This window comes from Bidens hawaiensis, unplaced genomic scaffold, assembly GCF_021521415.1.
Source record: "Bidens hawaiensis isolate Kalapana, Puna unplaced genomic scaffold, B.hawaiensis_p1.1 tig00001236_1, whole genome shotgun sequence".
NCBI lineage: Eukaryota > Viridiplantae > Streptophyta > Magnoliopsida > Asterales > Asteraceae > Bidens > Bidens hawaiensis.
Window position 1 is genome coordinate 80931 of NW_027491070.1, and position 71630 is coordinate 152560.

Consider the following 71630-nt stretch of genomic DNA (forward strand, 5'->3'; position numbering starts at 1 on the left):
AGGCACGGTTGAAGCCGCCGCGGTAGAGACCATCGGAAGTGAACTCACTGGAGGTGAACTCACAACCGAGGTCGCCGCTGCGGAGGAGCCCGCAGAAAAAATCACCGCCGGCTCAGTGAAGGATGCAGTGAATATGGCACTGACAGCCGGCGGAGATGACGTTACAGTTGGAACAGTTGCCTCAACGGGATGAGCAACTGAACCAATGCTGTAAACAGGCGCAGCTGCCTGGGTCATCGCCTCGGGTAGGTTGACCAAACCTACCGTCGTGGGTCCAGAACTGCTCCTTCCCGCATCACTTTGGAATGCGGTTACATCCACGCCTGCATGAAGACAAGATATTAAAAACAATGACGAAAAGAATTGCGGGTAAGATAAATAAAAAGTACTTACTCGTTTTCTTAATCTTGAAGGTTCTGACGGGCGGGGACGAACCCGATGGAACTGGCCTCTTCAAGCCAGTCACCGTCGTAGAACTTGGTCGCGCGGAGGTGGCAGCTGTCTCAACCTCCGAGACAGTTGTCTCGCCACCACCAGGGTTCCCCGCCGCCTCCTCACTTTCGGTCTCTGAGTCAGAACGGTTCCCCTGATCGGCAGTGGAGGCAACCTTCGCCTTGCCCTTCACGCCGGCAGCTTTCTTCTTCCTCACGAAGAAAGGACCATCTGCGGATTCCTCATCAGAAGATGACAAAATTAGAGAAACTCCAGCAGAGGTTTGAGCATGAAGAGGGCGAGGGTTAATGAAACCCTTACCTGGCCGCGTGGCGGTCAGAATTTCGTGGCCTGGCGGGTAGACCTCCACAAACCGATCCGCCGTTTGCTCCAAGATGGGCAACTCGTTCTTGTCGAGAGCACGAGTACCCAGCCGAGCGGGACCACCGCTCTCACGCGGTTGCAGAAGCGACTACAAGTTGTTCCCCTCTGACAATAAACAGAAACAGTTAGAAGAAAACCCTAAATCAGCAAAAAGATATGAAGCATACCGTAAGGGATAGAGTTCAAACCGTATTCGAGGACGATGGGAATCTGTAGCGCCTCTGCCCCAGCATCCTTCCATACCCAGCTCATCCCAAGCATCACCATCCCAGACTCCGCAAAGCGGTAAACCGGAGACTGGATCCGGGAGATCTTGGTAAACCATTCTGCCTCCTGGTAGTTGGAGGCGTGAAGGTTCGGGAGTGCTCTCCCGTTCTTGAATGTCATCGCTATGGGGACGACACGGGCAGAGATATAGAAGAACTCCCGCTTCCAAGACCGAAGACTGCGCTCGGTAGCACAGATCTTCAAACCCTTGATCCGAGTGATCAAGGTGTACCAGCCCTGGATGCACCTCCAGGAGTAGAAGGTCATCAGGCGGTCGACGCGGGGCTCAACGCCCAGAATGTGGCACACCCATTCAAAGTGGCGAACCTTTGCAATCGCCATCGGGTGCACCTCCGTCAAATGTACACCGTGTTTCTCCAAAACACGGTACACAAACTTCGTCAATGGGAACCTGAGATTCCCATAGATGAAGAATGCAGCATACACCCCTATCTTGCCCTTGGGGGCATCGTACACCGTCTGGTGAGACTCAGGAAACTCAGGCTCGAAAGGCTCGAGCATGAACTTCTTGACGATGTACTGATAAAGGTCGACGGAAAGAGCACACTGGCACTCGCCAGCAGTACTCTTATCGTCCTTGTCAGACGCGGACATCGGGTTCTCAGGGTATACGTCGGACTCCTCGGCAGTAGCCTCAGGATCACGAATGGAAGACATATTTTGGAGGATGGAAAGAAGAACGATTTCAGGAGAATTCTCGACAAAAGTTAGAGTATTCGCCGGAAATCGCTTAGAAGAGAAAGGAAGTGAAACTGTGAGTTGAGATGCATCCTCTCCTCCCTTTATATACTCATCGCAATGAATGCGATGAATTTAATGCGGGAGAGAGGGAAAAGCGCAGGTGCAATGAAACTATGACACCTGGAAAAAGCAAGCTGGCAACAGCTGTCGACAGGACGCGCGCCGTAAACTTCGCGCCCACGCGCCCGAAAACTCGCGCCCACGCGCCTGAAAAAGCGTCTGGAATGACCATATACTGTCACGTCGCCATAACTTCCTGCACGTCCTGAAACTGTCAGAAGAAACCGTCGGACGACACTAACGTCCCTTCAACAGTTTGGACTGTTCTTATCCTTTCACCAACTCTTCGAATTTCAAAAAGATTCAAAAAGATTCAAAGATTCAAAAATAAGAGGGAATATACCCCCTTACCTTGGCAACCAAGTAACTATTAGACGAGTGCGGGTACAGTGTCAAGGCGAAACCCTTCACATACCTAGCACCCGCAGGGAATTGAAGCCAAGAATACCTTGGTAACCAAGTAACTATAAGACGAGTGCGGGTACAGTGTCAAGGCAAAACCCTTCACATACCTAGCACCCGCAGGGAATTGAAGCCAAGAATACCTTGGAAGTAAAGTAACTATAAGACGAGTGCGGGTACAGTGTCAAGGCGAAACCCTTCACATACTTAGCACTCGCAGGGAATTGAAATCAAGAAGGATCTTCTGGGCCATGCTTGTGGAAAGGGAAATAACATCCCCGCAGAGCGGGAACGTTGAGAACTAGACTGTTTGAAGCTCCAAGATGGAATTGGTTGTTTAACATAATTGATCACTATGTCTAAAACTACCAAAACCCCGTGGAGAATCTACACAAGTGAAACTCAACGCTCCTGACTTGCGAGGAGGTTACACACCTACCCGCATCATACCCAAAGATCAAGCAGAAAAGTCGGGAATTTCTGCACGTGACATTAGGAAACCCGCGGGAAGAATCCCCGCGGAGAACCTTAAAACTAAACCTTTTTCAAAACCCCTTGCTTAAGTCCAAAAGTTCACCTCACTTATTAACAATTCATGAGAAGAACATTGGACTGGGGGGACTTGAAGAGGTAGGTCCCAGCAGAGCCCAGTTTGACCCGCAAGACTCACCTCAAAGAGGGACGTCTGCGCAGTTGGACCCGCAAGACTCACCTTAAAGAGGGACGTCTGCGCAAAGACCAACTGGATCCGCAGGACCCACCACGCTCAGAGAGATGATGACCTTACGCGCAGTACGCAAGCTGTTCCCGCAGGAAAAGCCTCCCAATGGTGACGTACCCCGCCTGTTCCCGCAGCTGCGGATGCTAGCCATCAGGGAAGGCTACCCGCACTAATAGCAAGGCTACACGCACAAGGCACTAACTCTTAAATAATTCAGTAATGTCACCTGAAGAAGGAATGAGCAAGCCGGGAATACTCCCGCCCAAAGCCGGCAATACTCCCGCCCAAATGAGCCAGTCCGTACGCTCCTGGAGGATCTTTTGTACTATACCTGCCAAGGTATGGACAAAAGATCTGACCAAAGCAGCGACAGCTCACTGACAACAGTACGACGAGCAGCACGCTCTAGTACTTAATGTCACTATCAGCCGCTGCCTACTCACCAACCCTTGTCGTGGCACGTACATAGCCTGCAGTTGGCGGAAAAGGAATAGTACACAGCCGGCCATGTCACTATCAGCCGCTGCCTACCCACCAACCACTAGCATGGCACGTGCGTAGCCCACAGTTGGTAGAAAAGGAATATTATACAGCTGGCTGTACCTTCTTGGACACCTACCTTCGGCTATAAATACTCCAACACCTTGGAACGGTATCATTATCTTGTATCTTATCTGCTCTAGCTATTTCTCTTAATATACACTTATATTCAGAGCAATCTAGTCTGATTCTCACGCCGGAGGGTGGTCACAAGGAGGTACCCCCCCTTCTCAGTGACGAGCTCACGGTGTCTGTTTTGCAGGTCATCAGAAGAATAACCATCTTTGCCGGACCTAACCCTCGTGGGAAATATCTATTTAACCCCCAGATTATCCGTAGTCTGCTGGGGTCACTTAGTGTTTCTTCAATTTCTTATGTCCCATGATGGTCTTAGACTAACACACAAGAAGGTAGTGTATCATGGGCATGGACTTGCCACGGTTGTATCCATAGTGAAAGGTGTTTGGGGATTTTGATCGGGCAATAACACAAAAATAGCCACTAGGGTCCACACAATATTTAACCGACATCTTACACATGAAGAGCTAACAAACACCCTAGGCGGCTATAGAGGAGCTGGACTGGAATTGACTTTTGTGTAGCTGTGAAGTGGGTAATCTGGCTCTCTCTTAGCCGTTGCGGAGCCAGCTACTCAGTAGCCGGAAAGTATATTAGTCAGCCCCCATGTAGCCGAGTTAGTCCACATGTAAGTTGTTGGATGGATATTGTATGGACCCAAGTGTTTTCTTGTATTATTTTGTGTCGGCTACACGAATGACTCCTATGTACTGTTGAATGAGCTTAGTTGTTAACCTCCAACTACGTCTTCTTAATTTGCTTATTTTTGAAAATCAAAAAGCAATTTCCTATTTTGAGAAGATTTTTGATCAACTTGACTTTTTTTTGAAGATTTTCCGATTAACCAAATTTCTGTACAATCACAATTCACAACACATTTAACATAAAGCTAAATGTATAATGTATGCTTTATGGTATTCTATTGTCCTCATGTCAATAAAGTGCAACTTGAAGAAAATACATGACCATCGGTCGCCACCATTTTATGCACAAAACAATGTTGTATAAAGCATCAACAAGAGCTAGACGAACACGACCATTCACAACACTATCGTATAAATCTTTATCAACATATAGAACACTGTTATACATAGATTACCCAATATAAAATTATATTAAAAGATAAAAAGGACCAACATTCCTTTTAAACCTAGCATCGAATAGGACTTAACCGTCATCATTCACACGATTGATCTTACAAAACAAACCAGAATAGTAATATGTTTTAAACCTTAAAACACCAAATTATTGAAATAACCTCCTTCATCTAGTCAACCTTGAGAGGCCCCCCTTCCTTTTTCTCTGGCAAGTCTCCCCACAATATAGAAAGAGATATATATAAAGATTGTTTTCACACATAAAGATTCAGACAAATACATACACATTTTCACACGCCTTTAGAGATTCAGATACATACATACATACAAACAAAAAATAGCTTATAGAGAGAGAAACAAACATATAACATTATATTGAATATTGAAGAGAGTTAACAAATGTGCAGCAGCAGCTAGCATTTGGTCACTGCACTATTTCCTCCCTTATTAATTAAAGTGCTTCCGGTATTCATATTGTCTCCTTTCCACCTTTTCCGGCACCTTTTTTTTTTATAAATATTATTCCGTCTTTTCACCGTCTCCGTTTTCGGCGTGTTTTATTCGAAGAATAAAATCTCCGATGGATCTCCGGCGGTTTTAGTGTCGGTGATTTGAACTACGAGCAAATGAAGATGCCGGTAACCAGTTCCGGATCGATTTTAGCTGCGAATCCTGGCGAAGGTCAGCTTAACGAGTTCTTTTTTATCGAATCGTTTTCTGACCAATTGTTAAGATGTTCATAGGAGGCTATGAACATCTTAACATGTCGTAATCTGTCGGAAAAACAACTGACTTTATTAGGAATTTTAGCAGTTATTTTTCCGACGAACTGTGAAGATGTTCATAGCCTATAAAACAATAGGCTAGGAACATCTTAACATGTTAGAATCAGTCAGAAAAATAACTGAAATTGTTATGAATCATAGCAGTTATTTTTATGACTGATTAGTTGTAACTTCAATAACGTAAGTTGCTATCGAATCATTTTCCAAGGAATTGTTAAGATGTTCATAGCCTTTTTTGTAACATTGCTATGAACATCTAAACTTCTAATTGTATCCCTGGGTAAGTTGTTAAATGTTTATAGCCTTGAACATAGGCTATGAACATCTTAACATGTTGTAATCAGTCGAAAAAATAACTGAAACTCTTATGAATAATATCAGTTATTTTTCCGACTGATTCCGGATAATTCATTAAGATGTTCATAGCCTAGAACAACATAAAACATAGGCTATAAACATCTTAACATGTTGTAATCAGTTGGAAAAATAACTGAAATTGCTATGAATAATATCGGTTATTTTTTTGACTGATTTCGGATAATTTGTTAAGAGAACATCTTAACATGTTGTAATCAGTCGGAAAAATAACTGAACCCGAACACGATTACAAAAAGTTAATAATAACTTTATTAACTTTTGTATAACCGAATTAGGTGGAGAGAAGAGCAGTATAATTAACCCGGAGCTATGGCAAGCCTGTGCCGGACCTCTGGTCAACTTACCGGCGGCTGGGACCCACGTCGTTTATTTTCCTCATGGACACAGCGAACAGGTTCTATTCTACGCTTTTTCTTATTTTTTTTCGCTATCCTACGCCGGGAGAGTCTAACGTGAGCCGAATCTGTAACAGTTTATAGGTTTCCGTCATTTTCATTTTAGTGATTCTGTTCTCACTTGTACAGTTGTACAAGTATTGATTGATGAGTTGGGTTTGTCAGTTGTACGGTACAACTTTTTACTGCCAAAAAAAGAGGAAAGTTATAAATTTGTAAGATGGAGATTAAAAAGTAAAAACCTTTTTTGAGGCACTTTTGATAAAAGGAAAACCCCCTTTTTTTTTCCATTTTTTAAGATCGTAACATGTGAGAATATGATGACGTCTATATGTGTACCCGGTTTTAGAAACGCACGTAGTCACACGTATTACAGTTAAGGTGAGTTTTGGTGAAAAGATAATGCGGGACCCCAACCTTCAGCTTACTACTTTTATAATCGGGTTCGTGCTGACGATTGGTAGTTGGTTAGAAGAAAACACTTGTTTGTTGTTAGAGTCATAAAAAGTTAATACCATTCCAGGAAATGGGTGCGTTTTTATTTTAGAACCACATAAAATAGTTGTACATGGTGCATTGATGATTTAGTGATAGATAGAAAGATAGCGGTATCGGGGCTGACTGTTACAAAACCAACATACTTTATGTACTTTTTTTTCCTGAAAGTCCTTTTTACAATTTTATACAACATTAAAGGCCCTACACGTGTTAAATTTACACAGAGTTGTATTTTTTTTACTTATTGAACTTTCTGTATTTTCTCATAAATGCCCTCCTCGTGTTCAATGTTCGTCTTTTATTTTCCATTTTTTTAATTAAATACGTTGATATAACAAATAATCTTTCAATAATTGTACAATAAAAATACACGAGCGTGGATGGCGTACCTCAAAATAAAATAAAAAAAATTCAAACATATAAAATGGTTTGCATAATTAAAAGTTGTTAAAAAGTTATAAACAAATTATTTTTTATCGCTTTTATAATGTAGTTTGTCAAATAATGTTTTCATGATTTATCCGATCATATTTAAGAGATATTTCTTTTTTCAAATTTAACATTTTAATGAACTTTTAAGATAAAAACCAGAAACAGAGAAACTACGTTGGTTTTTTATATGCAAAATGTTTAATATTACGAGAAAAAAACCGAAAGTTACGAGTTTGGCTATATTTATAATTTCATATAAACATTTATATTCTATTATTACAAATGGGTGGTGAAGTATTGTTGAAAATAAATTAATGCTTGATCTGCTACAATGCACATGTTATAGTGATGGTTGGTGAAATGGAACTATCTTCTCTGCAACTTCTCTTTGGTCTTTACGACCATAGGTTCAGCTAATGCAAGTCTTGATATCTTTTGGCCTTTTTGATACATAAAACTACAAATATATTATATGATGATTATGATATTATTTCTTTAGGACCCACTTGCCATTTCCTTCTGACATTCAATAATATTTGATTATTATACATGATTATAATACATTAATACATGTTTTCAGGTTGCTGCATCTATGAAAAAGGATGTGGATGCTCAAGTTCCAAGCTATCCAAATCTTCAGTCAAAATTGTTGTGCATCCTTCATAATGTCACGTTGCATGTACGCTGCGCCACTTGTTAATCATTTGTTGTTTTAAACAGTGTTGTAGAACTCGCTAGGCGCTGGTCGGATGGTGCGGGAATAGAGATTAATCGGATTGGAATTTTTATAACTTAATATAAAAGTTTGCATAAATACTTCAGTGTTCACATAAACAATTAAACGTAAATATAACACATCAATGAGAAAATCGATAACTGGGATTAACCAATTAAACTAAGGTCCGGTTGCCTTTTAAAAAAATATGATTTGGGCTGACTGGCGATTACTATATCAGTTGCATCGATTAGCTGAAAGTTAATCAGTAAATACGAGTAACTTCTAAAACCTTGTTACAAAAATATTTTTTTTTTCCAGGCTAATACAGAAACAGATGAAGTATATGCTCAGATGACACTCCAACCCGTTCCTTCGGTATGGACTTTTGTAATTCTTCACCGGGCTAAAATTTTGGTTACTGACTAGAATTCATAAATGTTTATATTAATTAGCAGTTTGATAGAGAAGCATTATTGAGGTCAGATTTGTCAATGAAAGCACACAAGCCACACACAGAGTTTTTTTCCAAAACTTTGACAGCAAGTGATACAAGCACTCATGGAGGCTTTTCTGTTCCTCGTCGAGCAGCCGAAAAAATCTTCCCAACTCTTGTGAGTTCAACTTTCTTTCAGTAGACTTCAGTTGACTTTTGAACCAGTCAACCCATTTGACCGGTTTCCTTTTATTTTTTTCTAATTCTACCGGTTTGACCCGTTAGAGAAAAATCTTAACCTGAATTAACCCAATCATAAAGTTGGAAAATTTGTGTTTTATTTGATAACAATCAAGTTTTCTTGATTTTTTCGTAGGATTTTTCTATGCAACCACCTGCACAAGAGCTTGTGGCCCGAGATTTACATGACAATGCATGGACGTTTCGCCATATTTATCGTGGTAAGTAATAAAAATAACATCTAAAAAAATATTTTTTGTATGTTGAAATAAACATATCATTCTTCAAATTTCAGGTCAACCAAAACGTCACCTGCTCACAACCAGTTGGAGTCTGTTCGTTAGCGGGAAGAGGCTTTTTGCAGGAGACTCAGTCTTGTTTATTAGGTGATTCCATGACCATATTAAAGTTTGTGCACCTTTTATATATAATATGATTAATATCTGATGTATTTATATAACAGGGATGAAAAACAACAGCTTCTATTGGGAATTAGACGCGCTAACAGACAACCAGCAAATTTATCATCGTCAGTTTTGTCCAGTGACAGTATGCATATTGGAGTATTAGCTGCTGCAGCCCATGCAGCTGCAAACAACAGCCCTTTTACTGTGTTCTATAATCCAAGGTATATTAAATTTACTTTTAAATAATATTCGTTTGATCGTTTCAAATTTACTAATTTTTTTTTTAAAACAGGGCGAGCCCGTCAGAATTTGTGATCCCGTTAGCCAAGTACTATAAAGCAGTCTGCAGTAACCAAATCTCTCTCGGCATGCGGTTCCGGATGATGTTCGAGACTGAAGAATCGAGTACGAGAAGGTAATAATATTTTAAAACATAAATATATTCGCTTTCTTTCTTATTGTGGTTTAGCATTTTGATATAAATACTTTAGTGAAAAAAATTATTGCAGGTATATGGGTACGATTACTGGTATCAGTGATCTCGATGGTGTTAGATGGAAGAACTCACAATGGCGTAATCTACAGGTATATATATTTGTTACTTATTGCTTGTGTTGGAATTTTTGGGTCAACTAAAGTGTTGACCACTGTAATCATTTTAGGTTGGCTGGGACGAGGCGACTGCTGGTGAAAGGCGTAACCGTGTATCGATATGGGAAATAGAGCCCATTACAGCTCCGTTTATCATCTACCCGACCCCACCTTTTTACCAAACGAAACGACCCCGGCAGTTTGGTGATGAGTCAGCGGATCTTGATAACATGTTCAAGAGAACAATGCCGTGGCTCGGTGAAGATATGTCTGTGAAGGATCCGGGTCTGAGTTTAGTACAGTGGATGAACATGCAGCAGCAAAACCCGTCTTTGGCTAATCAAATCCAACCGGGTTATATGAACCCGTTGACCAGCCCGGTTGTTCAAAACTATGGTGGACCACAAATGCTTAATCAGAATAACCTTCAGTTTAATAGTATCAATAGTCAACGGTCAACGCCTGCCACGACAAACCCGTTAGCCATGATGATGCAGCCACAGCAGTTAACCGACCTGTCCCAGCAAACGGTTAGTCAAACTCTGGTCAACCAAACACTAACTCGGAACCAAATTCAGTCTCAAAATATTCTTCAACTTCAACAACAGCAGCAGCAACAGATGATGTCTGTCAATCAAAGTCAAAGTCAAAGTCAACAAAAAATCCAGTTGCAGTCTCAATTACCCGATCAGCAATATAGTCAAAAGCTGCAGACACCCGAGAGTCAGGTTCAACTTCTACATAAGCTTCATCAACAGCAGCAATCGCTTTTAGCACAACAAGGACAACATCCAATCAACCAAATTACGGAAATGCCGTCTCAACCACCTGCCACGTCACTACCTCAACAGATGTCGAGAAATAATAACGACCCGAGTCTTAGATTTTCAAATCTTTCTCAGCAACCAAAGCTTCAACAGGAGTTGTCAGGTCAGATAACGGGGCCCGCCATGATGACAGCCAATCAGCTCTCGACAAACGGAAGCAGTTTACTGACTGGAAATGGCAGTGACGATGTTCCATCGTGTTCCACGTCACCATCAACCAATAATGGTCATAACGTGGGCCCGTCTATGACCAATGGTCGAGTTCCAGCTTCCGCTCATTTAATAAATACAAGCGGTTTGGAGACAATATCAGCATCAACTAGAAACTTTGGTAAAGATTTGCAGCAAAAACAAGATATGTTGAATGTATCCAAGATTCAAAATCAAGGATTTTTAGCTCCACAAACATACTTGCAGCAGCAGAATCTCGGTGGGCCCCAGATGGATTACTTGGACAGCTCATCATCAGCTACTTCAGTCTGTCTTTCTCAAAATGATGTTCATTTGCAACAACCTCATCATAACAACTCAAACCATTTGTCTTTTGACTCGCAACCGTTGCCTTTTAGAGACGCAATCCACGACGGTGAAGTTCAAAACGATATCCCATTTGGAGTAAACATGTCATCGTTTATTCCTGATCCTTTGATCACAAAAGGAATGATTTCAAGTTACGAAAATAATAATATTCCCGTTAAAGACACTCAACCCGAACTCTCGTCGTCTATGGTCTCTCAATCGTTTGGAGTTCCCGATATGACTTTCAACTCCATTGATTCAACTACCATGAATGACGCCACTTTATTAAATAACAGTGTATGGCCCCCACCACCACAACCGTTTCAGCGATTGCGAACGTATACCAAGGTACTGAATCATTTCCTTTTAGGCCATTTTTTTATTTGACTTGTTTAACTCGTTTAGAGTTGAAATGTAGGTGTATAAACGAGGAGCAGTTGGAAGATCAATTGATATTAGTGCATATTCAGGGTATGATGAGCTTAAACAAGACCTGGCCCGAAGGTTTGGTATCGAGGGTCAACTGGAAGACCGACAAAGAATTGGCTGGAAACTCGTTTACGTGGATCACGAGGGTGATGTTCTCCTTGTTGGGGATGATCCTTGGGAGTAAGTCCACAATTTATATTATTGCAACAATAATGTTACTTTTCGTTAATCGTATGTTATTAACTTATTATTTATTATACAGGGAGTTTGTAAACTGTGTAAGATGCATCAAAATATTATCACCGCAAGAAGTTCAGCAGATGAGTTTGGACGGGGATATTGGCGGCAGCAATGGTGGTGTTGGTGTTGTTCCGCATCAAGCTTGTAGCAGTTCTGGTGGTGGACAAGTGTAAACATTGTATCGTCTTTCCACTTACGTTTAACGTCTAAGAAATAGGCAGCTATCGGCCCATTCGTGTTCTTATTAATTCATGAATGGGTTGTTAATCTAGTTGTTAAACTTAATTTATGTCTAGTTGCCATGTTGTATTAGATAATTGAGCTATTGAAGGCTATTTATGGTAAAATATATATATATATATATATTCATATTTGATCATCCAAGTGTATACAAAGATTTTGGTAAATGTATTTTATTCAAACTCACAAAAACTAATTCTATGCATGTATTGTATTATGTAACGAGTACTTAAAAGAGTACGAAAACAAATAAACCGTAAAAGACAGTCATACATATCATCGGTCTATATCATTTCATTTTCTAGTCTACAAAATCGATGATGAGCGTAAAAAACATGTCATTGAACCCAAACGCAACACGCTTAACTAACATGTTATTTCCTTATAAACACTAACACATATGTTACATCAATAGGTTATATGACTCCACACATTTTTTAACACGATTTTATATAAATAGTTCAAGATGATGACCAAAACAACTATCGGTATAACTCGCTAAGCACACTTAAGAGATACATGTTGGTGCAAACCATAAACAATACTTAAAAGAACATGTAACAAAACAAAAATTTAATTTTTTCATAGTTTTTCCATTTGCTAAATAAAATGATTAAAATCGTTAAACTGAAAACAATCAAAAACAGTGAAACCTGTGTTTTACATAAACTACTCTTCGGCCATATCATCATCATCCTCGCTTCCTTCAGATTCTGAATCAACATCTGCTTGTTCTTTCTCCCTACCGCTATTTCCTGCATCAAAAACGTTACCAAAAATTACTGTGCCGGAGCATAATCCATCCTCGATCTTGATAAGCTCAAGGGTCAATCTCGGTCCAATCTCTTGTAGCTTGACAGCACTTTTAGTAGACGCCTTATTAACTCTCCCGACATCACTTGCTAAGCTTACAGTTGCTGCTTCCTCATCTCCCTCGCTTTCTGATCCATATCCCGCTCTTTTCATCACAAAACAAAACAAATTATTAGTAATGTCATTACTAATATCGCGCAAGAGAGTGGGAAGAGAAGTACATACTTTGTGATGAAGTCGCTCACATCTTGAAGGCTTCTAAGATCAGGCACTTTGTGGTTTTGAACAAATTTTCGGATTCTACGAGAAACACCAACCGGCTGCAATCGAATAGAATAGTGTCGAAAGTCAATAAGTTTCGTTTCCTTATTGTAATTTAGTAACACAATCCTTTGGCATGATGAAAGTTTAACCTGCAAGTACAGTCAAATTAATCCACATATATATATTGGTATACAAACATATATATACAACTATACAAGAATGCTCACAGTGTTGATGTCAATGGCGGGAAAAATGTTTTGAAACATAATGGTAGTCAGCTTCAAATGTTGCTCGCCCGTTCCAAAACCCGACATCACAATCTGAAAATATATATAAAAACACATACGTATCAATTATTAAAATTGATAATATTGTATAAAAACCATATTGTAAACATGAAGCATGTAAAGTAAAAACATACCAACGGAGAGTTTTTAAAAAGATCTTTTGGTACTCTCGGGCGCAACTGAGAGTTAACAATGTCAACCGCCAACGAATACTCCTGAATTTTGAAAGTAATAGTGGGACCCTGCGGTGTTCTCGCCACTCTCATGTACGGTGAAGTGCCCGTTTTCGACAACATGAGAAAATGTGTAACTCCCATGGGCCCCGCAACGTTCAAGAAATCTTTAAGCTTGTTTCGTTTCTTCTCCTGCAAGTAACCACAGACAAATCAACAACATGATAATATTATAACCAACCGCTTAAACTAACTAACTAACTAACTACCTTTAAGTTTAAAGCGGTGTACGGAAGCATAACTTTTCTCAAATCCATTTGCAACTGTTTGAGAGTCGCGGGTAATTTCAATCGTGAAAACACAAAGCTTCTTGGTATCTTGTCACCCGTGACATGATCGACATTTTGCTGAGGTTGCTTCTTTATCGACTTCACAAAAGGCACCTTCTTTTTCTAAAATGCGTGTAATGACATATTAACAGATTAATTAAGTTGCGTGCACACGTTTAATCATCTTGAATAGCTAAAAATTGAAGAATATTACTTACATTACGAAAACGCGCCATCTGTTGATTAATCGATGTCCTAAACTATTCTCACGACACAAACTACATCCAAAAACATATGATTAGTACTTTTTACACACACACGCACATATATCTATACTATATATAATACACCAAACAAGGGCAAATTAAGACACCCATTTTTAAGTAATTTACAACATTTAAAGCATGAGGTACATGTGTTAGTAAGGGTAAACTTGTCTTTTAAATACAATTCATTCAACTTACAAATTTGGTCCCTCATCTTTAACCGTATTATGTTTTTAATTTAAGTTGTAAACTAACTTCTCACCCATGACTTTTAAACGATTACAGCCTTTTCAAACGTTAATATTTTTATAAAAAAATTACACCATAAAAACGAGCATTTTATTCTCTTTAATTTGGATATGATATTGTTATAATTTTTTTCATTTTAAATAAATTAATATGTTACGTAGGGGTGTTCAGTGTTGGTTTTGATGGTTTTAAGTTAAACTTGTGAGTCCAACCGTTAATACTGATTTTTTTGTCGTCCAAAACCAAACTCAACCATTGAAAGTTGAAACAAAATCGTTACTAACGGCCTGGTTCCAGTTTGGTTTCACAGTTTAAACTTTAATAATAAATTTAGTTTAAAATAATTATTAATTTAAATGTACCATCAATATTAACTAAACACCAACATAATATGATACTTGAAAGAATCATAAATAAAAAATGATATTTTTAGCCACATAAATAGTAAATATTATTGGAAGATCTAGGACGTGAAATAATAACAACATAGATCACAAAATGAATCATACTGCAATTAGGTTAATTTGAAGTTGTATAACCAAGTTGTTTGTAATAAAAAGATTATGTTCAATTAAATTTTAACTATATCTAATATATATTACAAAACGTATCTAATAATTAATAATAAAAAACATTAAAATGCATTCAACATTTACAGTCTGGTATGGTTTCTTATGGCCGGTTGCCAGTATAAACCGCGAACCAACCGTTCACTACGTTTTGAAAATTTTGAAACCGACCAACAAACCGAAAGTAAAAAAAGAAAAAGAAAAAAGAAGTCAAACCAATGACCGGTTTAAACGATTTCAAGGTTTAAACACTTATATTTGTTACGTGATTAACAGGTTCAAACACCCGCTGCATCGCGCGGGCACCATTCTAGTATTGTATATATCGAATGGGCCAGATTTATTTCATTTATTTTAAATTGTGTTGAAGAGCAGTATATCAAATGTAATTGTAAGTTTAACTAAATTCACTATTTAAATAATAAAATGTTGTGTATTTTTTTTTAAAAAACCATATAACTTCCATTTCTAGAAAACGTTTACAAAATAATAAAATATGAAAATAAAATGTTGTCTTATAGAAATCTGAATACACAGATTAAATAACAATTGAATATAGTTTATGTTCATTGTAACTTGCATCAAAAATAACTTGAATATAACTACATTGACACCATAATCTATAATTTACGGCTGAGCAACAACTGGACCAAAAACTGACAAAACCAAACCAAAAATCGACAAAACCGAGCCAAAATCGACAAACCAAAATTAACCGAAAAAACAATTATCGGTTATTTTTTATATCCTTAATTAACCGAGCCAAAAATCGACAAAATCGAACCAAAATTAACCGAAAAGCAGTTATCGATTATTTTTTATATCCTCGAATAACCGAACCAAACCGAGCCACAAATCTACGAAACCAAGCCGAAATTTACAAAACCGAACTAAAAAATTAACCGAGTTATCTGTTATTTTATACCCTCAATTAACCGAACCAAAATTAACCGAAAAAAAGTTATAGGTTATTTTTTATACCCTCAATTAACCGAACCAAACCGAGCCAAAAATCTACAAAACCGAGCCAAAAATTATGAAACCGAACCAAAACTAACCGAAAAACAGTTATTATTTATTTTTTATATCCTAGTTTAACCGAACCAAACCGAGCCGAAAATAGACAAAACCAAACCAAAAATTAACTAAAAAGCAGTTATTGGTTATTCTTAATCCCCTCAATTAACCAAACCGAAAGATTCATATATTCTAGCTTCTACCCCTCCATGCCACGTATTTCATGTTTTATACCTATATATTTATATATTCATTTCATGTATTTCCTCCAAGTACAAATTTTATCCCAAATTTGACTTTGGTTATTAACCGATCCAAATACTGAAAAATTAACCAAGTAAACCGAACCGGTAACCCACAAACCAATTGGCTAATATCCAACCATTACAAAGTTGCAATCTTTATCTAACATTAATAAGTAATAACCACAAAGAGCAAAGTAACTTGTAATTCGTATCATACAAGTGCAAAATCCACAGATACATGAGAATTAAGAGCATAAGTTATAATTAAACAATCATATACAGAACGAATTTGAGCTTGAGTAGTACCTGGTTTACGGCGGTGGTGTTAATTAATGAATTGGAACAAAGGGTTTTGTGTGTTCAGAATATTATTATTAGGGTTTTGTGTGAACAATACGATGATGGTTAAAGTCTTACAGCAAAGGTGAAGAAGAGTGAGTATTATTTAGGTATGGGCTTTGTCGGAGTTCAGGCCCAATCAGATTTTGGGCCTAGCCATCACATCGGATTATTCGGTTCGGATTGTTCATATTTGAAACTTTTAGGACCATATCGGAAATCCAATCCGATCTGAATTAGGGATGTTCTTATCTGATCCGAATTGGTTTTGGATGGATTCGGATAATCTGAAATAATCCGAATAACCCAAAATAAACCGTATGACAAACATTCAAACAAACGTCTAATTAAATAAAATACTAAACCGGAAAATTAAAAATAAAACGTACACAAACAAAAGTCTAATTAAATTCATGATCATCTTAATTCTAAAAGTTAAAACAATATACGAATAAAGTTAAACTTCAAATAATTATCACATAAGTTATTTGTTCGGTTTATTCGGATATTTGAATAATCCAAACTATCTGAATTATTTTGAATCTTTGCCCGAATCTGATCTGAAACCGAATTAGTTATTTGGATCGTATTATTCGGATTTCGGTTTCGTTTTTTTCAGATTTTGGATTTCCTGAATACCCCTACGAACCAGGAGAACCTAGTTATTAAGATGTGTATGAGAATCCGGTTACGAACTTATATTAACCGTAGACGTCTGGTTATGCGTTCTCGAACACCATCCGATTAGATACGGTTATTTGTAGTGGTAGGTTAATGTCTGGTTAAACGATGGGTGACTAGTATTTTATAACAATATAGTTGTTTATGGTCGTTATAAGTGGTTATTGTCCTTTCTAACCCATAGCTTAGTGTAAACAGGTATTGGGTGTTAGGGTTTGATTACACCACAAGTCTTGGAAAAACGAAAAATGCTCAGTCGTCAAAGGCTCGAAAGGAAAATGAAACAAATGTGGTGGTGTTACTAGAAACAAAGAAAAACCTCGAAATATCACCAGGTTCTATCTATGGATAATGGTAAGACAGTACTAGTATGTTCATTGAAAGAATTGTTACGCTTCCTCGGTTCCACGCCCAACTCCATAACGAGCTCTTGTGGCAAAACATTGCAAGATAATGAAAGCTAACATTGAAGCACATGTAAAAACAGGCTCTTATATTTACAAAACAAACATATTTTAAAAAAAAATGACTTATTTACATGGTTAAATGAGTTATATGAGGTTCTCATAGAGTTTTTGAAAGCGGGGTTGTTGAACTCTTCATAGTCCGCGCTCTCAAATATATCATTTTCAATAGTTATTATTGTTAATCCATTATGTATTTGTTATGCCATTGCCAATCACAAGCAGGACTAATGTATTGTAAAAACAATCAACTTGTTATTCCTTTTAGTAGTCGTAATACTAATGGGCTGTTTGGAACCCATTAAATTAGCCATTGAAAGGGTAACTGATTTAAAGGTTTCATTCAGCATGTTTATAAATCTAACCGATTCAAGGGTTTCCTTTAAGAGAACTAAACATGTTTTGATCACGACTAATTCAAAGGCACCCTGTTATTGGAATCATTAACAGGCTATCAGACAACCTCTAACTTAACTACCAATTCAAAAGACAGTTGAGTTTGATTATTTCCTTTGCATGATTATTAATTACACTTGGTAATTTACGGATAAACTAATATGACATGCGATAGTTATTACAACCTAAACCAAAGTAAGTTGGTTGTCTGGCTAGCTTGTGACTCGAACAGTTGGTTTTAGCTTCTTGCCGATTTAAGGTATGGTCTTGTAACCCAAACTAACCGCTTAACTTTCGTTAAGCTGTATTTTTAATCTTCATTCTCGTGAAATACAATATGTATATGTATTGTAGCTACGAATCTTGTTGATGATTTTAAAAACTATTACGAACATTTGTCTTAAGAAAACCATTTTGAAACGTTAAACCCAAACACTTAAACGCCCAACTAGTGAAACTTACATGTCCGACCGACCACCTACACGATCAGTTTGGTTTGTCGTTCCTCAAAAACGAAGTTAGCGGTCTGGTCCATAATTTCATTAAACGTTATATAACAACCGACTTGAAACGTGAAGACGTTACATGTAACCACCTTGGTTTTAGGTGAAAAGTAATTTTTAGCCCTTAATCTTTACACCACATGCTAAACTCAACCCTTACAATTTATCTTCGTTTATAACACACGGCGTATTCAAATAACAACAAAATTAGGTCAAATTTTCAAGCTTTTATTTTCCGCTAATTCATTCTCCATACACAAAATTAGGGGGTTTGAACCAACAAACAGAGGCTAAAGTCATTGCCTTTAGCCATTAATTTGACAAATTAGAAGGTAACATCTTGTTCATATCTATATTCTTTGCTTTAATTTGTTATACCAGCTGTCATTTGTTGTTTATAATTAGGCTTTTTAAAGTTTAAAGCTCAATGTGTGTAAATATGCATATATAGAGAGAAATACATTGAAAAAGGTTAATTTTTTATTCATTTTTTCAAGTTTTTTTTTGGGTTATATTATGCACATAAGGTGTTCGACGATATGCCTATTTTGAAATTCTCAGGATTTTATGTCTTGTGTTGTTTATAATTAGGGTTTACAAAGTTTAAAGTTTAATGTGTGTACATATATACATATAGAGAGAAATTTATTGTAAAAAGGTTAGATTTTTATTTATATATGAGTATAAGAAATCAGGGGTGTGCCCGGTTCGGTCCGGTTATTAGCCTCAACCCAATTAACCATTCGGTTTTCGGTTAATAACCAAAATCAAATTTGGGTTAAAAATTTTAGTTAGAAATACATTAGGTGCATGCATAAATACACGAAATGAAGGTGTCTTGTGTTGTTTATAGTTAGGGTTTACAAACTTCAAAGCTCAACGTGTGTAGATATACATATAGATATAGATTTACTGAAAAAGGTTAAATTTTTTATTCATATTTGAGCACAAGAAATTGGGCATTTGATTTTCAATTTATATTATATTTTGAATTTTTGTGATGTAAATTTTGTAGCTAGAGAAACATTTGTTAGAAGTTTGTATTATTGTATATGTAGATACGCATATAGAGAGAAACTTATTGAATAAGGTTAACCTTATTTATACCTTAGCATAAGAAAATAGGGGTGTGCACGGTTCGGTTTGGTTATTAGGCTATTAGCCTCAACCGAAGTAACCAATCGGTTTTTTGGTTTGGTTTATTTGGTTCGTTGTCGGTTTTTGGTTAGGTTACTTTCGGTTAATAACCAAACTCAAACTTGAGTTAAATTTTTTGTTTAGAATTTACAAGAAATGAAGGTGTAAAATGAGAAATCTGGCATTTGGTTTCGTTTTATATTATATTTTTGAATTGTTTGTGATGTAAACTTTGTGGCTAGAAAAAACACATTTGTTAGAAGTTTGTATAGTATATACTATGGAATCTGACATATTTGTTTAACAGGTCTATTTTGTAGTTAAGTTAACCAAGAGATGGAGAATTCTTCAAGTGCTGAAAAACGGAAGCTGGCGAATGAAAGCTCAGATGCCGAACCATCAAAGAAACAACGTGTTGTTGCAAGAACTTGTGTTCATGAGGTAGCTGTTCCAAACGGGTACACTTCAAGTAAAGATGAAGCTATCCACGGGTCGTTATCGGATCCGGTTTATAATGGGACGATGGCTAAAACGTACCCGTTTGTTCTTGACCCCTTTCAACAAATATCGGTTTCATGTTTGGAGCGAAAAGAGTCGATTTTGGTATCGGCGCATACATCAGCTGGGAAAACCGCTGTTGCAGAGTATGCGATTGCTATGGCTTTTAGAGACAAGCAACGGGTCATTTACACGTCTCCGTTAAAAGCTCTAAGTAATCAGAAATATAGAGAGTTAAGCCAAGAGTTTACTGATGTAGGGTTGATGACAGGTGATGTTACGCTCTCTCCAAATGCAAGCTGTCTAGTCATGACAACTGAGATTCTCAGGGGAATGCTTTATAGAGGATCTGAGGTGTTGAAAGAAGTTGCATGGGTTATATTTGATGAGATTCACTACATGAAGGATCGTGAACGAGGGGTGGTTTGGGAAGAAAGTATAATCTTTTTGCCTCCAGCTATTAAGATGGTTTTTCTTTCTGCAACAATGTCGAATGCTACCGAGTTTGCTGAATGGATTTGCAACATACATAAGCAGCCGTGTCACGTGGTGTATACTGATTTTAGACCCACACCTTTGCAGCATTATGTGTTTCCCATGGGCGGCTCTGGATTGTACCTTGTTGTGGATGAAAATGAGCAGTTTAGAGAGGAGAATTTCTTGAAATTGCAAGATACTTTCACTAAGCAGAAGCAAGTTGGTGGGAATCTAAGTGGAAGTAATAAATCGAGTGGGAGAATCGCGAAAGCAGGAAATGCTTCCGGTGGATCTGATATTTACAAAATTGTCAAGGTGTTTCTCTTTTTTCAATCTTAATATACTTTTATAACTCTTTTTAGTCTATTTTTTTTCTTGTTTTTTTTATTATTATAATCAATTAAGTGGTTAATATATGTTTCAGATGATAATGGAAAGAAAGTTTCAACCGGTTATAATCTTTAGCTTTAGTAGAAGAGAATGTGAGCAACACGCAATGTCAATGACCAAACTTGATTTTAATACCCAAGAAGAAAAGGAAATTGTGGAACAAGTCTTCAATAATGCAATATTATGCCTGAGTGAAGAAGATAGAAGTCTTCCCGCAATCGAGTTAATGTTACCATTATTGCAACGAGGCATTGCTGTTCATCATTCTGGCCTTCTTCCCATTATTAAAGAACTTGTTGAACTTTTATTTCAAGAAGGGCTTGTAAAAGCACTATTTGCAACGGAAACGGTAAGATTTCTTTTTCTGTTTTTTGCAAGACTTTTTCTTCTTTAGAATTCAGATGGTTTTTTCATCCGTCTTTATTTTAGATTATATTAATAGTTTTCATTTGCTAAACTGTGTGACAGTTTGCTATGGGGTTAAACATGCCTGCAAAAACAGTTGTTTTTACTAGTGTTAGGAAATGGGACGGTGATAGCCATCGGTATGTAGGATCTGGTGAATATATTCAGGTATCATAACTTTATTAAATAATGATATGTAGTCTGCATTGCCATAAGTTTCTTATTTTTTTGTGTATTTTTACTTGTAGATGAGTGGGCGAGCTGGACGTCGTGGCAAAGATGATCGTGGTATATGCATTATAATGATTGATGAACAGGTAAGATACATATATATTTATTTATATAGTATCCAAATGAAATAGTTAATGGTAACATATATTTATATATTCTCAGATGGAGATGAATACTCTTAAGGACATGGTGTTAGGTAAACCAGCACCACTGGTCAGTACTTTCAGGCTGAGTTACTACTCAATATTGAACTTAATGAGACGTGCCGAGGGCCAGTTTACAGCAGAACATGTTATCAAAAATTCTTTTCACCAGTTTCAGTATGAAAAGGTTTCTTTTAATCCAAATTATCACCACCTTTTTTAAAACAACAAATAATTAGTAGCTTCTAACGTATGTTTTTTACTCGGTTTTCAGACGTTACCTGATATTGGGAAAAGGGTTTCTACGCTAGAAGATGAAGTAGCTAAGCTTGATGCTTCTGGGGAGGTAACTAACTAACTAACTGACTGACTGACTATAAATTTGTTTGAAATTTTTTTTGGTTTCTCAATGCATAATGAGTTTATATGTTTTCGTTTGTTATTTATTAGGCTGATGTTGCTGAATATCATAAACTTAAACTTGAAATCTCTGAACTCGAGAAGAAGATGATGTCAGAATTAACGAAACCTGAAAGAGCTTTGTATTTTCTTCTACCTGGTAGACTGGTATATTATCTGATCATATATCTTGACTGTCTTTTTTGATTGGGAAGAGGTAAACTTTACTAATATTTTCAAGTATATTTAACACAGGTTAAGGTTAAAGAAGGTGGAACAGATTGGGGGTGGGGAGTGGTCGTCAATGTGGTAAAAAAATCGGCTCCACCAACAGGCTCATCTCCTGCTACATCACGTGGTAGTGGTTATATAGTCGATACTTTGCTTCATTGTTCTGTTACTTCAAGTGAAAGTGGTTCTCGTCCTAAACCTTCTCCGCCTCGTGCTGGTGAAAAGGGTGAAATGCATGTGGTGAGTCATCCTTACCATGTTGACTTTTTTTTGACCATGTTGACCAAGTTGACTTAAAACCTGTTTTTCAGGTTCCTGTCCAGTTGCCTTTGATATCAGCATTAAGCAAACTTAGAATAACAATTCCTACCGATCTTCGTCCAGTGGAAGCACGCAAAAATATATTATTGGCGGTACAAGAGCTTGAAAAACGGTTTCCTCAAGGTCTTCCGAAACTTAATCCCGTGAAGGTAAATATCTAGAAAGTTTTAGTGTTGATATTTTATAGTTTATTATGTGAGTATGCCTTTTTTTGTTTTGTTTCTTTTACTTTTTTATTTGAAAGTGATTAAACTTTAGCACATAATTTGTTTGTCAGGATATGGGCATTGAAGAACCCGAGTTTGTTGACCTGGTCAACCAGATTGAGAAACTTGAACAACAGTTGCTTTCTCAACCATTAAACAAGGTTATGCAACAAGGTTTTTTTTTAAGAAAAATATAATACCGGCTCATACTTTTTGAGGGAACATAACACATTTTTATTAATATTTAAACATGATTTGTGTATGCCAGACTCAAGATGAAAACCAGATCGAATGTTTCAAGAGGAAAGCCGAAGTAAATCATGAAATTCAACAACTAAAGACAAAAATGCGTGATTCACAGGTAACCGTGACATTAGATATTGCGATTTTGTATATTATATGCATGTATGATCTCTTTACTCTTTTTAAGTTTATATAGATTTTCTCTGCCTACATTCTAAAAATATAATTTTGCAACAGCTTCAAAAGTTTCGTGATGAACTAAAAAACCGATCACGGGTTTTAAAGAAACTTGGACATATTGATAGTGAAGGTATAGTGCAAGTGAAGGGTCGTGCAGCCTGCTTAATCGACACAGGAGATGAACTATTAGTCACTGAATTAATGTTTAATGGTAATAAAACGAATTATTAATATAATATGTAGTGTTTAATGTTAAAAGTTTCTAATATTATTTTGATGAATCAGGTACTTTCAATGATTTAGATCATCATCAAATTGCAGCACTTGCAAGTTGCTTTATTCCCGGAGACAAATCAAGTGAACAAATACAGTTAAGACAAGAACTTGCAAAACCGTTACAAGAGCTTCAAGACAGTGCACGAAGAATAGCAGAGGTGAGTGATATTATAACTTAAAAGAGTTATTAAATAAAGATAAAGAAATTAATAATTTGGATGTTTAGATACAACACGAATGCAAATTGGAAGTTAATGTGGATGAGTATGTGGAGGCAGTGGTTAGACCATTCTTGATGGATGTTATATATTGTTGGTCAAAAGTAAGTTACAATTAATAGATGCATTTTTATTATTTAATATGATATTAATAATAAACTATAAATAATGACAATGGTTATATATTTTTCTAGGGGGCATCTTTTTCAGAAGTTACACAAATGACTGATATATTCGAGGGAAGTATTATTAGACTTGCTAGAAGGCTCGATGAGTTTTTAAATCAGGCAAGTTGCTACGCTTAAAATCTTGATATTTTGCTATTTTATGAAATGAAAGGCAAACTAAGTCAACAATGTTTATTCACCAACTGTAACAGTTACGAGCTGCTGCTCAGGCTGTTGGTGAAGCGGGCTTAGAGGAAAAGTTTGGTGCTGCTAGTGAAAGTCTACGGCGAGGTATCATGTTTGCAAATTCTCTGTATCTGTGAGCCAACTTAGTTAAGATTTTATATTAAAATTTTGCATTTTTTTTGGTTTTAATATGATAAGAAACACATACACACCACATAAGTTACGTGGTGTAGGATTCTGTTCAGTTGTAACAACAGGCTTTGCTTTTAACTATAATTGGCACTTGTAGCTTTGAATTGATAGATTTTCTTGTATTTCCGTTGCTGCGTGTAAGATTTTAATCGCTTTTTTTATTTGTGACCATGAGAATTGTTACTGGCGTACCGCATAGATAAACATGTTAAATGGAAAAAAGGAGCCTGTATTAACTTTTCCACTTCTAAGCTTTACAAATATATAAAGTTAAAATCAAATGTATTAGCGAAGTTTAAAAAAATAAACGAGCATAAATGATGACTCCGGAGTTTGGCTCGCTTAATTTAAGAGATCTCAAACTCCGTTTGGAGCTCTATGTCTAAAACTCTGGCTAAGCTCTATGTCTAAAGCTCAAGCTTAGCTTGTTATTTAATATTCAAGCTCAAGCAATGCTCTTCTAATCTTTAGTTATTTTATTATAACTATTTTATATAAATTTTTATTTATTACAAAATCTGCATATACAGTTGTTTTATTCATAATAAATATTATTACTTATATGATATTACTAAAAAAATATTATATTTATTTAAATCATAGGATATTTAGACTTGAAAACCCTATCAAGCTCTCTATACAAGTTTGGATTCAAACTTGTTTACCTTAAAGAAGTCAAATTAATTTCATACAAATGTTGACTTGTTTCTTGTAATTGACCAGCTTCATGTAGAGAAAAATGAAAATCTGAACACCAGTTGACTTTGAAACATTTAATTTAATAATAACACATTTTTGAAACATCAAGTTTCAATTTCAACCATAAACCAAAAGATTACAAAACTATAAATACCATAATCTGTCACAAAACTTCAAAGTTATGAAACAAATTCTACCCTAAATCCCCTCATTTCACCCTAGATTCCAAACATTTTACCATCCTCCATAACATAAATAACTTATTTCGGGTTCGGTTTTGAACCAAAATATGTATTTGTTTCCATTATTTATATCTATATATCTATATATATATTAATCAAAAGTCTTTATGCTATAGCCATCCCGGTAGGTAACTGCATAGGACTTGAGCATAGATTCTCGCCGTATTCGGGTTGTTTCGTTACCCCTGATGCGTACTTTTCTTTGTGTTCATCGACCGAAATCTGCTTGTACAGGCATTCTTCACTGCAAAATGCTTTCTCCCCTCTAAAATTTCAAAAAAAAGTAAATAAGTTAGAAATATCCTCAAATAAATTATATATACCTTTTAATCTCAAAAATTAAATATGACTCAAACTCATAATCAAGTATCGTTAATTGTATAACACTCTCAAATCGATACGATATAGAGACCATGTTCCCTAATTCTTGATCTAGAAAATCAGGGTTTAACCTGCTACTGAAAAAATCAATACCCTGTTAATCAACGGGTGGCCTTCAAGGGAATAAAAGATAGAAAACTAGTGGAAGCCAGCTTAAACCTAAAATATACAAGATTGTTGTTTTATCTTCCTTAAACACTAAAGTAACCTTAAAAAACAGCAATTGACTAGGCCAGCGGTATATTGAACATAATCGAATCTCAAGATCAAAGATCTTGATTGCATCATAAAGTTATTATCAAAAGGGAAACCAAGATCTTACTCAAACAAGTAATATAATTTAATGTCAAGTTACAATTAACTCAAGATGATTACTATCTTATTACTTCCAATCATCATATAACTTTCAAAATCATATAATGAATTTTTTAATACCAAAGGCATAAACTTTGCATAAAAGAAGCATAAAAGCAAAGTATTTTCTTACTTGTAGATGAATATATCCAATCCATGAAGCTTCTTCTTGCAAAGATAACAAGAATTCAAGAAATCCACATCCTCAAACACCATCCCACCACCAACAACCACCGGAGGCGAAGGCGAACAAAACACTCCACCACCAACACCACCACTACTAACCCAATAGCTAGTAGTATGACCACCACTAACACAACTCTTTCTCTTAATCCCATCATCAAAATACTCTATTTTCTTGATCAAACTATTCCCCACATGTGATATCACACATGTATACTCCTCCAATAACTCAATACCAACATCAACATCATCATCATCTTCCCTACTCGGGTTTTTGCTAAATATCGGTATCGGGTTGGATCTAGGCGAAACAGAAAAAACCGGATTTTGGGTACTATGAACCAATGATTCATCATTCATAGCAACCACAATTCCCAGCCCTACAACACCATTTTGCTCCCTAAATCTTTTTGCTGACCTGTTTTGATCATTTGAATTTGAAGACAAGAAAAAAGGCAGAGTCTTTAATGATAATCTTGATTTTTTAGTGTTACTACTACCCCTCTTGAAATCTGCCATTTTTGGTCAAGATTTTATATGGGTGCCTCAAGATTCAATCTTTTTAATATTATTTTGCTTAATTCACATCAAATCATAAAAAAGACAACAGGGTTTTTGAGGAAATTGAAAATCAAGACTGTATTTTGATTTTATAACACATATTATATATATATATATAGATACACACAAGTGTTTGTATGTATATGTGTAAAAGTGGATTAGAAGGAGGGAGTAGAGAGAGATGGCTTAAGAGAGAAGGCCACCTGCTATCTTCCTCTGCCTCATCTTTGAAACAGGCTCTTGTGTTTTAAGGAGAAAAAAGTAGAATAAAGAAGCCAAATGGCAATCTTGTAAATAACTCATAATTGAGGGGTTAAGTTTTATTATTATTTTGCTTTTTATATACTTTTCATTCTACTCCCTTGGTTTTATAACTTCACATTTTCACTCCCTTGAACTAAGATTTGTCATATGTGAATAATGTATCTTATGGAGAAAAGATGGAATACAATAATAATACCTTAACGTATAATAGGTACGCGAATACCCTATATTCATGAAATTGATCCATGAAATCACATCCCAACATCTCGGAATCGTCAATACATATCCAATTACTCATTGGTTCACAAAAAAAAAACAGTTTTGGATCGATAATCGATCAATTTTAGTTTTTTTTTTTCACGAAAACCGTGTTTGAGCGTTTTAAGTTTTTTGGCTGAGTGTTTTAGTTTTGGTTGAACGTTTTAGAATTTTTTTTCCTTTGAGCGTCTTGCGTGTATATCGTACGTTAAGCAATTACTGTACAGTAACCGCTAGGTGCTAGTCAGACGTGGGGGTAGAGATAACGATTAGCCGATTAATCAGGATTCATAGGGATTAATCGGATTGGAATTTATATGTATTTTTTCAAATATAAACAATTTTTATATAAAGTTTTTAGTTTTAACCGAATTTAACTAATTGACGACTAATCAGTGGGGGGTATTGACTTGCGATTAAATGAAGATTAGTCGACGCCTAGGTTGGATTTTACAACCATGCGTATATGTATATGTATATATATTGCATACATGTAAATCCATATATATTAAAATACAAAGTCCCTGAATTTTTATCATGTGAATGAGTGAATCCTTTTTTGTCTAGGAAACTTTTTTATTTGGTAATGGACAACCTTTTGAATGTTACTATGCAATTTGGGAAATAATGATTGTACCAGCCTAAGTTTCCATCATCATAACAAACCATCATAATGATTGAACTGAATTATATAATATCTGCCAAACAAACCTAATGAATTGTTGAGTAATAACAAGGTGACATGCTTGTAACAACTTGCACGTTCGATAAATAATATGTTTTATTTTATAAATAAATGATTTGGTGACTGACTTATAATCGTCATAAAGATTTAAAGGTTACAACCTTTTCTCGATTTAAATAACGTGCTTCTAAAACAATGCTAATGATTTGAGGAATCATAAAACAAGGCTTGGTGTTTTTATTGATCAGCGTGACAATATACACGTATTGGTTATTGAGTTTCCATGTTACAAAACTTTTGATAAAGTATTTGACATTATTTATTTATAACACTATGTAAAAATAAGTATGTAATTTATAAATATTTCTGTTTGCTTAGATGTAATCATTTTTTATATTTTGCCTAATGATAATGAGATCTCAATACATAATAATTTATGAGGGGTTGATCTGTTACTTTATGAACTAATGGGGTCTTCTTGGTCAATGCTGAAAATCTCAGGGAGTTATACAGTATTTCCTTCTTGTTTTCTTCTCCATATTTCTTGATTTTTTTTTATTTTTTTTTATTTTCAACTTTTTTTTTAGAATATAATAATTTCTGCCAATCATACCTTACAAAGATGCTTTCTGAATTCTGATTATTATTTATTGCCAAATGGACACATTTCATTGAGTGAATATTTATATGTGATCAACAAATACTTTTTATAAATCTTTCGAGATTCTTTTTAAATTATATTTATATCTATATTTTAAAACATATGTTATTATGTTGGAAAATTTCCAATAATGAATTTCGGATCTCTTTTCTCCAAATTATATTAATTTTGACCTATATATTCGATTATTATTAATTTTACTTTTATTAATATTATAACTCGCTTTGTCATATTATAGTGTTTTAGTTTGTAAAGTCACGTTATAAGTTTTATTTAATATGTCAAGAACTCTCACTATATCTCGTAACAATATTAGTATAGCGTAATCATGCAAAGATATTATGTATCGTATTGATAGCAATATAATATTTAAGAGAAGTTTTTGGATGTTTATAACTCACATAAAATCATATTTTCGTGTATTTAGGATGTTATGATTATTAGAGCATTCACAATGTTGTTTGGTTTAAAAACATGCAAGTGAGTCTCTCTTATTTCACTCATATCATTTTCTGTCTCTTAAAGCCAATTATTCTTTCATTTTCTTATATTTCTATGTGACAATGTCTAAAACTTTCCCAACATGTGGACGTTTATAACTCATCTACGCTCAAATCCATCGGATTTCTGGCAATGCGTAATCTCATTTGTGAGAGTTCTGTAGACATGCAATAGTTCATTCTGTGTATTTTTCATTTCCAAAATGATATATCTAATCTCAAAGAACATTAACTTACAAATTTTTTTATAAAAAATGTTAGTTTTTAAAGGTTCATTCAAGTTCTTAAATACTTCTACAGTTCTGTAATGATATATATATATATATATATATATATATATGTAGGATAAGTATCATTACAGAACTGTTAAATTATTTAAGAACTTGAAGGAACCCTTGAAGCCTAACGTTATTTATAAATTTTTTTATATGTTAATGTTATTTAAGTATAGGCTTATCATTTTTTATATCTATAATTACGATTACAATTTTGAAAATTAGTTTTTATACGTATCTATGTTTTATTTTATACATATGTAAATTTGTTGGTACATAAATTTTACACATATGTAAACTTGTGATTAATATATGTAATAAAAAAATTATATATAATATGATATAACTACTCTTAAATAATGTTAATATGTAAAAAAAAATTTAAAAATTTGGTTGTGTAGAGTTTCTAAGAGTTCTTAACTTTTTTAGAGTTCTTAATTGATACCAACCCTATGTATATAGGGTAGGGTTAATGTAAAAAACAATATTTTTGTGAGAAGAATAAGAATAGATCTAGGCCATTGGATTTATGATCTAGTGGTTGAGATTGGTAGTTTCTAAATAATTGTATTGTTTCATATTTATATTGTATAGTGTCATATTTAAGTGGTTTATTTTATTTTAAAGCTCTTCTCACACTTCTCACAAAACACTTATTTTTTATTTGAACTCTTTTATATATATATATATATGTATATACGAATTATTAAAATATGATGCAAATTGCTAGTTTTACTATTTCATTAATACTAATGAAAATTTCTAACATGTTGGTGGTCTATAAGACACAAAGTAGCTATGCGGATCTAGTGAATTCACCCCATCTTCGTTTGTTGGTTGAACTACTTATATAAACAATATTGATAAATTGACTATAGAAAGCAACCAACATAGTTTTTTAAACAACTTAATTGAGAATAAATATTAGTTTATTTAATCATTACAAATATTATATATACACACAAAATGAATTCTCTAAGTGGGCAATTTTGTTCAAATTAAGTTCACTTATCTTTTACAATTTACAAATATATTCTGTTTTTGCATTTTACTTAATATTATATTGTTTTTAGCAATTTAAAAGGTCAATAGTTTTTATATCACTTAATAAAAAATATTATCATCAATGTTGTATAAAGTTGATAAAACAAATTATGCTTTTTAAAGGAGTAAAGAATATTTAGTTAATTAAAAGAATAAGTAATTTGTAGTAAGTGGTGCCTTATGGAGTGCTTTATGATTGTTTTCTCCGAAACTACATTATTTAATAAACAAATTGCGTCCATAGCTTCTAAAGTGGTTCACCCTGATATCAAATACATCACCCACACACCCAATATATTGGTTTTTTAAGCAACCCAACGCACACACACATACTTAATTTAAATTTTTTTTATTGGGTAATATTATTTGAGGATAGGTATAGCTAGGTTTATCATAATTATATGTAATTTTGTGGTTACATTAATGCAATCACAAAATTATACATGTGTATGTATTGTGTAATGAAGAATATACATAATACATGCTACATATATATATATATATATCAGTATATATATTAACATACTTGTGTTTAGCATTTTTAAATGTGATACTCGAGATTACTATATAGCCATCACACTAACTCTCTCACTTATAATATTAACTATATTTTATGCATTATATACAAGTGTTTTATATTATTAAGTTCTTAAGCTATCATTAATTCTTAAATGAGCATGTCCCGTATATTCAATTGAAACCCACAATTGGGAACCGTTTACGAAACATCGTGTTCCGAATCAACCTAGATACGAACGACTCAACCTATTTTGAGATATCAAGTGAATTTTTAATTTTGATCATTTTAGGAAAGAAAAAGTAATATGACAACCATCTATTAAATCTTTAAATTGTTAATGTTATTATCATACATTGTTGAATTGAAAAATGTGAACTTTATTATAAAAGTAAATGTAACCCTACATTGATGAGTGAAGAAAGCGATACAATATAAAGACCTAAAAAAAATAAACATCCATCCCACATTAATTTAAGAAAGAAAATGACACCAAAATATATTTAAAAGATTATTAACTAACCCAAAATTTTCTAAACATTAAAATTTAAAGCTAAATTATTTGTTTTGTTTTATAAAGTTGTCATGGGTTCTGTGCTCAAATATTCATGAAACTCGTGGAAAATTGATCAACTATGTAAATATTAAGAATTATTTTTGTATATCAAACCTCGTTATTAACTTATATTAAAATAACATGTCATAATTATACCAAGTTAATTTGGTACTTAGTCCATTTACAAGAGTTTTAAAACACAGGCACAAAGTTTTTAAAATCATATTTTAAATGCTAATGAAATAATTTAAATTTCGGCCAAGTCTAGAAAACATGATACAAAAGTGAATAATCTCAGGATCCATATATACAACATAAATAGTATTTTAATTTTTCAAACATTTCTATCAGCAAATTACGTAAAATAATACATGCATTCACGTATATACATGTATATACATGCATACACCCATATATGTAAGATATATAACTTATGAAGCGGTACCGTGTTAGTTAGCAAGAAACATATCACACATGCAATAGTTTATTGGTACAACCAATTTGAAAATAAATGTTATCAACATTTTCTATGAAACCTCTAAAAAGCCACATTTCCCATTTCTAGATCAAGGGAAGAGATGATGAAGCACGCCAAACACTCTCCAAGGACTATCTTCATGGCATAGACACATAAAATCTCTTTAATTAAGAGTGAGTCTTTCAATGTTATTTTGTATATTTTTTATGATTCCATAGCTATGTGTTAAGAACAAAATATCAACAAACTTCAATATTCAAGACAAGGAGACACCAAACACTCCCCATAATACAAGCATTGTGTGGTCTTAAGAGGGTGCATACAAACCTCAAAAGACCACAAAAGTTAATTTTGACAATGGCTTTGGTCTTAATTGCCATCAACTTTATGCCTTATTACTAACTTTCCCACAAAACAATTGGTTTATTAATTTCTTCTTGGTTTTCTTTGGCATAAACTTAGCTCAACCAAAATTAACAAGACTAGCGTAATGGTATTGGTATTCAGTTTTACGATCAAATTATTAAACGCTGTTGGTGATTGCCAACTTACCAACATACATTCCACGCTTAGTCAAGACAAACTTGTCCGACTCAAACACTAAACGAAAACCAAACTTATTAAGCAACCAACCCGAAACCAAATTCTTACGAATTTCGGGCACATACAAAGTGTTGCTCAAAGTAAGCTCTTTTCCCGAAGTCATCTTCAAGATCACATTCCCTTCACCCTTGATGTCGGCCGTTGCTTGATTCCCCATAAACAACTTAGCATCACTAGCAGCCTCCTTAAAGGTGCTAAAGAGGGTCTTGTCACCACACACATGACGGGTCGCACCCGTATCAATGAACCATCCTTGCGGTTTGTCCCCCACAAGATTGATTTCTTCAATCATTGCTGAGAGCTCGGTGATCATTGCCACCAACGGTTCACCATTTTCATCCACCATATGCGCACGCTCACACTTAGGCTTCTTGCATTGGTTCGCACGATGGTCATTCTCATTACAATTGTAACAAACACCTTGGAAGTTTGAAGATTGAGGTTTCTTTTTCACAACCTCCTTCTTCGGTCCAAGGTTCACCTTTCCCTTTCCCTTATTCATTTTACCCTTACCCTTATGCCCTCCCCCCCCCCCCCCCTTAGAAGATTGTCCAAGTTCAACCATGTTGGCCTTAGCCATTGGCTCCACACGAGCTGATTTTTGAGCTGTTTTATTGTCTTCCTCAATTCGAAGACGAACAATTAATTCATCAATAGTCATCTCCTTTCGTTTGTGCTTAAGATAATTCTTAAACTCAACCCAACTAGGAGGCAACTTTTCAATTATGGCTGCAACTTGGAACGTTTCACTAAGTGTCATACCCTCGGCATGAATTTCATGAAGTATAACTTGTAGTTCTTGGACTTGGGTGATCACAGTCTTGGAGTCAACCATTTTAAAGTCCAAAAAATGGGCCACAACAAATTTCTTTGTTCCCGCATCTTCGGTTTTATACTTCTTGTCTAAAGACTCCCATAGTTCTTTGGCAGTCTTTATCCTACAATAGACGTTATACAATGGATCCGCCAAACCATTAAGCACGTAATTGCGACATAGAAATTCAGAATGTTTCCAAGCGTCCAAAGCACTCACACTTTGGGCATCATCTTGGGCAGTGGGTATGGGGGCTGTTTTCTCCAAGAACTGTGCTAAGTTCAAGGTTGTCAAGTAGAAAAACATTTTCTGTTGCCACCTCTTAAAGTGGACATCCGTGAACTTTTCGGGTTTTTCAGCATGGTTAGCCATTGTGGTCACTCCCACATTGGCTGGGGTGGTCAAATGGACAGCAAGGGTAGCATTAGAAGTGTTTGGGGTTGGTCCTGTCATTCTTGCACACATAAAACAGACCAAGTTAGTAATTTAGAAAAAAAAATTCAGAAAATTCTGAAATTTGCCTGATAAATTTATCCCATGCGAGATAGCTTTATCTCGTGCGAGATAACAAAACCAGCCCAAAAAGGAGCATTTTCTGATTTCAGAATGCTAAACCAAGAACGAATCTGTCTAAGTCCAACTTTGAAGATCCAATTCTTGATTCTGAGACCAAAACAGAAAAGAAAAACTGTTTTTAAAACATATACTATTTTGAAACAAAACTGGTTTGGATCAAAATAGAATAGTTTCTGAAAATTTAAACAAAGTTTTCACGATAAGCTATCTCGTGCTAGATAGCCAAAAACAGCCCAAAAAGGAGCCTTTTCTGATTTCAGAATGTTAAACCAAGAACGAATCTGTCTAAGTCAAACTTTGAAGATCCAATTCTTGATTCTGAGACCAAAACAGAAAAGAAAAAAACTGTTTTTAAAACATATACTGTTTTGAAACAAAACTGGTTTGGATCAAAACAGAATAGTTTCTGAAAATTTAAGTAAAGTTTTCACGAAACGGTTTTAAAAATATTGTTTTAAGATTGTAGGAACCGATTTCGTGAATTGAGTAAATAAACAGAAAATTAACAAATAGTTTTATTAGTTATATAATACAATACAAGAATCTGAAATACAATACAATACAGAATCAAATAAATAAACCAAATACAATACAAAAAAAAATGTAAATGGTTTGGCTGAGGATCGTGTTGAACACGGGGCCCTTAAAACAATATTTCGAGTCTCCCAAAAGAACTCGTTGTTTCCCAGGGTACAACAGCCGGAGCAGTAGTACTGACGGCGTTAACCGTAAACCTGAAAAAGGTTCGAATAAAAGAAACCATAAATGTAGAAGAAGAAGAAGTTGGAAAAACCTTGCAACAATGCTTGTGTTGTGTGTAAGGTTTGGTTTGTGTTGCAACTTAGTTTACCTCTCTATTTATAGAGGAAAAACAAAGCACAAGTTTTTCATCCCACCAATGTGGGATACACCATTATAGTATTTTCTTTCAAATACACACAATCACACATCGATATCTCATTCATCAATGTCTATTAGTGTGCTTTTGTTGTGTCATAACAACCTACTAATGCACACGTAACAAATTTTCCAACACTTCATTCGTTAAGATATACATTATAACATGACATGTGATATGTATCATTGTTATGTCTCGACGTATCCCTATTTGTTTTTGTGACCACTTCACCCACACCAATATATTTACTTAACATGGCACAAGTTACATGTATGTATCACTTTTTTTTACAACTTTGACCAGGTTTTCTTATTAAAATTGGACTTGTTACATTCATACGTCAATATTATACTTTTCATTTCATATCTTATATAAATGACAAAACCCTTCTATAAAACACTTATCATATAAAGAGTGAATATGCTAAAACTCCACTACACATGTGACCATGTCCACACAAATAGAAACACTTATTGAAGTTTTGAAAAAGAATGATACAATATTCTTGAAAAAAATGCCCATTTGGAATTTGGGACCATTTAAAGAGTTCGAAGTGTGATCCCTCCCCTCAAGACAAACAACAAGACATAATATTTATTTAATAAAAGAGAAGATTTGTGCATTAAAAAGCTTTAGATATTTCATTTTTATGCATTATAATAATTAATTAAATAAATTTGTGCAAATTTTTCACTTTAATAATTGAACATAGAAAAATATGCTCATGTAGTCATGTTTATTACGTACCCCCATAGTCAAGTTCTATTCCACATCTTTTCAAAAGTACAAAAACATGAAAATGTGTGTTGCATCTTTTTGTCTTATGAATTTTATAAAGTCATAAAAAAGTATGGTACCCATATCTTTGAGCATCCATGATAAAAACTTCAAAAAACATAAAAAAAAATAAGTCTAATCACCCGTCATATCATAACATCATTTTGTTTGCAAACATCTAATAAAAAAAAATCATAAATCTCACTAAACATCGTTACATCATCACCACATTTTACTAACTTTTTTTAATTCAAGACCCACCCCATGGGCTCACCACTCAAAAATGTTTGATAAAAATTGGATGATGTGGCAAACAACAAAAAACTTTCTATAAAATTGTCTTATTTGAGATGCTCTTATAACTTTAATTGAGAAATTATAACAAATTGTGAAGTTTATATTATATGATATAGTTAACTGCGGCCAATATTTATTTAAAAATTTATAGTTAACTATAAATTCTCCAGTAATTCAAATGGCCGTTAAAAAAAGTTAACTATGAATTTTGAAATTGCTTTAAATAAATACTGTCATAAAGTGTTATGAAACTTCACATGAAATCTATATTAGGGTTTAAAACTTTTATCAAGTCATATAAGTATTAAAGTGGGAATGTTTAATACAAAGTATATAGGTAACTAGATTAAAATGTATTTGATTTGATTTGCATTTTAATTACGTGTAGCATACTAAAATCATTATTTTTGAAGCATGCTATTCCATCTACGGAAAATTTTAACGCGATACAACTATACTAGATTACTAGTAACTTTTGAATAAAAATGTACTAAGCTAGTCATATATAGTAATTATGTGTAATTGTGTATCAACCATGAAGATTTTAACCTTTAAAAATTAATTTAATGTATTGTTCATTATTAATAATAAGAATATATTTTATAATTTTAAGATAATAAGAAAGAAGAAACAAAGAGATGGTTCATTATCACTTTTCAACTCACTTACTTAAAACACATAATGATAAAACTTATAGGTTGATATATTTCAAGATACTAATTTTATAATTCCAGAGAGCTACCAGTTAAAACACTAAATTGTATTTTTTGAGTGAGTTTGGGTGTGTTTCAAATTTAGTTGATGTTAAAAGAAGCCTAATAAAGAATTTATGATGTTCCTCAAATTCTTATTTGATTATATATGTATTTTAAATATCTTTCGAGGATCAATACGCAGATTAAGAAGTTCGAGCTTGGGTGAATTGATATCACGTGCCGGTAAAAATATAAAGTAAAACTAACGCAAAGCTTTGCAATTGTTCGAGTTTGTTTAATTTAAACCCAAAAATTATTTATTGTTAAGATAATAAATTTAACACGATTATAACTAGAAAAAATAACTTTGGACGCATAGAGGTGCACAAATCGGTTTTTTTAAAAAAACCGGTTCGGTTATTAACCGGACCGGTTTTTTTTGGCCCGGAAAAAAACCGGTTCGGTTAATAACCGGACCGGTTAATAACCGGTTTTTGTATGTCAAAACCCTAACCGGTCTAACCGGTTAGGACCGGTTTAGAAACCGGTTAGAACCGGTTAATAAACCGGTTTTTTATTAACCGGTTTTTTAATAACCGGTTTTTAGGTTAACCGGTTTTTTTTTTTTTTTAAATAACCATTATTTTTTCACAGTATAAACAAACCGGTAACTACAAGGCAAACCGGTAACTACAAGGCAAAACGGACTGACCGAAACCATTCTTTGCTTTCGTTGTTAGGGTTCTTTGCTTGGAAGATTAAAAACACATAACTTTCATTTATAGTTTTTACATTAAAAATACAAACATTAAATCGTTATCGCATATTCGTAACTCAAAAATACAAACATTAAAGAATGCTTAGACACGATTACATGAACAACTTGCTGTTTCTTACTCATTATTTGCCTCCATGTTTGCTGTTTCTTTAACTAATTTTCTTCGCTACCCGATCCCGAGCTATTCCTTAGGTAATCGTCGTACGCGGCTTCTTCATCGGTCATTGGTTGAGTGTGTCCTTGATTGACCTCGTCTTCATACAAGCCCGCCTCATACTCCATTTCCCCCTCGAGTGAGCGTTGATGTTGTGCCCTATCTAAAGAGTCCAAGTAATCCTTGTAGCAAATCGACATCTCTACAGCTGGTGGAGTGAGTCGAGTCCTCCTAATCGATATAACCCTGCCAGAAACAGAAAAAGCAGACTCCGAAGCTACCGTGGAAGCTTGGACCGTTAGTAAATCTTTGGCCATGGCGGCGAGGATCGGAAACTCATCCTCCTTACCTCTCCACCAAGCCAGCAAATCAAGACTTCTAAATTCATCCGGAGTCATGTGTTTCACAAAGTTGGTACCACCATACCTTCCAAGTTCACTGCTTGGGGTGTTTACCTTTTGACGTTTACCGGCGTCTTCCCAAATCATGTAGTACATCCCCATTTCAAGGTCGGTTTGGGATTGGGCAACAGCTCTTAACGAGTCATGAATTTGGGAAGACGACCCGTATTTTGTAAGGTAAACATCATACATGTTTGACAAGGTGGTGTTGAAAGCATTCTTTAAAGTTTGGCTATAATAGGGGTTTTGATCGTCGTTTAACTCTAGCTCATAACAAATTTTTTCTATTAAAGCTTCAACACCACCAACATTGATGCAAGGGTTTAACGCAGCAGCACATGTCAAAACAGCGGGTAGTTCTTGAAAATATTTTCTATATTTTTCTTTCATTTTTACACCCATATCAAAATAAGGTGCACCCCTACAATGAAGTTCACTCAACTTTGTGCACATGACAGCAATTTTTGGTAAAGCAATGGGGCTTGTTGGATAGTAAACCCCGGATAAACTTGTTGTGCAAGATTTAAAAATTTGAAGGACCTCCGTAACGATCTCAATCAATAACCAGTTTCTAGGATCGTACGGTGCACATTTACCCCTACTTGACAAAATTTGATGAAACGCAATTAATGATTCTTTTTGTTGGATGGCTTTCTCAAACATATCACAAGTCGAGTTCCATCTTGTTGGACAATCCCAATTTGGCCCCAACCATTGACAATTAGCTTCTACACAAAATTTTTTGTATCTTGAAAATGTTTTATTGTTGCTAAAAACATCTCGTAACATTCTTTTAAAATTGTTTCTTTGCGTTTCGATCACATTTAACCCATCTTGCACGGCCAAGTTGATAATATGTGCAATGCATCGGCTATGAAAAAACGCTCCATCACAAATAGGTTTATACTTTAATTTTAAATGGCCAACCGCGGCCGTATTGTTGGACGCGTTATCAAACGAAATTGAAAAGATTTTATGTTCAATCTTGTATTGTCGAATGACTTTATCCAAGAGTTTAAAAATATTTCTACCCGTGTGCGGGTAATCAAACAATTGAAACGCAACGGTTCGTTTCATCATTTGCCACGACTCGGGGTCAACCCAATGAGCCGTCACACAAATGTATGAGTCGGGCGAACCATTAGGTACCGACCACACATCCGTTGTTAAGTTTACACCAGTTTGTAAGTTTGAAAAGTATGAAATTAGTTCGGATTTAGCGTTTTTCCATGCTTTAAGACAATCTCTTCTAAGGGTCGAACGACTTACGTGTTGGTAGCGTGGTTGAACATACTTTTCCATCATCTCCGTGAATTGAGGGTTGTCGAAGTGGTTGAAAGGAAGTGTTTGTTGAATCACAAAGTTTGAAAACTTTTGACGTACCGCTTCAAGGTCGTACGTAAACACCGTTCCTTGATTCGTCATCTCCGGCTGCGAACTACTTCCCGATTCGTCCTTCAAGGCCTTGCAAAAGGGCCTTTGTACATGCGCTTTTAAAGTGGAGTTTGCATCTTTGCCATAAAACTTCAAACAATGTTTGCATCGAGCTTTTTGGCTACCGTTAGACATTTCGCATAGGTCGAAATGTTGCCAAACATCTTGGTTTCGTTTCGTGGGGATGACCCGAACGACCGTTTCTCCCGTGTTCGAGGCACCCATGTTGACGGATGAAGCAGCACTTTGGGAGGCCATGATAATCGACTACGAAATAAGAGCGTATGGAGTGGTATAGTGGTATAATTGAGCGTGAGATAACAAAATAATCGCGTATGAAATAAACATTTAGAGCGTTTGGAGTCGTATAATCGAGTGTGATCTAACCAATACCCAACCTAAACTATATATAGATGTTTGTGGGGGTAAAATGGTAAAAAAAAAAAACGGTCAAAAAAAAAACGGCCATATAGCCGTTACAACGTTCAAAAACCGGTTATGGAAAAACCGGTTAACCGGTTTTTCCACAACGGTCAAAAACCGGTTTATAAAAAAACCGGTTAACCGGTTTTCCATAACCGGTTATTAAAAAAAACCTGTTTTTTTAATAACCGGTTCGTTAACCGGTTTTGGCTCTAAAACGTGTAACCGAAATACGAACCGGCGGTTTGTAAACCGGTCAAACCGGTTTTTAAAAAACCGGTTTTCGTAAAAACCGGTTTCCGGTTTAAACCGGCAAACCGGTTCCCGGACCGGTTTTTTTGACCATCTCTAGACGCATGTAACAAATGTAAATGAACAGGTTCATTAACATATTCAAAATATAACAAATTTAATTTTTTTTAAATACAAAATTAGCAACTAAAAAAAGTATACTGAAAGATATTGTCAAGGATGATGTAGTTGAAGAGAACGTAAAAAATTTAATTGAAGAAATTAAAGAAAAAATGTAACTTAAGCAAGCAAAAAAATGTAATAACTAGTTAGAACTTCAAAGAAACTAAATCAACCCCACCACCCGGTTTTACCCTGGCTTGCCAGGGTTCGAGTCCTGATCTCACCCGGTTTTACCGGCTCCTCACTGTCGTGCCATTTGGCGGGCGTGGGGGTTGAGTTTTATCCGGTGAATCCCTCAATAGATGGACCGCTAGGGGCTCTGTCCGTCCGGACTAGTGGCAGGCTCGGGCTACCTTTAGCCAATGGGGGCCGCGTACGGAGTACCCGGCGTTACTTAGTTGGTCGTTCAAAAAATAAAAAATAAAAAAAAAATCAACCCCACCGTAATAAATTACACAAAACATGATTTTGGCAAGATGTTAAGTTGGGAATTTAACTTGAATTAGAAATATAAACCAACCTTAAATTAAGAGCTCTTGAAAACTTGCATTTGAAGAGAATAACTTCCAAACATGTGCCTATATTTTGTAAGAACTTTTGTAGGTATAGCATGCTTATATTGGCATAGTCTTAGTATCCAAATTTGAAATTGAGTAGAGAATTTTAGTTCTTAATATATGATAAGTTTTTTGGATGATTATAGAATGGATCTTAGTATTCTATAATAATGAATCAAACATGTTTTATTTAAATTAGGAGGTTATATTTCTTTAGAGTCACTTCATTTTCAAAACTAATGATGTGCTCATAACTATACATAAATAGTATGCATGTGAACCATTCATTTTATGTGTTTTTTCTAGTAGCATATCTACTTACCAACTTTATAACCAGACTTGTAAAATCAGCTACAAATAAGATTTTTCTTTTTATCAATTACCTTTGTTAAACTATAAATTAAAATAATCATTAATATTTTTTGATAAATAAATATCTCCATCTGATGTATTGTTTGAAACCACTGGAGATGTCAAAGGCCATTGGGGGACCTTTGTACAAGAGTAATGATGGTAGGTATTTTTATGCAAAATGGACCCACTTTTGAATTGATGGATCATATTATTTTGTTAAAATAAAAATATATATATTATAACAGAACAACCAAAAAAAATATTTAATAATAATAATAACTAATTCTAACTTGATGACAGAAACTTATGTGAATCAGTTGAATTGAGTCTCCATCTAATGAAAAACATGTTTTTACAGTGTCAACCTGTAATAAACTAATATCCCTAGGCAGATGAAAAACCAAACAAATAAATCAACTCATTTTTAAGTTTGAACACATAATATACTCAAATTTGTTTTTATTTTTCGCTTTTGACCAGTTTATCCATTTAAGTTTGTTTTATCTCTACTAAAGCGGGTTAAAACCCGGCCTAAACCTTTTTATTTAGGAAATAAAATTATACACATCAATTATCTATAAATATTATTTTCTTGGACAAAAGCGACACGGGTCAACTGACCCACAGATAAAATTGATATGTTTGGCACGTTATCCAAACCGCGTGATCAATTATTAATTCAAATAAAGTAACCTTGATGTTAAAGATTAATATAAAAGCTCATAAAAAGTTTCCTTAAAAGTATGTATAGTCAATCAACAAAAGTTAGGCACAATATTAGACCAAACAAAGACATTTATTATCTTGGCTCTCTTTTAATACATATGCATACTTGTTACCCAGGCCAGACAGGTTGAGTAATGAAAAAGCAGGCTCGGGTTTAAAAAATCCAGGTAGGACAGGTTGGGCTGGGTTGAACACAAGCCCATTCGGGTAAAAATTGACAACTCCGTCACTTTCAAAGGAAATTGTTAGGTGATGGTCAACATAGTTTACCTTATGAGATTAAACAAGTTTGTGAATTAAAGTCGCTATAGCCGACATCAACAAGACAGAGGCCATCAGGGGGTGCTGGTGGGGCTGTGGCACGTCGACAGGTGGCATCCATTAGCTTTATCAAAGCATCATCATCAGCACCAGCTGCTGCTTCCCTTATTGATGTTGAGACAAGAACACGAACCATCTGTCAATCATCAACACCTAATTAATCACTTAAACATAGCTTCCGTCTTATAACCCACAATTAGAGTGTGTTTCTTGTTCTATAGATAGTAAATACAAGCATTTCTGTATGTATCGGGGCAATTTCGAGTTACTAGTTACTGGTCAAATGGGTCTAAAGTAGGGGTGTAAACGAGTCAAGCCGCTCATGAGCTACTCGAGATCAGCTCGCTAAAAGCTCAAAACGAGCTTAGGCCTAAAAATAAACTTGATTAATAAATGAGTCCAAACTTCACTTATCGAGTTCGATCTGGCTCGTGAACCTATTATTTATACAACTTTTATTTAATATATCAAATATATATTCACCTAATTATTATTAATATATGTAAAATTATGATAAAAATAACTAAATAATGTATTATGATATATATAAAAATTATATACAAAAAATATGCAACAATTATAAAGAAAATAATTATTAAAGTATATAACTTTAATCATTAAATAAAGAAGCGAGTCGAGCCCGAGCTTAGCTCGAGCTAGAAAAACTAGTAGCGAGCCAAGCCCGGGCTTGAAAAACTAGTTACCGGCCAAGCTCGAGCTTTATAAAGAGCTCAAAACGAGCTGAGCTCGAGTTTATCTCGGCTCGTTTACACCCCTAGTCTATAAGTTCAAACAAAGTCATCCAAAGTGGAAATGCATATAGCCTACAAAAATGCTTTTTTCAGAAACCTATATTATTATTGTAATAAATATACTTTTTGTGAGCATGTTTAATACATTATGTAAAAGAAATTTAAAAAAATGTATCGGGTCAACCTGACCTGCCCCGCCTCATTTTGACCCATACCAAAAAAAATAGCAATTTTGGCCCAAACGCATTTTGACCTGTTACTTGACTTACTAAAATACTTGCATAAAGATGGATATACGATCATCTAACTTAGGTATAATACCTTGCGTAAGAAACGATTAGCAACCAATTCAATGCACATTGCTTCTAAATATTCTCCTTTCTTCAAAAGAAGTAGAAAAAAACAGTTAGTAAGGCATATAATTCTGGGGAAATTTTTATATATATTATCAAACACGGTAAAAAAAACTAACCTTTGTATCAATTGGTAAAGTTATTTGTGTGGCTCGTGCATGGTACATGAAACACTCTGTTGGAGGACCACTGCAATATAACTTTTATTATGCAGTTAGAGAATAAACACTTTACACTTTTAGAGCAAAATGATTTTAGATTTAAGTAAAATAAAGCTTACGTATTTCTTTCGGGCTTTGTATCACGTGCAAACATCTTGTAAGATAATAGCTTTCCTTCTAATTGTTGCAGAAGCTTGTTAACCTTGCTAACTTTGAACCTGGTTGGTTTCTGTATACTTTCTTCATCATCAACAGTTGATTCTAAATTTTCTTCTATAACAATATCTTCATGTTTATTATTTTCATCAATAGACTTTTTATCATAAATTATTGTGACATCTTCTTCACCAGTCACGCCAGCATTCAAAGGGAAGATATACAAATAACGCCTCCACTTTGCAGAGAAATTAGGATGAAATGTACGCGGTACCTGTGATACATTATAAACTAATAACTAACACTTCATAGTTTTAAGAAAGGCTCAAATTGAAACACTACATCTTTTGACCCGAGCCCATTTTTACACGTTAAACAACCTGCCCAGTCAACCCATCTATCTGACCATTAGTACCTTAGAAACGATTATAACCCTAAGCTTTCCTGGTGATGTGCTGTTAATGGCATCTTCAATATCTTGAGGACTAACATCCTCTCTCCATGTATCTGAACATTTAACCAATTAAGATAATTACTAGCTTTTTACAACCTACATATATAAAAAAGAAGCAAAAAAACATACAGAAAGAGCAAACTTGTTGGAAACCAGTGACCCCTTTGTCAGTTCTACCAGCAACAACCGCATTGCCTTCAAGTGGTAAACCTTTATCTTTCAATAATCCAGCTTTTCTTTCATCAACAAACTTCCCAAGACATTTCTCAATTACTCTGTAACAAGTGAGAATATTAATCTTATATATACCTAATACGTGAGTAATTGGCAATTGGTTAAAACAAATCCATATGAAATTTCATCTTACTCTTGAACAGTATTTAAGCCTGGTTGCTTTTGCCATCCATCAAAGGATCCACCATGATACGACAGGATTATCTTGAAATTCATGCGCGCCCACCTTCCTCCTCGTTTTTTAGACGGAGTAACAACACTTTCAGGTTCATCAAAATCTTCCATAACAGTATTATCAGGAATTTGATGTGTCTGCAAATATATTATCAAGCATATCCTTTAAATATGAATTTGATGTGGCTAAAAAACGCATGGTAATCAAGGTCTTATTCAAGTTAGTCCCTTAAGCTTGAACCGCTCACTTATGCTTGTCGAGCCTTGTATATTTTTATATTTTACCTCTTTTGGACTTCTATATATTAATTTCACACTGCATTGCCGAGCTCAAGCTGAGGTTTGACTCATTTAAGGTACTACACGAGCTAGAGCCAAGCTTAGGCTCATTTAAAGTTTTTCTAAAAATAATTAAAAATATGCATTAATTAAATTAATTAACAAACAATAAACAAGCCAGGCCCGAGCTTGAAAAAAAAAACAACTCACGAACCAAGCTCGATTTATAAATAAAGAGCTCGAAATGAGCCAAACTTGAGCTCGAGCTCTAGTAATGAAAACCAAGCCGAGCTCAGCTCGAGCCTAGTTGAGCTTGGGCTTGGCTCGTTTACACCCCCATCATAATTTTGCTTAAATTTATGTGATAAGGTTAGAAAAATCTTCAATATATTAAAAACCTTAGATGAACAAACATTAAAGTTATAAATTATCGAACGTTAACGAACACAATTGAACGAACATGGCATCTGTTCGTGTTAGTTCATTTAGTTAATTCCTAGTTCATGTGCATTCATTTATTAAACGAGTGAACAAAAAAATAAAAAATAACTCCAGAAATACTAACCTTGGCTCCAAACATCTGATGCAGTGCAGTCTGACCGTTGACCACATTCGAGTAGAAATTGACCACTTTTTCCCATGGTCTTGCATACATGAACACATAAGACTCCCTGCATCGTAATTTAGGTCAAAATTAATAATAATAATAATAATAATAATAATAATAGTTAATTATGGACAGATTAACTTTAACAATAATCACATAAATAATATAAATTAGAAGGTATAGATTACCTAGAAGTCCATCTAGAGGACTTGCAGGAATCAGTGTGGTTATACTGTAAGTAGTCTTTTGTTGTATTATTCGCCATTGAGAAGATGAAGTTTCTTCTTCTGGCGATTTGAGAGTGTAATCCCACGGCCACCGCCCTTGGCTGTTGGCACGCTAATAACATCCAACGCTCCGCCGTTTACTCCGCCCTTGTGACGGCGGTGTGTTTAGGGGCGCTTGGTCGAGAAATGTGTCACCGGTTTAAATTTGTGTTTTATTAAGCTCAAGTTCGACTCGTTTAATTTAGGAAATTTATTGTTATTGGTCATGTTGTCGGAAGGACGCTTACTCCACTCCGCTTATGACAAGGGTAGTTGGTTTCGTCTGGCTCAACGCTCGCAACTCGACCAATCGGTGCAACTGAGTAAACTCAGCGTTCCAGCACAAGCAAAAATAGACGATCATCAACATAGGATTTTTAATAAACTAACAGAAATACCTGATACCTGACGAGTAATTACTTGATAGATATCCGACAGTTTTGATTGGAATATGGAACATGCTGTTGTAATTGGGTATGAGGTGCGGATTACCTAGTCCATCACAAATTTACTACCACGATAAGTTGTATGTAAAATTTTGACTATGATATCACATTTTTATTGTAACACATGGATGCTAGTATTTTTTATATTATGCCACTTAAGAATTATATTTGCCACTTTAGAGTTATATGGCAAATTGACAGTGTTGTCACTTTTTTTTTCCTAGAAGTCTAACATTTCATCTTGAGTTTTTTATTTAAGAGTTTGAAAAAAAAAATAAGAAGATTTTTCTTTTTTCATTCTTAAATTTTTTTTCTTTTAATAAAAGAAAAAAAATGAAAAGAAAACTTATGTTTTTTTTTTCAAAACTTTCCAGCAAAATATGACATTATTGTGAAGGAAAATTTATAGCTTATTACTATTACTAATTTACTCTATCTTAATTCTCTTTTCCATATTGCTATGAGGATATAATTATAAAGTTACAATTTTTTTTCTCCATCTTTTCCTTCCGATCTAACTCAAAAATGTAATTAGCACTTTCTTTTCTTTTATTTAACTCGAGAATTCTTTTTAAGTATATAATTTTTTTATTTTTTTCACCTATCCAATCTTATCATTTTTTTTTTGTATTTTTAAACCCGAGAATGCAGTGTAACACCATATTGATTGAACGAGCCAAGCAATACAATTTTGACGGTTTGAAGTTGTCTATCTTGTTATTTTAAATTATTGTGCATTGAATTAGAAAATGATAAATATAGATTATAAAGTGCTTAATACACCACGTGTTATAATTTCCGGCTTAAGTAATAAAAGTAAACAACTTAATACACGTGTTATAAGTTCCAACAAGTAACAATGTGCTTAATACACGTGCAACCAATACCTTTGTTACTTAAGTTATAATAAAAACTTACACGTGTTATAATTTTAATCATCTTAGTTACAAGTAGGGAGGTGCACGGTTCAGTTCAGTTCGGTTAATAACCTATATCAAACTTGGGCTATAACTTTACTTAAAAATACATGAAATGAATGCTTAAATACATGAAATGAAGGTATAACTACATGAAATGAAAGTATAAATATATGAAATTGAGATATTAGTACATGAAATGGAGATATAAATACATGAAAATGATAGTATTAAACCATTAATGCATATAATACATGAAATAGAGGAAAAAAAGGCTTGAAAATATGAAAAAAATGAAGAGTTCGGTTCGGTTCGGTTAATTCGGTTTTCGGTTTTTTCGGTTCGGTTTCATCGGTTTTCGGTTCGGTTTCGGTTAATGGTTCGGTTATTGTTCACCCCTAATTACAAGAGATGAGCAACTGATACCGGGTACCAATACCGACAACAAAAAAGACACTGCTGGTTTTTTCAGTACATGTTTTTTAGGTTTTGGGATTGATACGATCACAGGTGAAGCATAGTGAGGGCAAGGGGTGACCCGACCCTCTGTTTTATTGTGCAGTAGTATAAATGTAACATCCCAAAATTTTCAAAGAATAATATTTAAATATATTATTTATTTATGGCGTGATAGTTACTCGGATTGCTATAGAAATAATAAAAGAATAAAATTATAAAGAAGGAAATATGAGTAGGCTATTAGATGGATTATTCGCGGACCAAAAAGGAAAGATGAGCTCTAGGTCCATGGGCTTAAGAAAGTATAAATATCCCCTTAAACCTTAAATCTTTCCATTTTCCACCCATCTTATCCATAATATCCCCTACACCTTCAAAACACACACACACCTCTCTTACAACTTACGGCCACAAGAAGAGAAAGAAGATCCAAGATCAAATCAAGCCTTTCATTAATAGATCTTTGGTGTGCAAGCTATATACAAGCTACGAGTTCATAACTAACCTAGACCGCGACCTAAAAATGTTCAAAAGTATGTTCTTGATATTTAAAGTTAACGTTTTTATGAACGGTTTGTTATGAAACTTAACCCTATAGTAGATCGGGTCTAGATGTTTCATAAAGTTGCAAACTTGATAATAAAAATGGACTTAATCTATTCATTAGCTACGGATCTAGCTAAAAAGGGGTTTAAAACCGATAAAGCTTTAAGCTTTAGACCTAAAACGGGTTTTGAAAGTAATAAAGATTCAAGCTTATGTTAGAAAACGGGTTAACCTTGATAGTAGTATGTTAATGGGTGGTTAGACGGTTAAGGATGTTGTGAGGGTTAAAGTTTAGGTTACGGGCTGTTAAACAATTACCTGAGCCTAGATAAGGAAATATGATATAAAGTATGAACTGGAAGCATCAGACCATGGGTTTTCGGTTAAGATGGGTTATCGGCCAAAATGGATTTTCGGCCAAAATTGGTTTTCGGACAAAAAGGTGTTTTCGGTCAAAATATGTTTTCGGTCAAAGGGAAGGGTTCTCGGTCAAACCTAGGTTCTCGGCTAGAACAGGTTCTCGCCCATCGTGGTTCTCTACCTTGAGTTATCGGCCATCCGATTCTGTTGGGCCTGAACCTAGTTGGGCCTGAGTGTTTTAAAGGACAGTTGGGCCTAGATACTTTACTAAACTGTTGAGCCTGGGTTAACTAAGCTCACATGAATGCTAAGCCCATATCCTCAGTCAACAAACTAGCCCCTTTACCTTAGACTTAGCAAATAAGCCCAACTTAGAAAATGATTTAAAATGTTAATGGAAAATGTGTTAAGACAGTTATGAAAATAAAATTTTTCCAAGCTGACTTGGCAGCTTAACCCCAGCCAGGGGCTCTGCCCCTTGAACCCCGCTAGGGGCTGCCGCCCCTAGAACCTCGCTGCCAGGGGCACTGCCCCCGGACCCCCGTTCGTTGAGGGCAATAATTAAACTAGAAACACGATATGGGTAATGATAGTTAAATTGATACGTGTAATTTTTATACAGTTAGTCGTGCACAGCTAAAGAAGGGATTAACCATTAACGGCGAGCGTAACAGGATCCAGGTGAGTTTCTAGCCCCACTTCTTTGTTATGTTTTCGGGGCTGTGTGCATACTCGGTGTGTTTGTTAATACACTTATCCTAAGTGATAAGTGTATGCCATATATGATATATGTGATAGATATGAACGATTGCTTGTCGGTACGCGAACGATCTTCAGATATTGCGCGTACTGTCATGTTGTAAATAAAGATATGAATGTTATATATAGATGATGTATAATCGTTATGAATGAATGCCTGTCGGGGCGTGAACGATCTTCGGATATTTCACGAGCCGACAAGAAGTATGACTGTTAAGTGAATGATGTGAAGAACGCCTAGTGTGTTCTTATGTTACGATGTAATTATTGTATATGCACAGTAAGTGCAGGTACATGAATGGTAAATGAGTTCTACGTCTGACATAGTAAGTTAGGATGGCAAATCCCTCTAACTTCCGTTGGATATAGACTTGGCACGTGATGGCGTAGTTAAGGACTATGGGCCTATACGTGTTATAGATGATATATGAGAACGTAATTAAGGATTATGGACCTTATACGTACTTCAGATAGGAGTCAGCATAGGAAAGGATTGCGGACCTTATACGTGCTGTAATTGCATTGTGGTAGCAAAGGGGAGGACTGTGGACCTCGTACGTGCTATGAATTAGGTTGCAACATAGGGAATGACTGCGGACCTTGTACGTGTTGTTAATGTAGGATGGTATAGGGAAGGACTGCGGACCTTGCACGTACCATAAATGGTGAGCATATGTAAGGACTGCAGACCTTTTACGTGTTCACGACCTTGAGTATAGGTATAGACGGGGGACTATGAACGTACTCTCGGTGAACTGAGGTAAATGATAGTGTGTATGTATGTATGTATGTACGATAGAAGGGTAACTGGTTAAGTATGGATATGTATCTTCAGATATGTAAGTACGTATGATATGTGTATGAAATGTATGTTGCTTGATTAACTAGAACTCACTCAGCGTAGCTGACTTTTAGTATGCACGCATGCATATATGTTTATTGAGAGGGCATGAGGATGACACATGACATGGATTGAACGGCTGGCATCTGAAGATGTAAGAAATGATATTTTAAATATGTGGTTTTACGTTATGGTTTTAAAGTAAAGATTGAATGTTTCGTAATAAATGATTGATGTTTTATGTTCCGCGAAAGGTTTTAATAAACTCTGATTTGTAAGAACTACGTTTATGAGTAAATCCAACGTCAAAGTAGGGCTACCGGGAACGGGGCCTTACAATAACTCGACCCGTTTTCCACTCGAAAATTTGTATACGTCCTGGAGGTCTCATCCAAGCTTCGCCATTGGATACGTTTCGATATGATACCCGTATTTTAAGTTTTAACAACTTTATTCGGTTAAGTACCATACTATACGGAGCATTGGTACCGATACCAATACCCGTTTTTGATGATTTTCGATACCGGTACTAAGCTCGTATAGCTAGACTATATATAAACAACGTCCCAACCCTTAGACGCTTCTTCAATATTAATAATCATCACTCATCACCACCGGAGCCAATTCTTCTGCAATCGTGCTAACTTCCTACACACGAAAGGTAACCAATCAATCAATTAATCATCTAATTTCACCAATCCGTTTCTGTTTCAATCAACCTAGGGTTTTATAACTTACTCTAGGTTTTGCTAGCTTCAGAACCACTATTATTGTTCCAATGTTTCTAGGGTTTCAATTAACCTGAATACAATAGCATTGAATCCATGTAGGTTTAATTTCAATTTACTCCGGCTAGTTCGTTTACAGATTATTGATGTATTGTTATGTTTGTTATATGTAGAGTTGATTTAACAGTTGAGCTCATGGATTCTTCAGATACAGAGCTTTTTCCGGCTATTCAGGTTCGGTGGCACCGATTCTATCTTGTCTCTAGCACTGATTTAGGGTTGTGAGCTTTGAGCAACTTATTAGTTGAGTTTTTTTGTGCTTTCTATCTGTTTCTTAATGCTTGTGTATGTTCTAGAAAACGGATGTGATAGGAAATCAATCGGTAACAGATGTGAAACGTGTAGAATTTGAAATTAAACCGTAGAAACGGATAGGCTACAGGTCAATAAAGATACAGATACATCACTTGGTACACGTTTAGGATACATAAATCACCACCTAAACATGGGATTAGATTCCAAAGAACACCATCTATCATGTCACGATAGAATACAGCAATGGAAAATTAAGTTTACTCAAAATCCATTGCGAAAATTAACATAAACTTTTTTTTTAATCATAAACGTCAGCTATTCATTCATTAATTCGGATGATACATAAAGAGAAGAAATAAATCTGTCCGCTACCTATTTTCTAGTCTTTAGGGGAAACTTGGATTTAGGATCCCGCGCTTCGCAGCGGGACCACTAAATCGTACAAAAACAACATACATAAAAATGTAAAATCACGAACGTGCTGCGAGTCGACGCGAAGTCTATCAGGTTACGACATCGAAACTAAACAAAAGAAATAAACTCGTCAATGCTAAAATACAACAAATTATCATATGTAGAATCACAAAAACCGGTACGTTACAGCTGCAAACCAACGCAGATTATCGGCGGTGCCAACAGAAATTCGTCAACGTAAATTAGTAAGAAAAAAAATGTTTTAAAAGCACAGTATCAAACTTTGAAGCGCGGATATAAAAGCATGCGACAATAGGATATTTTTAAATCATGAAAAAGGTTTTGGTCACTGTAAAGACTGACTATAAAAAATACGAAAGCAAGGTTGAAATCGTTTATCCGACAAATAAAACATGTAAAGCCGACACTTGTCTAACTTTAGTGTTTAAAATATAGTTTTGTTATATATTATAATTATTTGAAAGTAAAAGTAAAATAAAAAGAATACAAACCAACATTAATATGTAGGTTAGTTATTTAATGGTTGTATGTGACTAATGAAATATTAAACAAATGAATAGTAAATTGAATAGTAACTATGTGAGGAGGAGTAAATCTCCCTTTTAATATATATTATAATAAACGGACGTGGGAAACAAGCAAAAAACTAAAAGTTAATTAAAACTTGCATGTGAATTAAAATAAACAAAATAACTAAGCAATAATTTGGCGTTGCATGCACAATGATTCAATATGCTGCTGAAATGACGGGTCACGGTGGGTCTTCGGGGTTCAGGTACGGGTTATAAACCAAACCTAATGTATATCAGGCTGTTTATCTGTAAATAAGTGGACTTATTTACACTGGAATTTAGGGTTTGATTAATAGCTTTAGATGACTATACAGTGTTCATTTGTGTTGCTATGTATTTTGCAGGATGTTCTGCTTGAGTTTCGTGCTGGTAAAATGCATATGGAAGGGAAACGTGTGGTTGCTGATCCGCGTAAAGGGCTTGTTCGCATTGGAAGAGTATGATCATATAATTATATGTTTTATTTCTAGAGTGTTTGTTTTATCTGTTGGTTATTTCATACACTTTCCTTTTAATAGATTGTAGATTTGCTTAAGTTTATATATTGAAGTGTTGAGTTTTCACAGGGGGAGGACGGACTAGTTCATATTCAGTGGCTTGATCGAACTAACAACACCGTTGAAGATGTATCCTAGTTTCTGCTATATACATCATTGTTATCTGCATGAACTTTATTGACTCTTAGCTTGAAAATTAATCTTTTAACATTATCTCAACATGATTTCTTGTAAATAAATATCTAATCCAGTTTCATGGTATAAGTTTTGGTTTTCCTTAACACTGTTTAAACATAGGATCAAATTGTTTTCCCAGAAGAGGCAGTTTTTGAGAAGGTATCTTTTATGTTTGAGCCCTTCTATTTGTATTTATGATTCTTTTGTGCGCATTCAAATCTTCTTGTATCTTTTGGTCAAATTAGGTTGGTCAAGCTTCTGGAAGGGTTTATTTGTTGAAGTTTCAGACAGATGACCGGAAGTGCTTCTTCTGGATGCAGGTTAGCAATGGCATACTTGATCTTGATGTCATTATGTGGCTTTAAGTTGACGCTAGGCTGACCTATATTGCTTAAATCTGTTTCAGGAGCCCAAAGCTGACGGTGATGAAGAATTGTGCAAATCGGTCAACCTGTACCTCAATCAACCAATGGGTATTATTTATTCTTATCGTTTTGATGAGAGAAATTATTGATATTAACTTTGATTTGTTCATATTGTTGAATTTACTGCTAATCATACTGTTAGAAGTGCGCATTTGTTTATACTTATTGAGTCATGGTTTAGTGTACGAGGATATAGAGAGAACTTTTGAAGGCAGTACTTGAAAATGTATTCATTAATCATTATTAATCAAAGATCTGTTCATTCCAAATAACACAAGTTTTTTTTTAGTTGGCTGTTTAGAAAATAATTAGGTATTACACATTTAATTATTGTTTATTTGGTTAATAAGGTTATTTACTTGAATGACCATGAGTTCTGAAGTAGTCTGTTGTCTAAAGTTTCAGATTTAGGTTACTTAATCTGTATTAATCTTAAAATATTGTTCTTAATAAGTCATGTATTATTATCATATACTAACATGATGCAAAACTGTATGAAAATCTTTCCTACCAACATATCTAATGTATGCATTTTGATGTGACAGATTTCGCTGCTGAAGAAGATGACACTCTTGGTGAAGATAATTCATCACGGTATGTGGATATACTGAAGCTTATCTTTATTGTCTGCCAAAGCTCCTGACATTTAGCTGATATGTGAATAAAAAAATCACGGGCTTTAAACCTCATAAATATTACGTTATTCAAAATGATATCGGCGTAGGCTTGATCGGTAAGAGCGTCGGCTTTTTTTAGTTTGTAGGGTCTATTTCTTAGTTCAAATCTGAAATCTTAAAACATAGTCCAAGTGTTCACATCTTGCGGGGTAAAATTAATGGCATATATGGTGTTTTTGTTAGTAAGGAATTAAATGCAATAGAAAGGGATCTTGTTGGCCCAGATGTGATTAGCAAAGAGGGTTTAACTGCTCTCTTTGGTAATCACACATTAATTTCAGTAATTGTAAGTCTTATTGATGACAGCTATATCAAATGTTTGTTTTGTAGAATAAACAAATATTTGAAACAACAAGCTAATTAGTAGCAGTTTAGATAGGTTTTTGAACTCTCAAGCATAGTTGTCAATAGCACCCGCTATAGCGAAGAGCGTAGTGGCAGGTTAGCGCTAAGTGGTCTGTAGCGACATAATAGCGTGAAAATAACGACCATCTGCATTTTTTTTAATTTTCTTTTTCAGTTTTATTAGCTATTTTGGTGGTATTTCTTGATTATATTAGCTATTTTGGTGGTATTTATTGATTATAATCGCTATTTTGGTGGAGTGCTTCAATGTAAAACATTTAAAAAAAATCCTAATACTCGCTAAACATCAAATAGCGCCCAAATTTTCATTTATATCGCCACATAGCATATAGGTAGGTTGTCGCTATTGACCGCCATTCGTTATTAACAATTATGTTCTCAAGACTAAATTTTTGCTTCTTGATTGATCTCTCTTGTTTCACTCGTATTAATGTTTTTGGAAGTTACTTTTCTTCTTGTCAAAGATTGATATGCATAATCTCGATTAATCTGAATCCCTGATTTTCATAATACTTGTATTTATTGAGAAAGTTGTTGCTGTAAATATGAAATGTTATCTTTCATGTGAATTTGGTAAAGATCTGTGAGATTACTTTACATCTCTCTCTTTTATGTTAATCTTGTTGTCGAAATATGACTTTCCATATTATCAAATGTGTTTGTGAAACCCTTGTCAGCTTTCACAACCACTGACCTTCCAAATTGGCTTGTATTCACATCAGTGATGAACCTTGTTTTTCTATTCTTTTTCAGCTACATTTTTTAAGTATCATAATTACTTATTACTATGTGTTACTTTTACTATATGGAATGGCTTATGAGGGGAATATGTGGTCAAAATATGTGCAGATGTGCCATCATGCAGTATTGCAGTAGGCTCTTTATTTTTAGTTTTCTTGAAAGCTTCATGGAACTTTATCAAACTAATACATTAATACAAAATTCCCCACTAAACATTGGGTTGGTCTGATCATATCAACAGCTAACTACAAACGTTGCGTTATGAATGTGTCTATTTATCTCTTTTGTCTACTGAAACGTTCTATGGTGTACGTTTACGTGTATTCCATGCATGCTTTTGCATTATGTTGTGGTTCATGCTAAAAGAGAAGTCATCTTTTAAAATATATATCTTAGTTCACTGTGTGTATGACTTCTAGGATCCTTGACTTCTTCAATGCTCGGTTGGGATATAGAATACCCTTTTTCAAACCTGAAATTTAGATTGGAGTTCGGTCATTGGGATTGTTATTGGTCGAACTGTATTTTGGTTTTTTGGTTTCAGTATTCTGAATAGAATGTGTGTTTGTATGTATATACATATATTCTTTAGTATTTTGAATTAAATGAAAAACAGAACTGAGGCCTTGTTTGTATGTATATACTAAAATCTCTACATGATTTTTTACAGGGCTGGAAACTTGGTTGGATCAAGTACAGGTGCAGAAGTACTTAGTGACGTGTCCTCTTCAGGACCAGTCAAATTGGCAGATCTTCAAAGAATCTTAAGTAATATTGGACCCTCAGGTATGCCATATAATTGTGTTAATTGGATTTTTTATATTCAAACTTTTTTGTTGGTAATCATTTTGACTGATGATATCTTACCGGAACAATGTTCAGGAGAGGCAGCAGATCCTGATGGAGGTACGCCTACTCTGTGATATATATTCTTGTGTTAGCATTGGTTATATTTCGTGCAGAACGATTTTTGTATACATATATATTCCCATTTGTTTAAAAATGGGAGTATAACTGATTTTGCTTTAATTCTGATTTAGTTTCTATTGTAAACTTTTGTTTATAGGTTTAGGATTGGGTGATATCTTGAAGCCTGAACTCTTACTACCATTGATGGAGACATTATCACTCGAGAATGTAGCATCCCATTTACCCGAGGTAAGATGAATGTTGCTTTAGAAAATGATAAAAAGGTATTCATTGGTCAACCTGGCTCGCTCGTTTCAACCCGTAATAAAAATTGACCTTGTACTGCAGGGTGAATGGACCCCAGAGGAAATAATGGAGTTGCTGCAGAGTCCTCCTTTTCGCCAACAAGTTGATTCTTTCACTTATGTAAGTATCCACATATGTCATCTGTTTGTTGACTTCGGTGTTGACCCAGTTAAATATAAGCACTTTGGTCTTTGCAGGTCCTGAAGACTGGTCAAATAGATCTTGCTCAATTTGGAGTTGACCCAAGTAAATGTAAGCACCACAAGTTTTCATTTACTCAATTTGGAGTTGAAAGTTGAAACTTTTTTTTATTTCTTTTATCAATGCGTAGCGTGTCCAATATAATTAATAACTATTATTTTGTTTACAGACAAGTTCACAGTCTTATCTTTTCTTGAGGCTCTTGAAGATTCTGTTGCGAAAGCATCAAATTCTGAGGATCCGATGCAAGATGATTCAAGATCTCAGACTTGTAATCAAACTGATCGAATGGATGAAGATCAATAGTAGCGAGGCTTTTCACAAAATTTGATTCAACTGTTTGTTTATGTTTTTGTTGAGTAGTTAAATACTGATTTGTGGATACTGCAAGTGTTCTTTGGGATTTAAGTCTTTCATGTACACAGAATCTAGTCAAATTCAGTTATTTTGCTTTCTAGTATAGGGTGCAGTTGCCCCTTGCAAAAAAGCGATGAAGTTTATGCTACCATCTATTGTTGGAACCGTCGTAGGCTTCTTCATGAAATCCTTCGTTTCTGTCAGTCCCTTTATATCGCACATATCACATCCAAAGAAATGAGTACGAGTGTTTATGTCCCAATGATTGTGCTAAAATGCTTAAAGGTCTGACGAGGAACAAAAACCGCCAGAATATGTCATGTGCCCCAAAGCTGGGGTAAATGCGCGCTTGACACATTATTGTATGGGCTAACCGCCGGAATCGATGACTTAAGGCATGTTAGTTTGTCACGCCTTGTAAGGTAAGCTTCCACTAGCCTTTAAGGAAGTTGAAAACACATCGTCTCTTGATTCTTCCTCGTCCACAATTATAAGTTCGTTCGACATGCTTAACTACACTATGTGTTAGGGGTGTTCAAAAAATTGTGTTGTAACCGAAAATCTGAATTCGAATTATCCGAAAATTCAAATATATGAAATCTCGGATATCTGAAACTCGGATATCTGACTTTTCGGATTCGGATAGTAATTTTAAAAATTTACGGATAGAAATATTATTTTAAATATTAAATAATAAATATTATTTGTAAACTTCGGATAGAAATATCTGAAGTTCAGTTATCCAAAATTTCGAATTAAGATAGTGAAATCCACTATCGGATATTCGACTTTGAACACCCTTACTCTGTCAGTCTGTCTCTCTGTGTGTGTTGGTGTTGGTGGGTGTGGGTGGGGGTGGGGTAGAGAGTGATGATGATGATGATGAAATTAAAGGGCATGATATTGATGAGAGGGGACTAAGAAGGAGCTCTTACCTTTTTCTTGTATCAACTTTATAGTACCCAAATTATCATAATATATAAACAAACAAACAAATATCACCTCAATCAAGCAAAGTGCCAGTTTTTTAATATGAAAATCTCATAAATAATTACAAGAAGTACAAGTCCACAATTTTCTATAGTATGAACTAGAGTCCAAGGTGTGAACTAGCAATCAAAATGACAAAATCTATCCCTAAAACAATTAAAAAAAATACACATATTGCTTTGAAAAAACTTACCAAACAACTAAACAATATCAAAGATAACATATCATGAAAAATAAGATTAGACCTCCACCAAGTATAACTATTAATTTGTTGTTCTATATATGAGGCCAATTATCCCCTAATCGTTATACTTATACATACAAACAAAATAACCTTTTATCGCCTAATCAAATCATATAAACAATAACAATAGGCATCAAAGAATCCATAAGATTGAAAATGTATAATACATATCAGGATCAATTTCTTAGCTCGGGTGCTATGTTCGTACTCATTGTGTGACAACCCATAACACACTGAGACGCTAACAGCGTGAAAGAATATTATTTTTTCATACGAATAAGGTCATATTTGGTTTAGCTCCCACCATTTCGTACAATAGTCATTGTTACAAATTTATTATATTGCTTTTCATTTTATTGTTGTCCTATTTGTATGCAGAGCTCTCAGATCGACGTTGGTTTAAATAATGACATAATGTACGTTAGATGTATAATATATAGATTAACAACCTTTTGTTTTGTTTTTATCTTTATATTATAAGATACTACAATCATATATATATATATACCAACAATAGACAAGTAAAATAATAAAAGGACTCCATGTACCAATCCATCCTTGTCTCTGCATGCATAAAAACTTGGCAAACTCTCTTCCATCCTCTTTCTCTATCTCTGAATTGGTACCCTGGTTCATAAGTCTCAGTGTTAGATGTAAGTTTTTTCTTTCTTCTTATCACAAGTCTTGTTATATGCGTATATGAATATGTATGCACACACAATTTGTATAGCGTTAGACGGTCCAGAAAACCACTCATGATACATCTAGGTGGTTATTGAAAACAAGTGTAGATCGAAATAAGTGATTCGTTGTTCTACAACGAATTCCAGGCTTCTCTAAGGTGGCAAGGCAAATTGATGAATTTGCTTGCATGGAAAACAAATTTAAATAAGATAAAACTGTTTTTTTTTTTTTTTGAAAATTGACTTTCATTAAAAAAAGACACAACCAACGACTATCACCAAGACGGAGAAAGACGCTGAAATCCAAAAACCAAAACCAACAATCACGTTACATCAAATAAACACCAACTTTTCCAATCCACCACCCCTATCTTAGATCTATTTTTGTACCAAAGAAAACCCAAAGATTTTATATCCGCAACCATTTCTGCCACGTTAGTGCTCTTGCCCGAAAAAATCTTTTCATTCCTAGCCCGCCAAATCCTCCAACAAGTAATGATGACAATTCCATGAATAATCAACCTTTTATTCCCCGTCGCACCACAAACCTTATGCACTTCCACCAAATCATTGACATGAAAAACAAATAGTCTAGGGATGTTGCACCATGAACCAATCGCATTCCAAACGGCCATAGAAATGGAACACCCGGTTAACAAGTGCTCGAGCGATTCCTCATTACTCTCACATAAAGCGCAACTATGATCATCACAATACAAATGACGTCTAGCTAAAGCCTGCTTGGTTGGAAGGCTATCCTGAACGGCCCTCCACATAAAAATATTACATTTTTTCGGGACCCAATCGCTCCATTGGAAACTGGAACTCCCAGCGTCCACAATGGACCGCACCATCCATCTTTTAATCGCCGAAACCTCAAACTCTTTGCAGCTACCAACCGCCCAAGACCATGAATCTTCACGGTCAACCATCACCACCCCTTGAAGGAGATCTTCCAACTCCTGCTTCTCGCTCACCTCCTGATGGGAGCAAGGAGCTCTAAGCCAATCCCACACAATGCGACGAGAAGATCCAGTGACCACCAACCGATCAGCTAACAAGACATTTTTATGTTTTTCTACCGCATATAAGGACGGATACTTGTCCATAACCGGCGCCGAACCCAACCACAAATCCGTCCAAAACCTAACTTGGCGACCATTCCCGACTGTGGCCCGGATCACTCTATTAAAACCCACACCATCAACCTTAAATTTGTTCCAGAACATAACACAATTCTTCCAAACCCCGGGAACCCCATTATTAACCGGAGCAAGCCCCCAACAGCGCGAGGTCCCGTGAATAGACAACACTACTCTTCTCCACATCGCGTGCTGGTCATTTAGAAATCTCCCAAGCCATTTAGTAATCAGCGCTTGATTATTAACCTCTAAACGAGCGATACCTAAACCCCCTTCTTTTATAGGTTTGGTGACTACCTCCCAAGCCACCCAAGACATCTTCCTCACTTCATCCGAACCTCCCCATAAGAACCTTCTCATCAAAGCTTCTAAATCATTGGTAACCTTCTTGGGTGCCTTAAAAAGCGAAAAATAATAAGTGGGAAGACTATCCAGCACCGATTTAATAAGGGTTAACCGACCAGCAATAGATAACGAATTAACTTTCCATTTAGAAAGCCTCTTCTTGAACTTGGACACAACCGGTTCCCAATTAACCACCCTATTCATGTTAGCTCCAACCATAATCCCAAGATAAGTAAACGGGATTCTACCCGGCTTACAACCCATGAAACCGGCTTGGATATCGATCTCACCATCTTCTACACCTACTCCAAATAACACTGATTTATGGAGATTAATCTTTAGCCCCGAACACAAGTAAAATATGCGAAGAATACGTTTCAAGTTATCAAAATTAAAAGAAGACCACTCTCCCATAATCATAGCATCATCCGCATAAAAGAGATGGGATAAAGTAGGACCTTCGTAAGGAAGAGTAATACCATGAAACGCACCTATATCACAGGCTTGTTTCAACATACCTGAAAAAGCATCCATCATAATAATAAAAAGAAAAGGCGATAGCGGGTCACCTTGACGAATGCCTTTATGACATCCAAATTCGAAAGTAGGAGATCCATTAACAAGAACAGACGATCTGCTCGCCAACAAGATACCACTAATCCAATCGCACCAGACCGAAGGAAAACCCATATGAGAAAGAACCGACAACAAGAACTCCCAATTCACATTATCAAAGGCTTTATCGAAGTCAATCTTGAACATAAAAATTCTTCTTTCCCTCTTTTTAGCCCAAGCAATAACCTCACTAGCCACCAAAGGGCCATCAAGAATATATCTCCCGGATAAGAAAGCCGACTGATGCTCTGAGACAATCTTATTCATAACCGTTTTGAGTCGATTCACTAACACCTTCGACACAGTCTTTAAGATACAACCAATGAGACTTATCGGTCTAAAATCCCCCAAAGAAGACGGATTGTTTACATTAGGAATTAAGGTGATAAAAGACGAACCAACCCCCGAGCAAAAACTTTTAACCTTATGAAAATGATCAAGAATATCCACAAAATCCTTCTCGAACAACTCCCAAAAAAACCGAATGAACCTAAAATTAAAACCATCCGGCCCAGGAGCTTTGTCACCACCGCAATCAAAAACCGCCTACTTGATCTCATGCACGGAAAAATCACTGATCAAAAAATCCGCCTCCACCGAAGACAAGACCGAAAACCCATATCCAATCAACCGAGGCCGGAGTCTAATAGATTCTTTAAACTTACCAGCAAAGAATCGCAAAACTTCCTTTTTAATGAGAACCGGGTTTGTTTCCCACGCCCCATTCACTTCCAAACCCGGAAAATAATTTGAAACTTTACGTTTATTAATAAAACCGTGAAAAAAACGAGAATTTTCGTCTCCATGAATCGCCCAATTACAACGAGCCTTTTGCTTCAAATCCCGGTAGTAATGATTATCCAACTCGCCTAGCCGTCTTTTAATTTCGCTTAAAGACCATGTCTCTACTTCCAACAAATCCCGGACCTCCAAGGTTTGGTCCAAGTCCCGCAACTCTTGCTCCAATAAAACCCTTTCCTCCTTTTCTTTGGCTTTACAATCGATCGCCCATCTAGTAATAGCAGCACACAAAGCTTTAAATTTATACAGCAATCTCGCGTCCGGAGAACCATGAAACGAGCCATCAACAAGCGTCTTCTTAACCAACGTCCCAAAATCCTCTCTACCAAGCCATGAATTGAAAAACCTAAACGGTTTGGGACCATAATTCTTGGAAGAACCAATTTTCAAAACCAACGGACTATGATCCGGCTTATTCCTCTCGAGAGCAATATACTCCGCACACGGCCATTCCATAAAAAAATCCCAATTAACGAAGATTCTGTCAATACGGCTTAATTTATTTCCTGCGACAAAAGTAAAACGCCTCCCTTTCAAGGAGTACTCGTGAAGATTCGAATCATCAATGAAGTCGTTAAACTCATCGGCCTCACCCACATTAAACAAAGAATTCCGCCTATCCTCAGCACACCGAACCGAGTTAAAATCTCCTGCCACAATCCACCTCCCATTACCCTCCTCGATCAAATCACGAATTTCCCCCTAAAGAGCTCTTTTAGTAACTAGATTTTGAGGAGAATAAACATTGAGAATATGATATGAGCTACTCTTTCCTTTCACAGTGCCCGAAACAAGAAGCCAATTATTATTCTTGACCACCCTTTCCATACGAAAGACTTGAGAATCCCAGATCGATAATAACCCACCCGACCTTCCAGATGAGGGAACCCAATCAAAAGAATACTCACCATAACCCCAAAACCGACCCACATCCACAGAATCCAAGGAAACAAATTGCGACTCTTGTAAGACAATAAAACTAATCTCGTGATGGACTCGAAGACTTCGAATCCAATCGGCTTTGCTAGAACTCCCTAACCCACGGATGTTCAGAGAAAAAACATTCATTGAACACCATCTTGATAGCCTTTGGAAACAAGAACCTCTCTAACATTAGAATCAAAATCTTGCAAATTCTCAACGCCTAACGCCTTACTCAGCTCAATGGTCTTCTCCAACTCCACCTCAATCGGACCTTGATGTTGCACCGGATCTATACCTCTACCAATCATCGAGGCCTCCTCAGACTCTCCCTCGATGTCTCGAACCACCTCCGTATTAGTAGACATCCCTTTGTTAAGATCCGGTGTTAAGAACTCTCCTTCAACACCTGTCTCGATACCCCTAGTAACATCCGAAGGCACGTGCATAATACCGATAAACCTATCAAGATCAAACATATCTTTATCCTCCCTTGGTCTCTTCTTAGGACGCTCCCTAGAACCACTACCCCCACTTCGATTAGAAAATAAAGACTTCCGTCTGAACTTCTTATGTCCCTTGCCTTTCAACACAGAAACGTTAGTGCTATCAACGTTACCATTCTCAACCGCCTCCTCATTAGAAAGATCATAGGAGTTCGAAAATTCACCGACCATCACGTTAGAATTATCGTTCACACAACCATCCAACCCATTAACAGCATGTTCCCTGACAGAAAACTCGTTAGCTTGAGAACCTTCGCCCTCTTCACGATGCACATTATGGGGCTCATCCTGCACGATATTATCATCACACTTATCCTCCTCTGGTAAAACTGGACCATCATCCTCTTCAAACTCTACTACACATTCCGGTATCCATTCCCCTACATCTTCATCCACCCACACTTTGAAAATTTTTCCCCTCCAATTAATGTCCACCCGGTCCACAATCCGTTTGCACTGTTTACTCAACACACCGATGAGAGTATACGATAAGTTGTTCTCTTCACCTGATAAGGAAGCCGGTTGAACCACCTTGCCAAATCTGCTTCCAATCAAATCGAAAACCTCGTCTAACACCAACTGAGCCGGAACCCCATGAACTTGGAGCCAGGCGATCCGACCCTCCTCCACTCCATTTCTATCAGACCAAGGTTCTAAAAACTCAAACCAATCTGACCATTTGTCTTTGTTATTCAGAAAGGCATCCCTATCCCCACTAACGTAGAATACCAACACCACTGAAAGCCCTCCCAGATACTTAATCTCTAATGATCTCCAACCATGCTTCCGAACCAACTTTTTCAGAGACGTTAACGTGTGAAGATTCACCACCCTCCCCGTAAGAGCACATCCCTTCCAATGAGAAAACCGTTCCACCGAATCATCCACCTTAATCTCATCTACTTTGTTCCGATTTAACAAGGAATCAACAAAGGAACGCCCATTACCAACTGATGCATAGGGAACCCCATTCTTATCGGATCCTTCGGAACTAGGGTTTGTTTGACTACTAGGATTTGCATGCCTATAAACAGGGACCGAGGCCGTCTTCCTCCTATTACCAGAATCGGGTCTATGTAGATTCCCACCATCCACAAACCGAGCAATCGCAATAAATAACTTATACGAACCGATCCATACGTCTGATAACTCATCTTCCAACCGTTTGACATCTTTCACCTCGGAAAACGATACGAAAGCAAACCTCTTACCCCATTTATCCAGCTTCCTAGCAATATAGGAACCTTCGTAACGACCAAAGCTACCCATAACATCTTTTAAGTCTTGCGAAGAACACTTTGGGGGAATATTTGAGACAAAAAACTTCGATAAAACCTTGTTATTACCTTGAGCCTGATGACCATTCCGTTTCCCTTTCCGATTACGTGGATGTTCCCATTCTTCTGAATCCATGCCGCCAAGGGTCGTGGTCAAAGCAGCAGGGTGGGTCGGGGCGGCGACTGTGGAGGGGACTGGGGTGACTGAGGTGACTGAGGTGAGGCGGAGAGAGGGAATAGTGGTGGTGACAGAGGTGAGGCTGGGTCGGGGCGGCGACTGTGGAGGGTGGTGGGCCGGGAGGTGAGGTGGAGGGGAGGATTTCCGGTGAGAGGGAATAGTGGCGGCGGTCGGGAGGAAGGGTTATGGGAGAGAAACTGGCCGGGAGGTAGGGTTACGGGGTGACTGAGGTGAGGCATAAGATAAAACTGTTGAAAGTGTAATCTTGATTTAGTTCACTAGCTTGTGAAAACTGAAAGTTTTAAGGTGAATATTAGTGTTTGAGATAATTAAATTATATATTAAGATATCATATGAAAGATTTGGAAGATTTGATTTGATTTTGTTTGGTAAGAATTAAATTAGGAGAGTAGTTTTATTATTAGTTTAAGAGTTGTAGTTTGTATTTAGTATAAACTAGTTTAGTATAAATGTTTTGTCTGTGCATTACTCAAAGTTTTAAGGTGAATATTAGTGTTTGAGATAATTAAATTATATATTAAGATATCATATGAAAGATTTGGAAGATTTGATTTGATTTTGTTTGGTAAGAATTAAATTAGGAGAGTAGTTTTATTATTAGTTTAAGAGTTGTAGTTTGTATTTAGTATAAACTAGTTTAGTATAAATGTTTTGTCTGTGCATTACTCAAGTTTAATAAATGTTTTTTTAATGTTTATTTTAAATAAAATCAATCAATCAATCAATCATACCCAGTTAAGTCCCACCAACAACAAAGCTATAAGTAGGGTCTGGGGAGGGTGGGATGTAGGCACACCGTGCGTACCTCTATCCAATGGGATAAAAATGTGGCTTCCAGAGAGACCCTCAGCTCTGTAATACATATGTATGATGCATTATAAAGTAAATGACATAATAATAATAATAGTAATAAAAACAATAAAGGAATAGGACTAATAGTTAATCATATTATTTACCAAATCAAAGAAAACCGTTATTATTTAATAGGAGAGAGAGGTCGGAAATCAAAATCTAGACTTCAATATAAGTCGACACCTGACAATCCAACATATTTAATCGGAGAGAGAGATGAGAAACTAACTTTTAAGTGTCATACAAAGAGAATACGTGTTCTCCACTATTTTTATTTATTAGATATAGAAGATATAGTGTTTAAGACCAACGCAAATTGTGGTTATGTTTAATAAAATTTTTAGTCATGTCACCGAATCACGACTTGTTCTTTTCTTAACAATACGATTCTGGCCTACAAAAATCGTTGTCACGCAATAACTACAAGAATCTGATCTTATCACGACAGAACCTAAAGCGAAGCAAAATAAACGAAGATTCAGGCAACAATTTTGTCTTAATTTGAATTCGATTCGCACACAAGAGAAAGACAAACCTTGAGTTGGTTAATTTGTAGGGGCATCAAATTGGCGTATAAATGATTTTAAAAAATCACCTTAGCTAGTTGGCACCACCAACTCTAAAAAACAAATTATATGCATATATATATATATATATATGTGTATGCATGTAGGCCATCTACATAACTTTCATGGAATAAAATCTTCATTCTCATTTGTATTTTAGATTTCGGACAAAAGATCAAATTCGATAATGTGGAAGCTTAAGCTGTTGAAAGGCGAAGATGATGTAGGTGTCACAAGTGTAAATAATCATATTGGTAGACAATATTGGGAATTTGATCCGTGTGCTGGGACTCCTAACGAACGGTCTCAAATCGAGAACATGAGAGAAGAATTTACAAGAAACAAGTTGAATGTTAAGCATAGTTCCGATCTTTTGATGCGTGTTCAGGTAATGTTTTTGCTAATGGATTGTTAATTTAAATTATCATGATTGTTTTTACAATATTGAATATAGTTTGCAAGGGAAAACCGCGGTAATTTTGGAGAATCACAAGCAGTGGATGCAAAAAATGGCGATGAATCAGTCGTGGTGAAAGCGTTGAAGAAAGCGTTAAAGTTGTACTCGAGTCTTCAAGGTGAAGACGGAAGTTGGCCGGCTGATTATGGTGGTCCTTTGTTTCTTCTTCCTGGACTGGTAAGAAAAAGCTAGGTTCTAATGCAATCCTTGTATTTGTGATAATGAAACCTATAATACTAAAAAATATATATAGATATAGCCGAATAATCAGTCGAGCAGAGCCCGAGCTCGTCTAAGCTTGAGTTCACTCGAGGGTTAGAGCTCAAGATTGACCTGCTATTATGCTCGACAGTAATCTTTCAAGCTTAAGCTCAACTTTATTATATATTATTCTATATAAGATGGCATTCCATTTAATTTTAACATACTTTTATATATAATAATAGTTATCTTATAAGTATATTTGTTATTTTAAAATTGACCAGTTTAGACTCGAATTTACTTGAGCTTGATAAGTGAAGCTCGATCGGGTGCATGTTCGTTATCAAAAAAAATTATTTTTAGGCTTGAGATAATTTAAACTTGGCTTGAATCAAACTTTTAGCAAGTCAATTTCGCTTAGCTTAATGAGCTTGATGTATTTATGACACCGCTTTGAAAGATAGATAAAATTTGCGAGTTACAATTTGATAGTCATATTAGAGAAAACGAAAACGATAATAAATTAATCATACTACTATTAAAAATAATTGAAAGTACGTGACGTATTAAAATACCAGCATAATATATTATGTAAGGTAGTTCATCCATCAACATCATTTTGATCTATTTTTTAAATAGATTTTTTGCTAGATGTCTTTTTACTTTGACATTACGTAACATGTAGGGACTTCAACTTGCCGTACTAGTACCGGTTATAATAATTTGAAAAATCAAATAACATTATATTATAACACATAATAATCTTGCTATTTGTGTTTCCGATAACCCATATTAATCTTTCTATTATCAGAACCATTACCAATATTATTAACTGAACTGAATTTAATTGAACAAAATTGGTATTGATATCAGTATAGGAAGTCCAATCTTCAATATACGCCTAGATGTGTAATCCTGATATTAGATATAACTAGTATTTTCACCCCCCGCGTGGAAGTCCAATCTTCAATATACGCCTAGATGTGTAATCCTGATATTAGATATAACTAGTATTTTCACCCCCCGCGTTGCTGCGGGGGGGGGGGGGGGAATGCTATGACAAACTTTTTAATTCGTGTTTAGCAACGAAAACACGATAGTAAAAAGTATATAACCAACACACTTTCACATAAAAAATCTTTAAAAAAGTAAATACAATAGTTTTGAGTCGAAGTACAAATCATGATCATAGACTTTAAGCTAATATATACCTAGGCATGTTCAAAACGGTTTGGGACTAGGAACCGGAACCGGTTCCTATATTCAAAACCCCCTTTTAAACCGGTTCCAGGCTCGAACCGAACCGGTTCTCCCACCCTCGGACCCCTAACCTATCTAACCGGTTCTTACCGCCCCCACTCAGAAATGCAAGAACCGGTCACGGATCATCGGGTTGAATCAGATAGGGTCCGGTTCCTACAAAAAACGGGTAGGAACCGGTTCGGGTCCGGTTCGGGTCCACCGGTTCGATTCCAGGAACCGGTTTCGTTGAACATCTCTATATATACCCACTGATTAACACCTTCCATACCTCTCAAGGCGTCAATGTTGCTAAGTATGAACCGTCAACCCGCAAAACTTAAGTATACAACGATCAAGCAACATGAGATTGTGTTCTTTATCCTAAAAAGAGTGTTTTAAACACACACATGTTAGTCAGTGATGACTTTGTCAAAAGGCTAAAGTTAACATTTTTAAACAATCAATAGAGTTGTAATGTTTACCTAGACTTTTCTGGTTGAAAAGTTTATTGAATCAGATTCAGTGAAAATTACTTTTGATGACATCCATTTAGTTGCCATAAGAAACTTTAATATCACATCTTTGACCACCAATCTTTGACCACCAATCTTCCTTGAATATTCAGCATAAAAAAATTTGTTCTCTATATTCCCCCATTTTGCCGTTATCATATAGATGATTTGAAAAACGCTATTATTTTTCTCTACGTGAATTGATAACCTAAATAAAACAAAACAATTGCCCATTACTCATAAGCATTAAACCATATCAATACTAAATAAATGTGGTGGAATAAAATGGTACCTTTTAAGTAGGAATTGTCCAAACAACAGGGCCATATGCAGCATGATTAAAGATCAAATAACAGCAAATAATCACATAGTCAACAATTTCACGTCGTCGCAAACTAAAAAAACCACAAAGCAATTCAGTATTGTTGATAAACTAAGCACCACATACAGTGATGATCAAATTAACAATATGATTTAAAAACTACAGTTATTACAAATGCGAATAGTGCGTGCCATGTTTTGATCATGAGAATTGGAAAAAAATGCTCCCCGACTCTAATGCATCCGATACTTTTGATGAACTATAGATTTGTAGTCTCCTCCTTAAGCAAGTTCATGGAACATTCAAATAATGAAATAGATTTTTCAAATTTAACATTCTGGAACTACAAAACGATCTGATCAATACAAATTATAACTGACGTGTTCCAACAGTAGTGCATAAATCAAACCAAAGCTACAATCAAAGGTTATTAAGATGCCGAATCACAAATACGTTATCATCATAGCCTTATCAACCAAACCTAGTCACAATTATTGTGTACTGCTGCCATGGATAGATGTATACCCGCCGACCACAGTAGGTCGTAAAACATTTGAGAAGCAAACACAACACACGTAATACACCACCACTCCACCGCCACCAAGGGTTCTGAATCGTAACCCGACAACGATAGACGATGGCCGACCTACGATTGGCCCCTCCGACCGGCACTCTGCCACCACAAAGGCAACGCCGCCTAGGGTTCCCGGCAACGGTAAATCCAACCACTGGCCTACCGTCACAAAAAGGAACCCGACACCGATAGACAACGACGACCTTAGGGTTGGTCTCCTCAACCGCCATAACTCATCGGATTTATGACAACCGGCCGACGGCTTCACCGGTCATGGCAGTAGCTTCATCAAACCATGAAGGTGGATCCGTATTCCGTTCCGGCACCCACCATCGTTGCAGGTATCCAAATCCATCGGGCTACCAGACCACCCCCACCTAGGGTTTGGAAATCGAACCCGGCAACAGTAGGAGACGACAATGATCATCGGTGGAAGTCGATGTTGCGTATGAGACGGTGATGCAGATAGGTTTTAATTAGAGCCTGAGTGAAAAAGAAAGCCAAAACCAAAACCATAAACAGACACGTAGCATTCGATGTCAACAGAACAAATAAGTGAGATGAGGTCAGCAACGTACACACATTTAAAGCCCAATGTATAAGCTCTACTGCACAAATTCAGTTGAAAATGTAAATATATAAATATATTAGTTAGTGTTTATTGTGTACGTTTTCACCTCTAGCCTGTCTATATCACAATTATGTCGTTTAAAAATCAGTCACGCACGAATAACATGATTATTGTCGTTTACATTTCACAATTAAAGCCTTCTAAAGGAAGTACTTGTACTTACAAGTTACAACAACACTTCAAATTGTATTGTAGATCATTGGTTTGCATGTTATGGGAGCAAAGGACACGGTTTTTTCCATCGAACACAAAAGAGAAATCCGCCGTTATCTTTACAATCATCAGGTAAACAAAAACAGAATTGTGCTTTTATGTTTCAAGAAATAATACTATATATGTTTTTATTTTTATTTTAGGCAATTAGATCATAATTCAAAATTATAAGCTATTGGCCGATAATAATTTACAATCATCAGGTAAACAAAAACGGAAATATACTTTTATGTTTCAAGAAATAATACTATGTTTTTATTTTTATTTTAGGCAATTAGATCATAATTCAAAACTATAAGATATTGGCCGATAATAATTTACAATCATCAGGTAAACAAAAACGGAAATGTACTTTTATGTTTCAAGAAATAATACTATGTTTTTATTTTTATTTTAGGCAATTAGATCATAATTCAAAACTATAAGCTATTGGCCGATAATAATTCTCAGCATTAATGACTTTCAATTTCGTTATTCAGGGCAATCTCACTTGCACAATAATTATAGATTTATATTTGATTTTCATTCGGTTTTGCTCACAAGGAAGATATGTTTCTCCATTCGCTCATAATCATTCGTGTAAGCGAACATGGGTGAATATTAAGTATATAAATCAATGATAATTAAGCGAATGGATTGTTATTGGCAATGAAAACGAAATAAAAGTTATCTAATTGAATCATATTTGCATGTAGAATGGTGATGGTGGATGGGGTTTACATAGAAGGTCATAGCACCATGTTTAGTACAGCTTTGAACTATGTGAGCCTAAGGTTGCTTGGAGAAAGAATGGATGATGGTGAAGGAGCCATGACCAAAGCAAGAAAATGGATTCTTGATCATGGTAGTGTCACACACATACCCACATGGGGCAAGTTTTGGCTTTCCGTAAGATACTACATTGTTAAACTTTTAGCAGGTGAATCAAGAACACAAACACGAGATTTGCAGAATTTTCTACAACTCTTTTATTAAGAAAACGACAAACGGGAAAAACTTAATAATTACATCATCTCCAAGGTTTATAATTTATATAACACCTTATGTTCTAAACCTAAGCAAACTCAAATACGTAATTTGATAAATAGAAAACAAGCAGATAAGACTAACTTATTTTATAATAATAAACTAATTAATACTGTATTAAATCTTCTTCAAGATACTAGGTGTCTTCAATCTGAGTTGGTGTTGGACACGTTTAACATACACTCCATTATGGTTTACATGTTAAACTTCTTGATCAATTGCGTGTATGATCCGAGACTCATTACAATATATTAACATGTGCGATAGGTACTAGGAGTGTACGAATGGAGCGGAAACAATCCTTTGCCACCAGAAATGTGGCTTCTTCCATACTTTCTTCCTTTACACCCGGGTTTGTTTCTTTCCATTTCCTATCTAACTGTCGTCATAAGCGTATGGGATTTGATTGCCAGTGGTGTGGGAATAAGTGGCCCCTATAACATTTCGATAAATACATGTATTCAATAATGTAGGAAGAATGTGGTGCCACACAAGGATGATATACTTGCCAATGTCGTATTTATATGTTAAAAGGTTTGTCGGGCCAATTAGTTCCGTTGTTTTATCACTTAAAAGAGAGCTATATAAGAC

At 35.5% G+C, this 71630-nt stretch overlaps 6 protein-coding genes and 1 pseudogene across 8 annotated transcripts in view; 4 read left to right on the forward strand and 3 right to left on the reverse strand.

Moving 5' to 3' along the window:
- Window positions 1-5173: 5173 nt before the first annotated feature.
- Window positions 5174-11982, forward strand: LOC143568127 (auxin response factor 5-like). 2 transcript variants are annotated; one of them, XM_077054361.1, is made up of 13 exons: window positions 5174-5424; window positions 6182-6300; window positions 7812-7910; window positions 8268-8324; window positions 8402-8560; window positions 8759-8843; window positions 8918-9008; window positions 9086-9250; window positions 9322-9444; window positions 9539-9614; window positions 9692-11314; window positions 11385-11575; window positions 11658-11982. In XM_077054361.1, the coding sequence occupies exons 1-13, from the start codon at window positions 5370-5372 to the stop codon at window positions 11806-11808; spliced, it is 2994 nt and encodes a 997-aa protein (XP_076910476.1). In that variant the 5' UTR covers window positions 5174-5369; the 3' UTR covers window positions 11809-11982. The 2 variants fall into 2 exon arrangements, with proteins under 2 accessions (XP_076910476.1, XP_076910484.1); XM_077054369.1 differs by having other exon boundaries at window positions 8405-8560.
- Window positions 11983-12433: 451 nt separating this feature from the next.
- LOC143566952 (peter Pan-like protein) lies at window positions 12434-16498 on the reverse strand. Its single transcript, XM_077053499.1, has 7 exons — window positions 16394-16498; window positions 13960-14019; window positions 13682-13864; window positions 13374-13604; window positions 13180-13272; window positions 12914-13101; window positions 12434-12833 (listed from the first exon to the last, which is right to left on the reverse strand). The coding sequence occupies exons 2-7, from the start codon at window positions 13975-13977 to the stop codon at window positions 12545-12547; spliced, it is 1002 nt and encodes a 333-aa protein (XP_076909614.1). The 5' UTR covers window positions 13978-14019; window positions 16394-16498; the 3' UTR covers window positions 12434-12544.
- A 2232-nt stretch (window positions 16499-18730) lies between these two features.
- LOC143568143 (DExH-box ATP-dependent RNA helicase DExH10-like) lies at window positions 18731-24557 on the forward strand. The gene is made up of 17 exons (XM_077054372.1): window positions 18731-18802; window positions 19928-20897; window positions 21007-21321; window positions 21441-21545; window positions 21626-21694; window positions 21771-21938; window positions 22026-22097; window positions 22202-22318; window positions 22406-22621; window positions 22693-22851; window positions 22980-23069; window positions 23177-23269; window positions 23389-23542; window positions 23617-23765; window positions 23834-23929; window positions 24020-24112; window positions 24205-24557. The coding sequence occupies exons 2-17, from the start codon at window positions 19944-19946 to the stop codon at window positions 24313-24315; spliced, it is 2961 nt and encodes a 986-aa protein (XP_076910487.1). The 5' UTR covers window positions 18731-18802; window positions 19928-19943; the 3' UTR covers window positions 24316-24557.
- A 648-nt stretch (window positions 24558-25205) lies between these two features.
- LOC143568154 (FCS-Like Zinc finger 14-like) lies at window positions 25206-27029 on the reverse strand. Its single transcript, XM_077054379.1, has 2 exons — window positions 26180-27029; window positions 25206-25576 (listed from the first exon to the last, which is right to left on the reverse strand). The coding sequence occupies exons 1-2, from the start codon at window positions 26746-26748 to the stop codon at window positions 25417-25419; spliced, it is 729 nt and encodes a 242-aa protein (XP_076910494.1). The 5' UTR covers window positions 26749-27029; the 3' UTR covers window positions 25206-25416.
- Window positions 27030-42107: 15078 nt separating this feature from the next.
- Window positions 42108-45779, reverse strand: LOC143566963 (uncharacterized). Its single transcript, XM_077053505.1, has 9 exons — window positions 45609-45779; window positions 45379-45484; window positions 44494-44672; window positions 44256-44401; window positions 44088-44179; window positions 43636-43946; window positions 43475-43544; window positions 43324-43383; window positions 42108-42386 (listed from the first exon to the last, which is right to left on the reverse strand). Exons 1-9 carry the CDS (start codon window positions 45767-45769, stop codon window positions 42201-42203), a joined length of 1311 nt encoding a protein of 436 aa, XP_076909620.1. The 5' UTR covers window positions 45770-45779; the 3' UTR covers window positions 42108-42200.
- A 4787-nt stretch (window positions 45780-50566) lies between these two features.
- Window positions 50567-56771, forward strand: LOC143568165 (26S proteasome regulatory subunit RPN13-like). Its single transcript, XM_077054386.1, has 14 exons — window positions 50567-50675; window positions 50916-50976; window positions 52409-52501; window positions 52631-52690; window positions 52859-52897; window positions 52984-53058; window positions 53145-53211; window positions 53709-53757; window positions 55618-55733; window positions 55830-55853; window positions 56014-56105; window positions 56205-56282; window positions 56360-56414; window positions 56533-56771. The coding sequence occupies exons 2-14, from the start codon at window positions 50938-50940 to the stop codon at window positions 56667-56669; spliced, it is 924 nt and encodes a 307-aa protein (XP_076910501.1). The 5' UTR covers window positions 50567-50675; window positions 50916-50937; the 3' UTR covers window positions 56670-56771.
- Window positions 56772-65944: 9173 nt separating this feature from the next.
- The window catches only part of LOC143568175 (cycloartenol Synthase-like), a 9972-nt pseudogene continuing 4286 nt past the window's right edge, over window positions 65945-71630 (forward strand). The window contains exons 1-6 of the transcript XR_013141534.1: window positions 65945-66249; window positions 66316-66495; window positions 69996-70085; window positions 70709-70901; window positions 71307-71391; window positions 71513-71630. The exon at window positions 71513-71630 is cut by the window's right edge and continues 48 nt beyond it. The product of XR_013141534.1 is annotated as a cycloartenol Synthase-like (transcript). The remainder of the gene's footprint in view (window positions 66250-66315; window positions 66496-69995; window positions 70086-70708; window positions 70902-71306; window positions 71392-71512) is intronic.

Bases quoted from the DNA above. Each gene is read 5' to 3' on its own strand.
- LOC143568165 (XM_077054386.1), top strand. From the start codon at position 50,938: ATGGATTCTTCAGATACAGAGCTTTTTCCGGCTATTCAG. The intron at 52,502-52,630 runs GTATGATCATAT...GAGTTTTCACAG, and splicing joins GGCTTGTTCGCATTGGAAGA to GGGGAGGACGGACTAGTTCA. The intron at 56,415-56,532 runs GTAAGCACCACA...TTTTGTTTACAG, and splicing joins TGGAGTTGACCCAAGTAAAT to ACAAGTTCACAGTCTTATCT.
- LOC143566963 (XM_077053505.1), bottom strand. From the start codon at position 45,769: ATGTTATTAGCGTGCCAACAGCCAAGGGCGGTGGCCGTGGGATTACAC. The intron at 44,673-45,378 runs GTTAGTATTTCT...ATATATTTGCAG, and splicing joins ATCAGATGTTTGGAGCCAAG to ACACATCAAATTCCTGATAA. The intron at 42,387-43,323 runs GTATTATACCTA...GATGATTGACAG, and splicing joins CTAATCGTTTCTTACGCAAG to ATGGTTCGTGTTCTTGTCTC.
- LOC143568127 (XM_077054361.1), top strand. From the start codon at position 5,370: ATGAAGATGCCGGTAACCAGTTCCGGATCGATTTTAGCTGCGAATCCT. The intron at 8,844-8,917 runs GTAAGTAATAAA...TTCAAATTTCAG, and splicing joins GTTTCGCCATATTTATCGTG to GTCAACCAAAACGTCACCTG. The intron at 11,315-11,384 runs GTACTGAATCAT...GTTGAAATGTAG, and splicing joins GATTGCGAACGTATACCAAG to GTGTATAAACGAGGAGCAGT.
- LOC143566952 (XM_077053499.1), bottom strand. The intron at 13,605-13,681 runs GTAGTTAGTTAG...GGTTACTTGCAG, and splicing joins ACACCGCTTTAAACTTAAAG to GAGAAGAAACGAAACAAGCT. The intron at 13,273-13,373 runs GTATGTTTTTAC...ATATATTTTCAG, and splicing joins TTTTTAAAAACTCTCCGTTG to ATTGTGATGTCGGGTTTTGG.
- LOC143568143 (XM_077054372.1), top strand. From the start codon at position 19,944: ATGGAGAATTCTTCAAGTGCTGAAAAACGGAAGCTGGCGAATGAAAGC. The intron at 23,070-23,176 runs GTTATGCAACAA...TGTGTATGCCAG, and splicing joins TTTCTCAACCATTAAACAAG to ACTCAAGATGAAAACCAGAT. The intron at 23,766-23,833 runs GTGAGTGATATT...TTGGATGTTTAG, and splicing joins GTGCACGAAGAATAGCAGAG to ATACAACACGAATGCAAATT.
- LOC143568154 (XM_077054379.1), bottom strand. From the start codon at position 26,748: ATGGCAGATTTCAAGAGGGGTAGTAGTAACACTAAAAAATCAAGATTA. The intron at 25,577-26,179 runs GTAAGAAAATAC...TTGAAATTTTAG, and splicing joins TTGGATATATTCATCTACAA to AGGGGAGAAAGCATTTTGCA.